Genomic DNA, 71791 nt, shown 5'->3' on the forward strand with positions numbered 1-71791 from the left:
TACCCAAAGATCACAGAAGGCTGCTTCATGAAAACCCATTTTCTTCACATATCTAAAAATTAATAGATGCTGGCTCAGGTATTTTTCACCTCACAGAACTGAAGTAAAGGCACCTTCCAAACCACAAGAGCTGCAAGTCAGCGCATCCATCAGTTTGTTCAAACTTCTGTTGTTCATGTCACCAGGCTCCAGTTTCTTCTGCAGGGCCTGGAGCTACTGTTGCATAAAGCAGGTGACCCCAGCTTTACGGATCAGATCCTCCATTTGTTTTGGTAAGATGGAGCCCAGGACTTGGTTTTAACAAATGCTGCTCACTGTTCATTCACTGCTCAGAACAGAAACCCAAGGAAGGCACAACTTCCATGTTCTTGTTGCTGCAGCAGATTTCTCTGCCAGGAAAAACATTTTTACACTTTTTTTGTGTGTGTGTGTGTTTTAATGGTAACTATTTCTACATTATCTATTCCTAAGATTATTTCCTGTGGGAAAGATTTAATATTTTTAATTCCAATAATAATTTTAGCAACAGTTGCCATTTTCTGCCAATGTTTCTGCATTTTGGGATAGGACCAAATTATATGTTCTAAATTCCACTTCTTGTTACAGTTTCTCTAGGAAAGCTTTTACGGCAGTTATTTCATACCTCAAAAATTACAGGGAAAAGAATTTTCTTATGCTCATGAGACCAGTTTTCCATCCAGTTCCAGGCTATCGCCTGTTTCCTGCATAGTTAACCTCATTCTTCCATTTCCATTTAAAAGTCAAATGCTTCTCTCTCTCATTTAGCTTTCATGTTGTTCACACTAGGCACTTCGTTATACCTTCCACTGCCAGTTCTTTTGCATCCAATTAGGAATAATTTGCTAACCAAGAATTGTGGCTGCTGCTCGGCAAATCTGGCCACACTGAAGAGTACAGATATTAAAGGCCTTCAGAGGCCCCTTTTTGTTCCTGTGCCCCTGGCACCCCTGCTTTATAAAGTTTTCATTCTGGAAGCAGCAGTTTCTTAAAAGTTTTGAGGCAATTATTCACACTTTCGTACACACACAGTAAGTAGCGTTACTGTGCATACATGTCTTTGCTGAAACCCAGGAATGAAATTCTGGTCTTCCCAAGATCAGCAGCGGGTTTAACCTTAGTAAAGTCAAGATTATGTCTCAAATGTCACCCGTGACCTTAATCAAGAACATTACTTCAAAATTAATAAAATCCTTGCTTGCAGTCAAGAAGAAATACATCTGGGCTTTTCTGTTTGTTTTGGGGGGTGTTTTTGAGGAAGAGGGTTTTTTAAGACAAACACTGAATTTATATAACCTCTGAAAAGAAGATACCTGATGTTTTTGCAGGAGATTCAGCAGAACCAAGAATGCTGGGCACCAATCTCAATATATGGCATATTGTTTACTTGTCCAAATTTCCTAATATTTATTCCCAAGTTTCTGTTTGCATCTGAAATGTCTGCAAAGGATGTGAGCCTTCTAGAGACAGTGCCTAATAAAAGATTTGTTTTTCAAATCAGTTCTTCTGTAGGTGAAATGGAAGTTGGCTTTTGTTCCCTGCAGCACAGATTCTAAATGACTAATACATGCATTGTGGAAGCACCCATTTCCTTCTGGGCTAGTTTCTCCTGTTTTGCTTAGTTGCAGAGATTCTGTATTTGCAGGTGAATTATTTACAGTTTAGAAATAAATCAGAGGCAACAGCCAGAGGGGGCAAGCAAGGGTTGCAGCTGCCCTGGAAGCACCACCACTACACAGAAAGTGACTGTGTTGAATTTTATGCCACCTGTTGACCTGGTCACACCACAGCAAGTTTTTCTGGAATCCTGCTCCTTATTCTTAAGGGCCATGAGGACAGAAGAAATTGTCTGAAGGTACTCAGAGATTCCATATCAAATGCTACACGAGAGATGAGATTTGGATCTCATGTTTGTAGCTCAAACCCATCACTAACATTCCAAAAACAAACCCATTAAAACTTCTGCCTTAAAAGAGGCAGCAGAAGTTATCTGTTTCAAGAACACATAACACATTTTAGATTTTGATCCAGATTTTTAATAAATTGTGCCAGTAGAAGCTTTCAAAGGCAATGATATATCAATAAATAACAGTTAAATTGAGTTCCTGAGAAAGAACCTACCACATGAAAGAATGTCAGATAGATGTAAATAACAAAAAATGGCATTACTATATAAAAAAGCAGTAATACTGAATCTTACATGAACTGTCACAACACAAGCACTGCATACCTCAGAACATTCCTTTCATACAAATGTAAACAAATACACAATCATTTTTGTTTAGTTCAGGCTGATGAATTCATATGTTGTTGCTTAGATATCTAAACAATGGATAGGATAGGATATGCTAAAACATTAAGGAATAATATGTGGAATAATATACGGAAAAAATAATGAAGCTCCAGATTTAAAAATAAAATAAAGTAAAAACACATTAAAGGAGTGTTTTCCTCAAATGTTATTAGGTCAATCGCTTTAAACAGGACTGTTACACTAATCTGAATTAAGGATTTTTGTGTGTGTTTACTTATTTAGTTATATATAATATATATGCAAATATGTATGGCTTAATTATCTTTAGTATTCTGATATCACTTTGAATAATTCTCACTTATACATACAAGAAAAATGCGTATTTTAACATAGTTAAAAACTGATATTTCAAAGTATGCCTATAATTGGACAGAAATGAAGGCCTATTGTGCTCCATCACAGCAACATTTTAACCTCTAGACAACAGGACAGAATGACCTATCAACAATGCCAACATTTTCAGATGTCAGTGGCTAAAATACTAGGGTCCTTAATGGACACGCAGCCAGTTACATGTAGGGATGTGATGTCTGGAAAAGCCACATACTTCCAGGTTCCGCAGATGTCCGTGGAGCTGCACACGCCCAACGTGGCACTTGGGATCTGGACGCACTGTGGGAGCACAGCATCAGACATCCTGGTTTGCATCTGTGAGCGCTGGTGCTCTGCACCGCTGCTGGAACTGAACCACCTGCCTGGACCAGCCCCATCCAGGCAGCTGCCACAAACCAGCTTTGTTGTCATGGTCTTGCTGCTGAACCTTGGTGGGGAAACGTGTGCCGATGACGTGAGCTTGCTAAAACGATCTATCGCATCAGACCACAAAATCTCTATTCAGGTACAACCTTTGCAATCCGTTTTACAAAATTAATATTGGATACAATCACAAGAGGAAACCACCCACACAATACATAATCAACACACGGTTTAAAATGGTCTAATTTTAGACCCTTAGAAAAATGGATCCACAGGACCTGCCTGTGAATGGCAAGAAAAGGCCATTTCAAATAGAAAAACACTGCTCATGCAACATTCTTCACACACTAGACAATGAAATCACACCCAAATTGTCACTTGCTCACACTTTCTATTACACTCCAATAAGCAGAAGGAAATAAAGCAGCTTTAAGGTTATGTCACAATTTTGAAATGTGGAAAATACATATAATAAACAAAATCACCATGTGAATACAATGGCATCAGTAAATTTAGAAAATTAGAGAGCAGTTTTCTTTTTTCATTTTTCTTTTTTTTTCTTTCTTTCTTACATTATTGCACAGAGACCTTTCATCACATGTTCTTCAGCTTTATGCATCTTCCTAAATGTGAAATAAGTGCTATGGATAAAATAAAAATGTAGAAAAGAAGAACAGCAGCATGATTTGTCAAAGTTAATCCCTATAATTTAGTAGGAAAAAAACCCTGCTATAAACAAAATATAAGTGCTCTTTATTCATTTAAAAAATAACGCTGACAGTTGCAGAAGTCTGTAAATGTTAATCTGAGTAGGGGGATGCTGACCTCAAATAAAAATAGGCCTAGAAATTATAGACTGCTGGCCTTGCAGATTTTGGTGAAGACCAGGATTTCAAGTGTAATTATCAACAAAGTTATTTACAGTAGAACTGACCTGAACTTTCAAGATTGCCATTTTTAGGACCTGGCCCTGCAAGCATCTGACTCCCCAAGATGTCTCCAGCCTCAGCTGAAGGTACACCTGAATAACTGCTGCAGGATCAGATCCTAAAGGATCAGCTAAAGGCCCTATTGGATTTGAGATTAGTCTCATCTGCAGTAATCTATACAATAATTTACACATATACAGGCTGACAAGCTCCAGTCTGATCCACCACACCTTTGTCTTCTACGTCAGATTTCTCAGACTGGCCAACTTCCATTCCAGAAGGTTTGGGATACCTGAACGGATACCCGTTGTCATCAAAGAATCTTCGGAAAGTAAACTCGTAAAAAGCATGTTCTGTGTGTTTGCTATTGGAAGAGGCCAGTGGATCCCACGTCCTGGTGCTGTCACCGCTAGCATCATTCCAAGGACTTTCTTCTTCAACCGGATCAAAATTTGAAGTGTCCATTGGATGGCTGATTTTTGGAACATAGGGAGCTGGCTGCCTACGGATATCGGTAGAGAAGTCCATAGAGTGAAAGAAAGAATGGGCTTTAATATCATCTGCTCCATTTCTTCCAAGCCTGTCTTCAGCAGCACAGCAGAGCTTTGTGATGAGATCAGTTGCCTCAGGGCTTAGCTTGATCTGTGAGGGAATGTGCAGTGTGCTTTCCCAATTTATCACCTACAGGTAAGAAAGGTATTAAGCAACTTGTAATCCTGTAAACAGAACCCTTGCAATGGCCAACACTAACTGTGCAGAAGTATACACATAATGAGTCCACTCATAGCCTGCACATTTCAGAGGTCCAAGAACCCAGTTATTAGATTGCATTGCTTGTTAATAATTATTTTAATGGATCAAAAAACACTGTTGGCCAGCAGACAAAAGAAGTAATTGCATTTTTTAGAAAGGCAGATTCCTTCTTGAATGCTCCCATAGTCAGATTTGAGAACATACTCAGTTTACACATGATTTTGTGGAATTAGTTCAAGGAATTACTCCACTTTTTCTCCAAAATGTAAACTAGGAAAACGGGTCACAAGACAGATCCTTTCTAATAAAGAACTACCCACTGCTCGACTTTGAAACACACTGCCAACTCCAATTATCACTGGCATATCAGCTTACTGATAGGCACTCTAAGGAATTTAAATGGATGAACTCGTGCTTAAGAAATCAGAACTCTGCTGAGAAGACTCATAAAACCAATACCTATCTATGCAGTTGGAAGAGTAAGTTCTGGTCTGATATTCAGTGTCTTTGTTGACTGGGAAAGGATATGTGCTTGCGTGGAACTATTTAAAGTCAGGCTTTTTAAATTACTCCTTTCTCTAGTGAAACAAAGGGGAATAGGTCTGTGCATGGAGAAGGGAAGGGAAAAGGTTAAAATTTTGCTACCAGAGATTAGGACTTTGCTTCAACTTACCTTCAGTTGGGTTTCTGTGGGTGTAGGAGCCAGAAAAGGAGGCTGTCCCACTAACATCTCAAAGAGGATCACACCAACACTCCACCAGTCACAGAGCTGAGTGTATCCTGAAAGGCAAGCCAAAGGTTGACCTCCACAAGCCAAGGAGAATGTGTATAAAGCTACTTGCAATTAAGTATTAAAACATACAGCACAGAAGTCTGCCTTTTCTCAGACTTCATATTTGTGACTTCTGCTTGCTGACCCAAATTTTCTGCTGCCACTAAAGATCTAATCCTGTTGTCTGTGAACCTTTCTGAATAAATTTCATTCTGAACACAAACTGAGTCGTGAAACCATATAATTAGAAAGAATGAAGGAGGGGTTTTTTGTGCCCTGTCCCACACCTACACAGCACAAACTGGATCTCACAAGAATAACAAAAAATGTTTAGCGACCCCCGTAGGGTTCGGTGGAGGTGATACCACAAGTTTGAAAAGCTGCTGAAAGACACGGTCTGGCTCTAGAGACAGAAGAGACCCACAGATGACTTTCTGAGAAAGTTCCAAGCAGATGAACAACTTCAATCACTTAACTGCTGTAACAAGACAAATAAGGTATATGTTTGAGATCTCCAAAAGGGAATGGAGGATTTAAACACTGATTTCAATGGAGACTTGTGTCATCAGATGATGTAGGGTCCAGTGTGAAATCTCTCAATTAGAGAAAGATCAGGCTTAGGATTTAGCTTGCAGACAACTTTGAACACCTAAATCTCCTTACTACAGTGACCATGTCAGTTCTGCACAGATAGTCACAAAGTACTGTCTAAATTCCTTGACCAAAGCTTTTAAATGCAGGGTCTCCAGTGTAAATTGTGGAAAACTTTTTGCTGGGTTCCCCAGTTCTGGCTGGGAATCTGGAGGACATGTTTCCACAGTGATCCAGAACCATCAGCTGGCTGGCTATTCACTGGGCCATGTAAACTTGACAGCGGTCAGTTGTACTCCATGAATACAGATAATCTGCTATACACTTGAAAAATACCACTGCTAACGTTATCCAACACATCTATTAGCAGTCTCGCTTAAAGGCCTCAGAGTGGGGATATACAAACACACACGAAGTATGACCACCACCACTGTCAGTAAGGTGATGCTAAACACTGGGAGCATGGAGAGTTCTCCTTAATCTCAGCTAAGTGTTTGTGGCCTTCAGAATGACAACCTTCCAAAGCAGCAAGCTTATTTAAGGAAAAAAAAAAAAGTATTTCAAAGCATCAGCGTTCACTTAAACAGGAAAAAAATAAAGGTTTATCTACCTTTACGAAGCAGGACTTCAGGAGCAATGTAATTTGGGGTTCCAACTAATGAGTGGGCTAGACATCTCTGATGCTGCTTCTTAGCTCTTTGTTCCAATGTCTTCAGCCTATCTCCACATCTACAATTGGACACATCATCCCAAAGATCACTGGGCTCCATGCTGTCTTGTCTGATATGGCTCCCTTTCAAATGCAAGAGAAAGTTTACATTCATGATCATAAAACATGCACACGAAGAGAAAAATAGTTACCTACATCTAGTGCCATCGTCTACTTTCACTAAAGAACAGCATTGAAATGTTAAACCCAAGGCATTTCCTTCTGCCTTCCTCTTCACAATGGGTTTTCCATACAAAATGTCCAACAAAATGTCTTTGTCTCTGCACAAGGAAGTATGCTTCCATATGGTGGATACAGAACAATGGAGTATATTTAGGTTAGCTATATGAATTTTTTGTGACCTTTTTGCCAACAGACACCAATACTCCTCAACAGCACACACAGGACATGTGTGGACTACTTCAAATCTGTAATTAAATCATTTCACCACCAAAAGAATAAACTGAAAAACTACTGCTGCTGCTACAGTGAACAGCCACTTTACTGACAGGGTTTTGAACAATACTGGAAACAAAAGGACTGGAAACAAACTAATTGCATAAATCAGAGAGAGACAGACATGTAATACCGCCATTGACTGTTTGTCCATGTTCACACCACCTCAGTTTCCTTAGCTGGTGTTTCTGCCAAAAGGTAGGTGCTTGTTTCAAAATAAACAATGTAATATCATTCCCAATAAAGTCTAAAAACATTACCTTTCTGATAGTATTTTGAATTGTGAGTCCACCTGAATCCAGTGCACAGTCCAAAGTCAGTCAGTTTGATATGCCCATCAAGGTCTATCAGAATGTTGTCTGGCTTTATGTCTCGATGAATAAATCCCATTTTGTGCACACTCTCTATAGCCAAAGTGAGCTCTGCAATATAAAATCTAGCCAAACGCTCTGGGAAGACCTCCATCCGAATCAGTAGACTCATCATATCCCCACCAGGGATGTAGTCCATCACAAAGTACAAGTTGTCTTTATCTTGGAAGGAATAATAGAGTTTAACCACCCACTCATTGTCTGCCTCAGCAAGTATGTCCCTCTCTGCTTTGACATGAGCCACCTGGTTCCGGTTTAGCACATCTTTCTTTCGCAGAGTCTTCATGGCATACAGGGCATGGGTGTCAACTTTGCAGGCCAGGCATACTTCTCCAAATGCACCAATACCCAGAGTCTTGATTTTCACAAACATAGATTTGTCCATTTTGGCCCTTTTAAGTCTGTTGTAGTTGGACTCCTTCTGGTAGAGAATTTTCCTCATTTGTTCCTGTTCTGCTTCACAAAGGCCAGCCTTTACAAAGAAAAGGAAACCACAAGAGCAAGTACTGTTATATCCATAGCAAGAGAACAATAAATGAGCATTCCCAAAACACATTTCTCAGAAAAATTAACCAAGAACCAGAAAAGATGCATTCATGAGAGACATACTCTCTTGTGAGTATTTCTGAGAAACCGGCAAATTCACTGTACCTTTTGACTTGTTACCTGAATTTGCCGTATCTGAGATTGGTCTGCCTGTCTCATTTGGCTGAACAAAAACACATGGGGCAATGTTGTCAGAGAGGGGAATATAACATAACAAACCTGACCATGCAATTTGGTTTACACCTTTCAAATGTGCACTTTCTCACTGGACTCCATGGTATGTATGCACACTGCAGTACAGCTTAATTTAAACTGAAACTTAAACCTAGATGCAGCAGTTCACTTTGTTCATGAATGGTTCTCCAGGGCAACTCTCATTAACAGTTCCTACCTTGGGTGCTGTTTGCCTGTTGGTTTTTGTGTTGAAATTAATAAGCTGGTTTTGACCTACACATTCCCAATTACCTTGGAGCCTACTTTATAAACTGTTTTTCTTCCCCTGCCATATACAGCCTCCACTCTCAAGGTTTGTAGATCTCTTGAGCATTTGTTCTCTAAACTTCTCTTTCCCTCCAGAATATGTGCATCTAATCCTCAGGTCTGGCATCTGCTTAGCCACTGCAGCCCAGACCCTAGTCCTATTTTCCCCCCTAAATGTATTATTTTCCCTCTGTATCTAAGTTGTAAAAGTGCTTACTTGTCCACCTCCTGTCCCCAGGGAGCCTTTCCCCAGCCTTCAAGACAGAGCCTGTACACTGAAACTTTGGTTGTCCCACACTGTCCCTCTCCTGAGAGCCACTGGTGGCCTCCACCAGCAGAAGCCCCTGGGCTGATCCCCAGGATCCTCTGACAACTCATCCACTGCCACATGCCCCTTTCTTCCCGCATACCCCAGTTCCAAAATCCTGAAGTAACTGGCATCAACTGAATCACTTCTGAGAAAAAGATTCATGCCTGGTGAGAAGGGGCACTGGGGAGGGGAGACGAAGGTGAAGCTGACTGATTAGCGGGCTAGACACCCAAGCATACGCCCACAGGGCTGCTGCTTAGGTTGATTTAATTTCACATCTGTAGTCTAGGTATCTAAACATGAATGTGGGTAGCCAGACTGTGCAATGAGATCCCCACAGTATAAAAATTAAGTCTGTCTGAATAAAGGATAGAGGAGGTCTGCAAAAACTTGCAGAACAGGTAGGATGAATTTTCAAACTGAAGGGAACAGCCAAATTAAAACCAGGAATACTGTTTTTAAAATGAAAGGTAAGACCATCATCCATAATAAAGGAAGTGTTTATTTTTTAAGGTAAAATAATTAGTGTTTTGTGTTCTTGGTTAATTCTAGAATAATGCAATATTCAGACAACCAAAATCTCCTGTGTGTATATTTTTAGTCAGTGAAGAGGTTGCTAGGGGAAGGAGTTGTTTTTGTTTATAGCTGAATTATCTCTGAATGAGGGAAAAGCTGAAGAGTCATAAGAACTAACGCAATTAGCTGCTGTTTTGCTTCTCTAGAGATCATTCCCTATCTCAGTCTCAGGAAAATACTCACTAAATCCATGCAACACAACACAATCTGTACTTGCAGTGAGGACAAACTATTAACTGTCACTAAACTGCTGACCTTTCAAGAGATTTTAGAAACATCTTCTTTTAATTTTAACCTCAACAAACAAACCATTGAGTTTTCTGGAGCAATGTGAGCATCAAATGAATTGACTCTGGAAACTGACTGTGCTAGGGAAGATTGGATAGTTAATTATTATCTTATGCATTAATAATAGATTTCCTTAGAGCTTATCCTTAAATGCAAAAGTAGACTAGTCATATTCTAGTCATGCCTGGGAAAAAAAAAACTCTTCCTCTGCCATATTTAAAAATTAAAACCAAAACTGCCAGAGCAGCCATCAAAACTTGGCAGCTTTGTTTTAAGCAGCATTATCAGAGAATAAGCTTAGATTTGAGAGCTACAATTAGGCATGAAAGAAGCTCTATCACACAAAGTGCACCTCCCTGAAACGTGCCTCTACAACAAGTTCCAGCAACGGTCCTAAAATCAGTTCAAGCTGGTCAAGATAAGATTACTTGTATGATATTATTACTTACATGTGTTCAACAGACAACTTCCAGTCAAGTATTACACACTCATCTGTAAATATGGCACAGTTAATATATTGCCAAGTTGAACAATGGCTTTGGTGAATGAGCCCATGGAAGAGGGAGGAAAGAGTTTTGCAAGAGCTGCCAAAGTATTGTCAGAGTTATCTCAGCCTCAAGCCTGCCTTCTGAGTTCTTACCTATGCAATCCTAATACTTTCCTGCTATGGGAGTTTTTCTTTATTTTCCTTTTCTCGTATGAAGATATATCATTTCACATCTCAGGTTTTTCAAACAGCCTTCCATACCTGCATCCACACTTCTAAGTGAGTACAGTCTGGTATAGGGAGGTGTCTGATACCTACTACTTCCACTGGAGACTGCCTCTTAACTTTTTTGATGGATTAAAAATAGTTATAATCAATTTGACCCACTAGTTTTTATTATAACAAAACAAGGAGAATTACTTTTGCCATTTCTTGCTCCAATTGCAATCTTCTGTTAATTTTCTGCTGGTAGGTCTTTATGACATTTTCTACATGTTGCTCCATGTAGAACTTGAAGGCAAAAGGTGAGTAGCTCTTTATTCGGGATTCTCGCTTTTCCTCATCTTTGCCATTTTTTCGCACAGGCACCGGAGACGTCTGAATCTGCTTTTTATCCTTGCTTGGTTTTTCAGCTTTAGTGTTCTTGCTACTCTTATCATTTCGCTCACTGTTCTCTTCAGCCTTATTGCACGTTGAACTGGGGACTACCCGGAGTGTCTGCTCCACACCCATGCATAAGCAGTTGATATCAAACTGCTCAGAGGTCCCAGGAAGTAACAAATGCTTGGGATACGGTGGTGGTGGACACCGCAGTTCCTGGTTACCATAATCCACATCTAGTTGATAGGCATTAGCTGCCCCAACAGGTGGCACGTGCTGCTCAATGATCTCCAAGCCATCCACAGCCGGTGCCTGCGCAGGTAACCAGCCAGGATGGGAAGGTCCCACTGCAGTCTGAGGCTCAGGTCTCAACACTCGCATGCTCTTCACTGGCTGGAGAATATGAGCAGATGTGACTGCTGTGATTGTATTAGGAGACGTAATTGAAGGATCAGGTTTTCCTGGAGGAACCTGTCTTATAGACACTGTCACTTGTGGCTGTTGCTGGTGGTTGTTAAAGGAGTTTGTTCTGCTTGGCACTGTGGCATCAGGTCTGAAGGATACGTGTTGCCGTGGAGATGTTTCTATTCCTGGATTTTGTAAAGAATCTCGGCGTGACGGCGTTGCTGCCTGCCACTGCTGAACTTGAGGATTATTCATGTCATATAGGTCCATGTTTAGGCTATTTCTAGATGGAGTTAATAGATTTTGTGGTGGACTGTCTGAAAAATCATTAGCAAAGGCTGGACCTCTGGGTATCACATGCATTTGATGAGAAGAAGGACTTGTCTGTTTGTGATGAGAATGTGATATATACAGGCTTGCCGGTGCCTGCTGAAATGCATGACCAGTATTATTCTGAACAACTGCCCCTTTATTTGGGAGATTGGCATATCCTCCCTCCTGCTGCATCTTGTTTTGGAAGGATGGACTCCGCTGAACACCATACCCCATAGGCTCCCCCTGCACCATCATGTGCTGCCTACTGTAATGTTGGCTGTTGGAGCCATGGGATGCCTGCAGCTGCAAGGCCTGACTGCTGTGATTAGCCACTGGATAATTAATCACAGAAGACTCAATATTTGTAGGGTATGCTTTCTGCTGATGGCTAGTTGGTGTGCTGTGAGTGCCTACTCCAGAGGGTCGTTGTACAGGAGCATTCATAGCTGAAGATTGTGAAGCAGAGATTAAATAGTCCATGTATGGCCTTGGAACTTCAGTAAGCATATTTGCACCTTCTGCTCCAAAGCCTGTCCCTTCATAGGCTGCATTACTGATCTGATGGTAGGATGGAAAAGATTCATTGGATCCTTCAAAGCTTGGCCTGCGGGTTACATTATTTGGCACAATACCCTTTCCTTTATAAAAAGAACACAGAAGAATGTTAGGAAACAATTCAGGTGAATAAAACTCTTTGTATTTTATTACTCATCCATCTATACATACAGACATACACATGCATACTACATAGGGACTATGTGTTATAAAAACAACTTTCAAAATCTAAATTAAGTACTCTGAACATTTAAAGTTATAGGTGCCAAGTACTCCTACTGATAACGAGCTACTGGCCCACAACACTGCTCATGCCAGGAATCATCAGGGAGTCCTATCAAATCATGAAAATAGAAGCACAAATTCCCTAACTATGAACTCATCAGATTACACTACAGCCTGGTTTTTAAAGCTGGACTAGTATTATCACTTATTACTCACAGATAGAAGGAAGCTACAGAGCAGGGGGTTAAGTACAGCACCAACAGGAGGACAAAAGCTCCCAGAAGGACTGTCAATACAACTTAAAGTCAACATTGCTATAAGCTACTAGGTCATCACATAGTCTACATCTTCTGTATGGTGAGCCCACTGCTCACAGGAGGGATCTGTTTACATCTCTCTGTCCCATCTTTCTCCTCAAAAATCCTTCTTTCCCTCTCCTTCACGTAAACAAAGGCATCATACAGTTTGTCCTGTATCATTTCCAATGTGTTGGACACAGAATATCCCCTCATATTACTCATGTTCCATCTGTTTGGAAGGAAAATCTTTCAGGGTGTCAACATATTAATTTTAGCTCGAAGAATGTGCAGAGACAAGATAACAGCATGCCTACAATGGAAGTGTTAATGGCACTTTTCATCAGTTCTTTGATCTGAGGACAAATTGCAGGTATACAAAGCACTGGCTGTGCTAAAAAGACAAGGGGAGACACTGTACTGTTGTGATTTTTTTGTTTCCCTTCTGATACTTTAGCTTTCAAAAATCACAGGATTTGGCCCATTTATGCCCAAACAATTTCCTTTTAAAATCTTGACTTCGCAAGGCCCATAAGAATAGTCATGCTGAACTAACAGGCTTTAGCATTGGATTGCAAGCTTTTTTGCATTACAGTGTGTCCCAGCTGGGCCAGATGTAGCACCCCTGAGCACAGCTGCTGACTCTTCACCTTGACACACATGCCCTGCTGCATACAGGCACACAAGAACGTGCACATTATTAAGACAGGTTTATGCCCCCTCTCTGCACACTGGAGAGGCTGCCTCCATACTAAATGACACCTTCATAAACAGTGCAATGTTTTGAAATGGAATCAGGTTGGACAAATTATCAGAGTTCTTTAAAGTGAAATCTATAATTGGCAGCTCTTTCTCCTGTGATAACAAAAGGCCAAGCTTACCGAGGCTGTATTTAAAACAACAGCCCCTGACAGCTCATCTGTTGGGACACAGTGAGAGGTACTGATGAGGCTGTGACATCCTAAGAAGTGTGTACTCTGGCCTGGAAGTGGGAGGCAGCCATAAGACCCATTTGTCATCTCTGTCAGTAGGATTCATGCTGAGCCTCAGAGGCAAACTGATTTTGCTTTCCCCTATCAGAGGCCATGAGGGAAAGTAGCAGCAATAATTGTCCTTCTTTGGGACACATAATTCAGCTGTGCAAAGAATCTTGATGTCAAGAGAGATATGATGTCCACTTCCTAGATTTGTATACCAGTAAGTCTGTTCTGGTCTGATAGAGGAGTATTTGGATTTGTAAAGACACCAAACGTGGTAGCTGCAGATGATTTTTTTTTCCACATACTTCTATCCAACATGGATAGGAATGGTCTATTTCCATACACCAGTAAATGGAATTCAAAACTAGAAGATTTAAATTCTCAAACTGCAAATGAAAAATTGCTCAGTAGCATCACATGCTTCCTAAGAACCAGAGGAGACATATGCTATCCTAGCACAAACAACACCATATCAAAAACATCAGTATGATTTTGTGGCACTTTAGGCAGGCAAACATCAATTGCATGATATTTAAGTTTTGTATTCTGTGTATCCTAAAAGGAAAGGTGTATCTTCATCTGGAAAGCTTAAATATTCAAAACAGCTGCACGCATTGCAACGATAAGAAAGCAAAACTAGATGCAAATGAAAGACAACTGAGCAATTAAAATGTTAGCCTAGAAAGGTTTTTCAACCCTTTCATGGGAAATGTATGCTCTTTAGGACTGGGTGTGTTCTTTCAGTTTAAGGAAAAAAGCCTTTATAATATAAAGCAAAATACAGTTTAGTAATTCCATCAAAGTTATTTGGAATTTTGTTTAAGGCCCAGCTGAGGTCAGATTTGAGCATGTATTAGGACAGAGCTCTCCAAATAACAAATTGGCCAGTACTACTTTGTCATGTAGGCATTCTGCAGGCTAACACTCTCAGAAATGTTTTCTTAGAGGTTTCCAGAATTTCCCCAAATAATAAAACAGGAAGTCTAAGACTGATAGAAAGGGCAGCTGATCTGCTCCTTATACAGCCAGAACTATCACCCTTTTCCACCACATCTGAAGCTTCATTTCTGAGAGTGACCACCTGAAAAACGAGATTCTTCCCTGCATGTGGCTACCCTCAGGGTCCCCCAAGGAAAGAAGTGGCTTTAATGAAGATCCCACTCCTGTCTGGGATTTCTCTTTGTAAACCGAATGGGATTTCTCTTCCTCAGCTTTTCTCATCTTTGGACATGCCTCTCAATCAGCTACACCAAACTGAACACTTTTCCCAACAAAGATCTTCAATTTGACCAAGAGGCAGAGGATGGGTGTCTGTCTGCTTGGCCAATTTTTGAAACTGAAAGAAGTCACGAAGTCTATCCAAACCAGACCAAAGACATTCTGCAGGGCAGTTAAGTGCTAATATCTGAATGAAATTAAGTCTTGCAAGGCCTTTTGTCAGCTATGGTCTGATGTTGGCTGATGAGGCATATGCAGGGCCCAAACGCTCCAATTTGCTAATTTACATAAAACAGCATAAGCCACCAGGGATGAGCGGAAAAGCTTCTGCCATCTTGTCCCTCACTGTTTTTGCAGTGTACTTAAAAGGATGTTAACATGAACGGAATTCCTGGGAAGTGAGCTATTTCACAACTCCATAGCAATAACCTACAAGCACAAGCTTTTACCTCGCAGTAAACTTGAGACGACTGAGCTGACTAGCACCAAAGGATAAACAGATTTCGGTTTAAGAAGGACTATAAATGTGTACGTAGGCAACTCTTTCGAAGCAGGTGAGCTGTATTCATGTTACAGACCAGCTCACCTTGCAGGGCTATATTCAGTTTACTGTCTCCTACAAGACTATGTGCAACACTGTCAATCCACTACTTCTCCCCAGCGACAACCTTACTTTAAAAATTAGCTTATTGCAGGAAAGAAGAACACAAATTTAAAAAAAAAAAGTTCACGCTTACCTGGTGAGGTTTGCTTAATTACACGTACTATCTGTTCATTTCTAGGATCCAAGTAGCTCATCTTACTGATATACTCCAGAGCTGCTTCAATACTTCTGCTGCCCGTCTGCTTCAGTGCTCGGACAGCCATCTCCTGTATAAAGCAAACAATTGAATCACACTGAGACAAAACCCAAGCATTGTACCGCAGGCTAGTAAGAAGTGTTTTTACATTTATAGAAACATTTTAAACATCACATCACAGCTGTCTGAAACTAAATGGACTCGTATTTTGAAAACATCTGCATGCCTTACACAACTCAAAAAGTAAAAGAAGAAAATAACAAAACACACAACCTTCCCAGAGTCTGGCAATTAAAGAAGCATCAAATTGAAATGTGTGCTTTAAGATTCCTTAAAATAATTTTTGAATCAGGTCTGGTAAAGGCAGCATAGTTTGACACTGGATGAAATGAAATATTTAGCTTTTGGTATTTGAGAGCATGTCTCTTAGTCACACCTGAACACAGTAAAAGCTTTATCCTTTCACAGATGCCACAAGAAGCTAATTAATTAGGTGGGGGCTGATTTCTGCTCACTAGAGTCAATGGGGAAGAAAAACTGCTGTTTTCAGTACAGCTGGGACATCATTCACTATTTGTTTGGAAAATGACTAGGCATACCAAACTGAACGTCCCATTGTTAGTCTTTTCAGCTGTACTTTATTGGGCACATGTCCATCACTGAGCAGTTAATGTGAGTGCCAGACACACAACATGAAAACTAAAACTGGGGCCAATATGAATGGTCTAGTTAAACTACTCTAACACAACTACTCTAGTAACCCCTGTTCTGCAGCCAGCAAGTCACAGCCCCCTGCAGTTTGTTTGTACTTTTACTTATAGCACAGGTATAAAGAACACCTTTCAACAATGACTAGCACTGCATGACTGCAAAACAAAATTCACAAATCCTCATGAGGCTGCATGGTCTTTTCTAAAATGACGGAGAAACTGAAATCCAGAGCTTTAATGCTGAATTGAATTGAATTCAGTGAATTGAACTCACTGAACTTCAACCATCAGAAACTGAGATACCTGGTCAAAAGCAGTTGCTGAGAACCTTTCTATAATCACCTTCAAAAGGCAATTCATAAATAGATATAACAGGAGATAAACTGACCTTTAATGATAGGTGATTAGAGGACTAACTTGAACTAGACTCCCAGCACTTAGATGGCTGAAAACTGTATGAAACGAATTCCGCCCCAAGGAGTTGCCTGCAAACATCAGTATCCTACTATCTTGCCACTTTACTGCTATTTTTAGGGGAATTCTGTCATTGCAACCTGCCCACTGAGCACTGAATCAGATGGAGTTTGTGCTTCCTTGGCCTGGCTGATGGATTGCAGATGTGAAGGCTGGGCTGGTACAGGCACACGGCCCTCCCACGGGTCAGCTCTGTGCACTGGCTGGCAGTCAGGCAGTCCCAGCTGGAGCAAAGAGCAGCTCCACTTGACTGAACTGCGAGTACATGTAACATACTTGCTAATTGTTTACTTAGCAAGGGAAGATCATCTCAGATGACACTAATTCACACTTAGCACAGAGCCACACGCTGGCAACTTGGCATTTTGCTTCACTTAGCTCGTTCCCCTCCTACTCCCCCCAAAATGGCAGCATTTTCTCCATTACTCAGAGGTTCTGCTTGGGGAACAGCTATAGCAAGCTGAATATTTTTCATACAATTTATGATTCATAATTCATAGAAAGGCAGTAGTTGGTTTCACATTTCCTATAGCTGAAATACTTCACTGGCATCAGCACATTACTAAGGACAATTTTAAATCAACAGAAAACTATTATGTATAAAGGAAAGAATCTCCCACAATGTTTTTTCCTCTCTTTCTTTCTTTTTCTTCTTGTGGATACATTTCTAAAGTTTTAGCAAATTTGCATCCTTGTGCTCAGCATTCTCATCACCCAGGGACTCCGGGCTTTACAGCCCTGTTCCACAGGGCTGCTAACACACTCTGATCCTGCGATTCTGTGATTTACAGCAGTTGGATCTAGCTTTAGTTCACAAGTCTTACAGTTTCCTAAACCAAATGTGCTCCATACACACATTTGTGCCGGCTTGGATATTGGGTTTTTTTGGTGTTGTCTGCAATGGAGTACCAAGAAAATAAATGCTTGGTAAGCAATTATATTAATGATTAATAAACCAGCCCATATAATCCATTTCTCCCTCTCTTAGTTGTGTTGGCTGTATACAATTCAAAGGAGCTAAAATAGGATAATTTTTTATCACCAGCAAGGTGATGTCACCTCTGAAAGCAATGCTCTTCCTACCCATACTGTGGCAGGACTTTCTCCTCTATTGCCGTTGCCTAGGTGTGAAAAGCACAGTAAAAATTACAATGGTATTCTTGAAGCCATTGCATGTTTTACCTTCAGCACATATAGTAGGGGATTCATATTTAAGCTTCAGCAGGAATAATGTGAGGAGACAAGCACAATAGATTTCTCTCTGCACTGCTGGATAACGTAAGAGGCCAGCAAGAGCTTGGGACCAGCAGGTGTGTCCCTGGCAATCCTGCCCTCGCACTGCAGCCCCATGCTCCAGATCACTGCTTCTCATCTTTCATGAGGTCAGCTCCCATCCTCCCAAGGGTTTCCTCATTACATACCCTGTTTGCTTAGAACTTACATTACTGCTGGAAAAATGAAGTAAGCTTTTTTGTGGCTGAAAAGAACACCTGTGATTCTCCTGTACACCATCCTGTAGCTTTGGCCCTTTCCTCTGTAGCTCTCATGAGACACAAAATAGCCCCAGTTTCTGATACTGGTTCACAAAAACTTCACATCATCTCCAAGCAAATGGAGAGTGACCAACAAAAAACACCCCAAACATTCCACATACAAAAGGAAAAGGTTTTTCCTCAGAGGCAGATCACATATAATTCTCCACCCAGGGGACAAATCCCTCTGGGGGCACATGATACTCCAGAAGAGTGGAGAGCAACAAGAAGCTCGAGCTGACCTTTGTCCTCCTCAGCATTGTCTATCCCATCGCCACTGTCCATGCCTACAGCTCTCTTCTCTCTGGTAGCCACCTGAAAAGGGCTCCCTTACTTCCAGCACCTTTCCATTAGGGACGGAGGACACGCTAATGTGTGGCTGGGGCTCACAGAGGATGCTGCCCGAGGTGGCTGCTGGCTCTCAGGGCATGATGGCCCTCTCCTTCCAATATTCAATGCAGCAATGACCTCTGTTGAGTAAGGCAGCAGGGCTGGGATGAGACAGTGAAAGGCTGGCCTCCAGGAGCCTGCTGAAGGGGAAGCTGGCTCCCCACTGGCAGCAGAGGCCAGAGCCTGAGCTGCATCTGCCAGAAATCAATATAAGGACTGTTTTGAAAAAGGGCAGAAGATGGATTAAGCAGTGTCAGTAATTACACTGGTTTGAGAGCAGAGGCTTAAGTGAGATGGAGGGTGTTTGTGAGAAGCAGCAGAATGGTCATGAAGGAGAGAAATCAATGACAAAATATTGCAAACTGATATGGTAGACAGTAGAAGGGCTGAGGAAATAAGAGGGCAGACACCGAGGGAGGATAAGAGTGCACAGCTACACTGACACAGATAGAGCTGTCTTGATTTTATGCCACTCTAAGGTAAGTATATCTTAGAAAGAGAAGGGGGAAAAAAACAGACCAGAAATGAGACAGGGAAAAAAAAATCCACTTGGAGCTGTAGCCAAAACGCTCAAGTAGGCACAGGATCAAATCCAGCTCCTACTGAGGTCAACAAAGATTTCCATTAACTGCAGGGTACACTGCATCAGGCCCTTTGCTTCAGATCGTTTCCTTTTCACCAGGCCAAATGCTGTCAGCTACAGCAGGGGTTGAGAAACCCGGCTGCTAACTGTGTTCTGCTGCCCCACAGCCAGCTGTCAGGCTCCAAGGAGAAACACAAGCCACTGGCAGTGCGCTCATAAACCACAAAAGAACAGAGCGGTCCCGGCCCAAACTCATTCTTTGTGTTCTGTGTATTCCCTTTGGAGGATTCAAACATCTCTCTGTGCACGGCTTCTATGCATCTTTTGCTTCCAGACATCACTAATTATTGGTGAAAAAATAAACCAGAAAAAGTAAAGCTGAAAAGCTACAAGGGAAAAATGTGAATTTACAATTAATTTTATTAACTCTGTAATTAATGTTACAGCTGCAATATTAAAACAAGGTTTCAGTGGTCAGCTATGGTTCTGCAGAGATATAATGGAAAACCTAAACCACAAAGGAGATTGAGGAAACTCTGCAGGATCCCAAATGTGTGGATTCATGGAGAAAAATGAGGAGGGTGGAGTTTCCCAACTCATTCCTACAGTGGTCTACCTAAACCAGACAGCTGCATGGTCCACATGCTCTCTGTTACTTCCCCAGTCTCACGATGGTAGATGGCAGCTTTCCAACAGATTGCAAGATCTTGCTAAAAGGAAGGCCACCTTTGAGCTCAGATGCTCAAGAGGGAAAATCCTTGTTTGATGGTAAACAGATATCTGGATGTGTGCATATAAAGACTTCATCTCACTGTGTGCTCTGTAGGCAATGCAAAAGGCTTTCCCCATTTTACCCTCCCGCCTGGCTGCACTCCACCAGCATTGGCAGAGGTTTGCGTTCTTGCTGTACTACAGGGTTGTCCAGCAACATTTTTCATTCAGAAAGGTCCTTGTTGCCAAGATGTATTTATCATCCAAGCGAAGATTGCACAAGAGGTTACAATAAGTAAGACTTTTTCCCAAGAACATTGTGTCTGAAGGAGACAATAGGTCCTCTAAGATTTGGCAAGGGTAATTAATTGCTAACAACAACAAAAATTAATTACTTGCTTTCCATTCACAAAGAAGGATGGGAGACAGATGCAGGAAACAGATACAGGTTCCCTACAGAAGGGAAAAAACTAAAGCTCATGCCAAAAGAGATGATCCAGCATTGATTACGAGCCTTTCTGCAATAGCCCAACATTGTAGGATTTTTCATTCATGATTTTAAACATTCAAACCCCAAGAAGTTCAGGAAACGATGTACAATATACTCCAACAGAGCTGCTGCAGCCCCACAGAACAGATAAACTGTTGGGGCACTTCATCCGATTTTGTACTCTACTTTTATTTTGCCTGTTTTCAGGCTGCTAACACCAGGGGCTAAATTTTGCACACACAGTCCCATGCCTACTATAACCTTGATTACAATATTCTAGCCACATAATTAAGAAACTATCCCGAGTATCATTAGTGCTTTTCAGTTTTAGTGTACCAAAAAAAGCAGGAGGAAATTAGTGCTGGCAGGAACCTACTGAGTGACCATTTGTTTGCTGCAGTATCACTTGAAACATTCATAAACCATTCAAATGGAGAACAGAACAGAAACTAATGGAGATCTACCCCATGGCTAGTTAGAGGTTTTCTGCCCCCCAGTGCTCCTGTTACAAACTCCTCCAAAGCTATACTGCTTTGGCAGTGACAAACTTCCGTCTTACTTTCATCCTAAATTATGCAGGGTCAGTTTATTCCCTCCGCCTTTAGTTTTGATTGTCTTTTAACTTCATCCTAAGGAATGATTACAGCTTGGCCTCCTGGGTGAACAAACCACATTCTTTTAGTTTTCGCTTGTAAAACAGGATCTTCATTCTCTTTACAGCTGTAGTAGCCCATCTCTTTATCAAGAAAGATCAGATTGGGACATGATTTTGATAAGAGCTGCACACACCATTTTTGATGACGTGCAAAGAGTGGTAGAAAAGTTATCCTTGTGGTAAAGTCACTCCTTTTTCTTGGTTGATTTCAGCAGAGGAAGTTTAAGTTTGGAGCTTTAATCCTGGCTTTTGGTTCTTGCTTACAGCATCTCTAACTTTTTGTGCTTCAATTCCGGTAGCACTCCAGCTCTGAAGGTCATCCTCTGTTTTGGTCAGGTGCTCTAGCCCCACTTTCCACTGACTGTGTCTTCCCCCCTCACACTGTCAGAGCAGTTCTTTTCTTTTTTTTTCTTTTTTTTTTTTGTTAAATACCAGACTTACTAAGGGTTAAAGTATGCAAAAGAGACACACTGTAGTACATAAAATCGGGGCAGAAGAAAAAGAGTATAGATAGGTGACAAAATGTAAGACTCACAAGTTAAATCACATCAACATATGAAAGAAAATACGACTGTAAATTAGGAATGGGGAATTACATGTAAGGAACAACTTTAAGCAGAAGGTTCTTACATAACGTTTTCAAGGGATATTTAAAGAACTAACAAAGGGAGCATGACCAAAGGATCGAGAGGGGATTTTGGAAATGATACAGTGCTCTGGTAAATTTCCTATCACAAGAAGAAAAAATAAAAATAAATCTAATGTGACAGTCACTGCTATGCCACTGCTCATTCTGCTTGCCTTCCAACTCTTGTAGTCTTTATTTAGCTGGTCACCTACAGAAGGTAGGCATATTTACTATTCTCTGTTTGTATGGCATCCAGTACAATGGGGTCCCGCTATTCTGTTTATGGCAGCATGATAACCTATTATTAAAGTGAGGTAATTAAGTCCAGCCCAAAATATGCAACTTGGAGTAGTAGGCAAAAAGATGTTGGAGGGGTGAAATGTCAATTCTGCTGGGTCCCAGCATAGAAAACCTTGTATTGCTACCGCCACAGAACAACTCTGAAATAAGATTACCTTAATCTTCTAAGCCATAGGACATGGCACATTTCACAGTCACAGAATCATTAGGTTGGAAAAGACCTCCAAGACCACTGAGTCCAACCTTTGACAGAATATCACCTTGTCAACTAGACCACAGCACTAAATGCCACATCCAGTTGTTTCTTGAACACCCCCAGGGATGGTGATTTCACCACCTCCCTGGGCAGTCCATTCCAGTACTTGACAACCCTTTCTGCGAATAAGTTGCTCCTGATGTCCAACTATATTCCTTCCATAGCTATAGGAACTATAGCTATGGAATAAGCTAATAAAACAAAAGTTATAATATAGTAAGATAAAGTAATAATAAAGAAAGATAATCTACTTGCTTTTTTTTCTCCCAGAGAGCATCTTCTGAGGATCAAGACTAGAGCTGTTCAAACTTTTTCCAGTATCTTTTCAGATTTAAAACTGTTCTTGATGATTAAAAAGCAAACAAATGAACCAGACAAGTGACACCCATATTTGAAATTTATCAGTTCGGTTTTTATATTTTACTAGCCTTACAGTGAATACAAAGTTCTTTCACAAGTATCATAATAAAGACTTTTTGACTTTTTTTCCCAGCTGCTTTCCCTTAAGTTGATGACTAATCAAAACTATTTAAGTTCTTCCAAGAGAAGAAAAAAAAATACTCTATAGATTTAGCAGCAGGGTAAAGAACAACCACCATAACACTTTCACCAGCTTGGAAAGGGTAAGAGAGAAAAAAAGAGTTGAGAACAGTAACTCGAAATACAACAGAGCTCCTTGTCAGGTGCCTCAAAAGGCACCAGTTACATCAAAATACTTTTTAGCACTATGCAACTCGTATTAAGTACCAGTATAGAACTTTTTGGGGGGGTTGTCCTTGTTTGTTTGTCCTTTTAACTGAACCTCTGTGGTATATGCCCCCACCATAGACACACTGTGTTTGGCCGTGGGTCACAGAGGATCCCTGCCATTTTACACCACAGTCCTTGTGCTCCATGAGCTGTTCAAATATGGCTCTTTGCCTGAAAAGGAGAGATACAAACTTCAGGCTGTGAGCCAATCCACTGTCCCAAAGTTAAGACATTTGGAAATAAACCAAGCATGGCTGCTCAACATATTTCCAAACGAATGCCTGTAAAATGAAGGGAGTATTTATAACAAGGCATCTCCAGACAAAGAGAGTGTATGTAAACACTTCAAGAAGCTCTGATGAACTATTCAAGAGATGCAATCTGTTTAAAGGAAAAACACACACGCACTGCAATGTTAATTTTCAAATCCAATCAGAACATTTAATCAGACAACTCCTGTTGATGTCCCAGTAAGTGTGTGTATGTACTGACACATATAGGGATTATATAGCATTCACACATCTGTGTATATGATTTTGTTTAAAGTAATCTAATTTCAAGTAAGCCTGTGAGCCCTCTGAAAGCAATATATAAAAAAAAGACAGAACAGCTTCTTTCATGAAGAAATAAGGCTCTCAGTTGTATCACCAGTCAATGAAGAAGAGTAATTTCATTATATATAAATATATATAGATTTATTGTAGCATTTCTGGAAGCATGTCAGGCACTCTGGAAAGGATCCAGGAGAAGGCCGCAGGAAGCTGGAAGAGGTCCTGCCCCAGGCAACAAACCTGCACTCTGCATGAAGCTCAATCAAGTGCCATGAAAGAACACGTAAGGAAAGAGACACCACAGTATTAACACCACCACCACAAAGAGAGTGAAAATAACCGAGAGCCACCATGAATACCACTTTTTTTTTTCTTTTCTTCCAAAGAGGCTGGGAAGGAAGAACAGAGCTGAGCTGCTCTGCCCCAACCAGAACACAGGTATGAGAGGAAAAGGGAGCAGGGTGTGGAGAGCTTCATCATGGAGACAACTTAATAGACAGACATGAGGAACAGTGACACAGAGCCTGTTCTCCCTGGTCACACTGGCCTTGGAAAAAGCACATCTGTAGCTGAAAAGCTGAAGGCAGAAGACTAGTTTCCCTAGATATTTAGTGGAGAGAGTGATACACCCAAGATATGCGGTGACTTGCAGCCTACCTCAGAGGCTTTCTTACCTAGCAGGCCTTTTCTGAAGGCACCCACTCTCTCCCCCAACTTTTCAATGAGCACACACTCCTCATTTAGCAATCAAACTTGGCCAATAGTAATAGGCAATAGTAATAGCTCCCCGAGTAAGAAAATTGCCATAATGGAAAATACACATGTTCAGATCCCACATTAGAACTGAGGTGTAAGGAGTAAGCACATAGAATTCCATTTTGAACACACGTAGTACTGCAGGACTATCTATATTCCAAAACTTAGAGGCCAGGTTTACATTAACGGCAAAATAAAGTAGGGCAGAAAGTGTGTATTTGTACCTCTGCAGTGCTCAAAGTACCTCCTAACTCCACAAAATCCTTTCTACTGAGATGGCATCCCAAAGCCTTTTGCATACACTGTGCTGAGCCCTACACTGACACAAGGGAACAATCCTCCTCTGCAAAGGATTTTTAATTTAAAACAGAACAAACAACTGTATATACAGCCATAACTGTTACTCATTACTCTTTAAGTATGCTCACTGGAGAGCTATTTAAACTATTTAGAGTTCAAGTCTAACAAATGACCCATGGCGGGTGCATCAACAGACAAGAAGTTGGACAAATCTCTCCTATTCTTTCCTCAGCACTAGAGCGGGAGCAACCAATTAAGTGCTAATTCAAAAATCTTACACTGAGGCAAATCATGTTATAAACAGCATTTACAAATTATTGCACTGGCAGGTTTACATTACTGAGCAGCACGTAAGAGCTTTGCTTACTTCATGCATGAATGAATGCACATGCACACACATGCAAGCGTGCACATAGCTCCTTCCCAAAGGTGCTGTTTTACTTTCCTGAAATTCCCTTGCTGTGGTTACAGGAACAGGGAACTTCCCAGCCTCTGCAAACAGTCTGTAGCAGGTTCAGCCTCGGCTCCAGTTCACTCCTTCTGGCAGCCACTCTAGAGACCTGTATTCTGTCACACAGTGCATGCCTTGCATTAACTAGCGCAGCTTAGGAGTTTTTCCTGTTCCCAGAAGGCAAGTCACAGCACTGTTCATCAATACTTTTAATATTACAAAGGTAAGATAAAATCCTACAGTAGCTTTTGAACTCTGAAGAAAATTAAACAGAGAGCAATTAGAAAACAAATTCAAGTAGAAGCAAATGAGTTGTCCCAAACCAAGAAGCACCATCATCTTCCTGTAATGTTCACTGAAAACCCCTTCTGGGTTCCTGTTCACAATTTTTAATAACTAGAGGTGTTACCTAACACTTCATTCCCTTTTCATACCAAGCTCAACACTGGGTGAACTCTAAGGCTTACAGCTGTTACTCAAAGAATGAGAGTCACCCATCTGGTACTCCAAAGCAAATCCTTTCTACACAGCAGAGAAGTTCAAGCTAATGGAGAGATTTTTACTAAGCCTCTGGATTTCGATTCAAGTACCTTGATTTGAACAAGACTAACTTGTATGTAACTTGAATGAATCTTGAATGCAACACCATCTATCTCCCTGTCTTCTATTTTCTTTATCTTAACAGTAAAGCAGTTGACTTGACGTGGGGAGCAGAAAACCCTTTCAGCAGCAGCAATGGGTAGCAGGGTTTGCCAAAAGCTATTAGCAGACAGTACCAGCTGTTACAGCCTTTATAACTAGGAGGAAGACACACATGGAGCAAGAATCTCCAAACATCCAGTCAGTACTAGGTTTGAAACTTTCCTCTGGATTGGTATGATTTACACTCAGAAAGCAATGATGAATCAAGAAACTCGATTCGAAGACAGAATTCAGTTTGAAAAGACATGAACAGGAAGCATTTTACTATCACTTCTTCATAGAGTGTACTGAAATAATTAGGAGAGCAAGAGAGGTGCTGTGCATGTCACCAACGCAATCAGAAAGTTTTTCCACCCAAGAGAATGGACAGACTTCAGCCACACTGATTCCTCCACTTCTGCCCTCGTGTGACTCAGCCAGCCTAATGAAACTTGCAAATTTGGCCAACAGTGCCGACATTAATATCAATGTGAGTATTAAAGGCCAATTTGAGAATATTAATAACACTGCAGCACCCATCAAATAGGCAATACAAGCTCCTGGAGAAAAAAATCATATCAAGTTGCCTTCAGGAATTTATCAATTCCACTGAAATCTGCCAAACTCTCAACACACATGGAACATAATAAAGAGCCTTGCTCAGAAGGCATCTTCAAAGTTGACATAGAATTGAATCCAACCTCAAGGGACAGGTGCACCACACTGCAGAACAGCACTGTTGCTTAAAGAAAGGTGCTCCAGGATTGCTTCATTGCCAGTTGTGTACCAGGATCCTCCTACATGAAATCCAGCCATGAATAAGAAATGGCACCTGCTACTCTGCACTCTGGGGGTCCAAGTGAGCGTCCCTACACTCAAGGAGTCCAGTCCTAAAAAATAAACCCAAAAGACAACCTACTCCTGATACAATGCATCTTAAATTATAAATATATTAAGAAGGCAATTCCCACCAAAGCATCACTTTGCTGTGCAAAGGCCAGCTGTCATTTAAAAAGCACTATACAAACTCCTTCAAGTCTACCCTTGGAATTGGATTCTTTCATGTTCTTTCTCTCGGGTGGGATATTTTATGGTATTAGTATTTTACACCTATTAGTAATCAGGGTATATTTGCTGCAAGAGCAGCAGGCCATCCATGCTCTCCTCCAGACTCGCTTTTCCCATACTGAGCTGTCAGAATGATAATATAGTCCCTTCCTTTTTTCTTTTTTTTTTTTTTTCTGAGACAGCAGTTACTTACTCTATGAGGGCACCTAAATCAAACTGGATAGAATAGCAGTTCAGTGAAGGTTTCATGATGAGCTTATTCCTCTTCATTAGCAGCAAGTGATGTGTTTTCTAATTTTATTGCTCACGCATTAGCCAAAAATGCATTTGGCTGGCATTACATTTACAATAATGCTATTCACGTATCGAAGCATTTCTTTTCAGTGGCCACAGATAGCAAGATGAATGCTTCTTGTTGCTCTTCCTTCTGCTATAAGGATACATACATATTGAGTTATGTATAAAAGAGGATTTCTACAAATATTCACAGAGCTTACAAATTATTTCTTAGCTAAACTGGATACAAGGGACCTGTAAACTGAGTATTCAGATTCAGCAAGATGAGTTATGAGGTTTGTTTTCCAGGAATAATGCCCCAAAGTACAGAACAGAATCGTTTCAAAGACTGGAAGAGTGGTTTTGTGCTGCCAAAGACAGCTGTTCCTCAGAAAGTCACATGGTGCTGAAATGTGCAATGCTTTAGACCTGTTTATTGCATTTCCCCATATCCAACTCTACAAATCGAATTTTTCATGTATTCCTGTTAACAGTGCCTCTGTAATTTTTACTGAGTGCTCCCTACTTAAGGCATTACCATTTTTCTTATATTTCGTAAGATTTTATGTAACATTATATGGTGGGTTTTTTTCAGTTTTAAACCACTAGAACTTTCAAGTGTTGTTTTAAAACCTCCAAGGCGAGAAAAAATCAAGTAAAGACAGTAAAATTAAGCTGTCCATCCATATTCAAAGTCAAGTACTAACATAATGTTTCAAACAAGGTTCAAGCATATTCCCGATATGGCCTTTAGAAGTTTACAAGAGTTTTGTTCCCCTAATTATTCTTTGGGGAGCACTTTTATAGAATTTATAAGAGCTCCAGGATGTCTGGTTGGAATGCATTACCACTGAACTGTTCTCTCCTTTGAGGATTTGTACCACAATGGGACCCCAAGTGATATCAAGCAGTAATGCACAGTCTAAAAGAAAAATATATCTGAGAAATATAGTTCCACTGTGAGACAAATGAAGGCTACTTCTCTCTCAGCCTCCCAGTGCAACACAGCATATCTCATGTGATTGAAGAAACATCTGGGTTTTATCTTGAGATTCCAAGTATTTTTCTGTAGAGACACATACACACATACACAGAATGCAAGTGCTGCACAAGGCAACTTGCCATATTTATTGTTCATAGTAGGAAAATGCAAAACTTTTACATACAACACTATTTTTTAAAAAATTGTTGGCATTTTTGAATTTTATGTGGTAATTGTAATGCTATCTTCCTTTTTTTTTTCCAAATTCTCTTTAAAAAATATAAAAAGGCATTCAGCTTTTAACATTTTAAAATCAATATGCTCAACCTTGTAATGCAATATACTCATGCACGGTAGCACTAGGGATCTCATTAGACATTTTCCAGAAGTCTCCATGCAGCACTTAGTTTCACTGACTCTATCAAATAACATGTATAACTACAGGTCCAAAAGTAAGAATTGCTGAACACCACTAACTGGCATTTAATGATTTTTAAGACTACAAAAATATCTCTTTGTACTAAATGCTTTATACGACTACAAGTCAGTGTAGCTTTCTGCAGTTGCAAGATAAAACTCTCAAATCTACCAGTGCTAGAGGCAAAAAAAAAAAAAAATAAGAGAAAGAAAAAAAAGACCCAGCTGCATAAAATATCTTAAGGTCAAGCTTTTTACATGTAAAGCAGCCGCAGCAAAATTATTCACATTCTTAGTACATAACTGACCAGCACAAAATTCCATGGAGAGGTAAACAATTCCCCCAAGAGAGCAGCTGCATCTTCTTCAGACTGGGAGCTACTGTGGGGAGGGAGAAGTGCCCACTGAGGTCCCCAAAACTGACAAGAAGTGTGAAGAAAAGACTGCTTCTGCTTCATGATAGTGCTTCACTTGAACGGGTCCTTTACTGTGCTCCATGAGAATAGAGAAGTGTAAAAATAAGTAAATAAATAAATAAATAAAAAATAAATTGAAGCCAGTTGGTAACATACACTTTAATTGATGTCCTAGAAGAATGCTGTAAGCAGGAACCCAAGTCCAATTCAACACAGAAGAGTAGGGGGACAAATATTAGACAATATTGAACAAAACTGAAAGGAATACAGTCATCCAGCTTTGCTTTTATTGTGTAATTATTTTCAAAAGTGTACTTTGAAAGTGTAAAACTATTTCTTTCTAGGTTTCCACATTATTTCTCAATTTGTCCTTTTTTAATCTGGTTTTTTCCTTAGCAGTATCTTTACTCAGTTCATCCCGATGTTACTTCTGTTGGCTACTGGCCAAGTGGCACACTTTATAGTCAAGACACACAGTACTAAAGAGGCATCTTTCTCACTCTGCTCCATTTACATGCAAAAGCTGTGAGATGTATTTTAGTTTGTTGTAAGAAAATAAATCTTCTGGGAAGATTTTCCTCAATGCCATCCCCTTAACATTAGAATCTTCTCACAAACCTGCCACTAGCCATCAATGAAATCAGCACAGCAATATGAAAAACGACCACATCAGCGTTCATAACTTAGTATTCGTATATATCTTCCAGCTGCAAGTGTGTTGGCAGAAATGTCTGTCTTGTCCCTGGCTGCCTGTCACTGCTCCTCGTGCTGAAGGTATCATTTGCCTCCCTCTTGCCTGACCACCCTGTCGCCCACTTGCCACCAGAGACAGCTGGGTTAGCACAGATTTAGCTGTTGAAGCATTTCGCCCAAGTGAGTTAGGGTTAACTCCAGCAGCAGCTCCACTGGGGCAGTAAGACCTGGGTGAGAGGAGGAGTAAGATGAGACAGCAGTGAGCAGATGGCCCTCTCTGGAGCACAGCTGGAAGGAGGAGAGCACGTGAGCACAAGGCTGATCTTTCTCTCAGCATTTCCTCCAATGGTGGTTGACAGCCAAGGCAGCTGCCACCACTCTCAACTTCTCTGCTCCTTTCTGTGCCTCCCTGCTGTACCCCTCAATTGTGCTCATGTCCCTCCCCTCATCCCCAAAAAGTTATTTTTAAGTGGGATCACTTCCCTGATCAGTCACCGCTCAGCTCTGCAAACACTGTGCTGGCACAGCTTGCGAGAGTGAACTAGGGAGGAACAAGAGGGAAGACCAGCAACTCTGGCAGCAACAGCAAAAGCTGCTCTCCAGGAGCCCCAGCCCAGAAGTCTCCTCTGTTTCCTTCACACCAACCTAGAAACTTCTCAGATGAATGGAATATGCTTGTGATATCTCAGACCATAAGGTTTTTCTTATTTTGTTTCCTCTATGCTGCCTTAAGAAAGTTTTTAATTGCCGTATTTTGTGTGTTGGTATCATATTAAGTTTAACAAGCTATTCCCTCTTATTTTTGCAGTTATCACCTAATATTTCAAGGCAACAACAGGACATTTTGCAGAAATACATTTGAACATTTAAAAATATATAGCCAAGGGGAAATAGTCTTACATGACAGGCTATAAATCAACATGTTAGACAAGTAATTTTAAACCACAGGAGGAAGAAAAAAAATCTCACTGTATCAAGCCAATAAAAACTCTCTAACACTCTAGAATATATTGGACCTATTCCACAACAACTATATTTCTTACAAAAATACTGTATTTTGAACTTTAAAGAAATCTGAACTTGATTAAACTGAAACAAAGGAGAGGGAGGAAAGAAGAGCAAAATACATGATCCCACTCATCCTTCACAGCTGAAGTCTTAGGAGGAAGTTTGAGAAGGTTCAAACAGATATACTCTCTTGAACAAGTCAGTGTTGACACATTTGCTTAGTAGTTCCCAGTAATGCTGGCAGTATATCAGTATTCCTCACCTCTCTCCTTCAAGCCTTTACTCTGACTTTTAGAAGACTTGTTTTCCAATGCTCTCAATCCATATCACTTGACAGGAGAACAACTGTTTTTCAGGCTTCATTATTATTAAGCTCAATACTGGGCCCAGGATTGTTTGGGTAAAAAAGCCTCCTCAGCAAGTTCACTGATGACATAAAGCTGGGAGAAGGGGCTGATACCCCAGAGGGCTGTGCTGCCCTTCAGAAGGACCATGACAGGTTGAAGAGACGGGCAGAGAGGAACTATCTGAAATTCAACACAGGCAAATGCAGGATCCTGCACCTGGGGAGGAATATCCTCATGCACAAGTAACAGGCTGGGGGCTGACCTGCTAGAAAGCGGCTCTGTGGAGAATGACTTGGGGGTCCTGGTGGACAACAAGCTGTCCATGAGCCAGCAGTGTGCCCTCATGGCCAAGAAATCCAACAGAACCCTGGGGTGCATTAGGAAAAGCACTGCCAACAGTTTGATCCTGCCCCTCTACTCAGTCTTGCTGAGGCCACATCTGGAGTCCTGTGTCTAGTTCTGGGCTCCTCAGTACAGGAGAAACATGGAGCTCCTGGAGCGGGTCGAGCGGAGGGTGGCAAAGGTGATTGAGGGACTGGAGCATCCCTCTTACAAGGGAAGACTGAGGGAGTTGGGCCTGTTCAGCCTTAAGAAGAGACAGCTGAGAGGGACCTCATCAACGTATACAAGTATCTAAAGGGTGGGTGTCGAGAGGATGGGGCCAGGGTCTCCTCTGTATTACTGAGCAATAGGACAAGAGGCAAGGGGTACAAACTGATACACAGGAAGTTCCAACCAAACATGAGGAAGAAGTTCTTTACTGTAAGGGAGGTTGGACCAGATGACCCACCGTGGTCCCTTCCAACCTTACTCATCCTGTGATTCTTGTCATCATCATCATCATTATTATTACAGCACATGCTCAGCTCCATGAATGCTATTCAAAGACAGCAATGTTTCTTCTAAGAGCTTTAAGGGTGCAAAATATTAAGAAATCAGTAAGAGACAAGTGATCACTTCTTCCTTGAGAAAACATATTCTTAAAATTGAGGCCTACAGCAAAATCTCACTGAGCAAAATTTTTCTTTAATATTTCAGAAGCAGAATGAAAACTGGCCATATGTGCTTTAATGGGGTAACATTACCAGTAACAAGCAAAACACTACATGGCATGAGAGGCAGGATTCATAATTCAGAGTTCCAGAAACTAAGAGACTACTGCACATTGTTGAGCCTCAATTTCTGCATGAAGTAAAAAAATACAGTTTCTCTGCACCTGTTTAACAAAGCTGCCAAAGGTAAGGATATATGCCTGGTTAGGCAATCAAGTTCCAACTTCCTAAATTTCCCCTAGGAGAATTGGGTGGAGACAGTACTCCTACTGGTTTCTAACCTGTGTGCACATTGCCAAGTACTGTTAAATATGTCATTGCATCATACCACGCTGCAGGTTCATGGGAAGATCTGTGTTTGTGTACTTTAAGCATGCCAAACCCAAAACACAGCTAAGCCTCCATGGCAATGACACATGGAGACGGTTCCCTATATTTTGATAATCATATTCACTCTACACTGAGAGATGGTCTTGGAACAGTTTCTTCAGCTCCAGAGAAATGATCTTTCCTCACTTCCACTGTGTGTGCATCTTACTTGGGCCTCCAGCTGTGTGCACACTGCTTTGGATAGTGCTGTGAGATGCAGAATCACAGATGCAGTGACTCCTGAACAGCAGTTTTCAACAAGTTGTTCCAAGGTCAATATTCACTTCCTGTAATAGGCATTGTAACTGTCTATTCCTTTTCTCCAAGGCATCCATCAGCATTTAAAACTGTTGACATTATGATTAATTATTTTTAATCAAGCTTTCCAGTGTCTGCTACCACCTTCAGAGACTAACCACAGAGGCCAATGATACTGAAGCTTAGAATTATATGTATTCACATACATACATATAAAATTATGCCTGAAAACCTGCATTCAAGCTTTTTTTTTTTTCCCACAAATGAAATGTGCAGGATTTACATTTCAGAACATGCAGTAGCTGAGATGTTGGAACTATCCAAAGTACTGCCATGCAAAGCAAACAGTAATATAGTCATAGCAGTTCCATATGTAGCCCATTACTTGAATGACTATAATGATTCTTATATATCAATTTTAATAGCCAGTTTTCAACTTACAGCTTTTCTCTGCAAAAGGGAAGAACAAAAAATCTAGACTAGAAGTACTCTAACCTGTAATAATCTGACAGCCTACATTTTAAACAGGATCTATATCCTAAAAGCCAAATGAGCTTTCAGTGAGCATTACAATGCTCCCAGCAACTGTGTTCTCAGCAACATGGCCTCAATACTTGTGACTGCTGCCTGTTCTACAACAGATGTATTGGTCACATAATCTGACCAGTGGATGTTTAGGATTGTATGGAGGCAGCGTTGAAGGAAGCGTTCTAGGAGTCGCAGGTGGTGGCGGTAGATGACCCACGATTCGGAACCATATAAAAGAGTAGACAGCACTATGGCTCTGTAAACACTGATCTTTGTACTTTTCTTCAAGTGTTTATTATGCCAAACTCTTTTATGCAGTTTTCCATGTTGATGAAAACACAGCTGCGATGGGCAGGGCACGACTCCAGGATGAAGGACCACCCCCTCCCTAAGATCTTGCTTTATGGTGAACTTGCCACCAGCTGCTGCAAGAGAGGAGCCCTGAAGAAAAGCTACAAGGACTCCCTGAAACAACATCTCAGCCTTGGCCATATTGATCACCATAACTGGTCTACTCTGGCCTCCAATCGGGAGGCCTGGAGACACACCATCGATAACGCAGCTGTCTCCTTTGAGAACACACGCGGGATCACTCTCGAGGAGAAAAGACAACGCAGAAAGAATCGTGCCTTGCAGAATATACCATCTAAGGAGTCTTTCTGCTGTGCCTTTTGCAATCGGATATGTCTGTCTCGTATTGGCCTCATAAGCCACCAGCGTGCTTGTGACAAATGTGGATAGAGCCTTCCCAAATCTTCGTTTGCGAAGCCTGGCCATGAGCTGATGACAATGCTCCCATCTAAGTGATCTCTCTGCCAAGCAACTTTGCATTCTCTCTAACCTGAAGTGTATGGGCTGCGACCAGCAGCTGACTACTCATTTACTTCTGCTCTGAACCCATGTTTTCAGTACAACCTCAAGCTCTCCTCTTGAAGAATGTTAAGCAAGCAGACAGTAAGAATGACAGAGATATTTACACAAACAATAAAACCACTAAATATAATTTCCTTTTATCTTCTCTGTACTCCAGCCTTCTTGCATCCCTATGCTAGAAAAATCAGTTCAGGTTGCAATGACTTCTGGGTAGAGACCTCATTTTTTTTGCAACGATGTTGCACCACACAGCTTCACTTCAATGTGAATGTATCAGTGGCTTTGTATTTGATTATCACTGCAATGCAAATGTGAAACCCGAAGTGAACAGTAAAACTCCTATTAGCGGATTTACACTGGTAACACTATCCACATCACACCAAGGTTTTCCCAATTTCTAACATGCACGTCCTACACCAAAGATCTTGTTCTGTCAGGACAGGTACCATCATAGTTTTTTATAATGCTGTTAGAAATTAATGGAAAATTCTGTGGACACTAACATTGTAATTTAGCAAAGAAAGAGGGAAAATACCAGGTATGCTACAAGTTACAGGAATATCTCAACTGGTTATTAATTATCACATAAAGCTGAGTTCAACTCTCTGTGTAATCTGAAATCCATGCTACAAATATTAAATAGATATGAACATATTTCCATTTAAGGCCAAAATCTGTGCCAAACCATAAGTCTAAGTAAATGGACTTAGCATGTGTGCATACTGGTGGAACAGGAGGACTATTTTACTGCTCAAAATAAGCAGCAAAGCGCTGGCTTGATGAAATCACTAGGAATTTTACTGCTGATTCCAGTGAGGGCAGAATTTCAGCTCAAGACTCTTCATAATTTAGCACAGTGGGGCTGGGGATACGATCCCAGTCTAGATATATGCCCAGTTGATCTGAAATCCCAAACCACTCTTCCCAGCTGTCTCATCTCACTGCATTCTGCACAGCAGTGCCCAGGGAACAGAGACGGGTTCTACCAGAAACTCAGACTGCACAGGCTCTTCACATTTTGTCTTCTAACACAAGCAACCAAGGGACCCCCTGTTGCTGCAAGTGGGGTCTGAGGAAGGAGGACACTGTTACTCAGTAGCTGATGAAATTAAATGCCTCCCCACTCCCTGCAGCACTTCCTGCAATGCTCCATACACTAAAGTCATACACCACTACAAGCTGGATCGCAGCTCAGTGCATTCCACTGCACTTTGTCACGCTTCCCTGACCAAGACTATGCCAAAAATTACTAGCTTTAACAGTTCTCTGGTGAGTAAAAGAGCTTTTGCAACTCTGAAACAGAGCTGAGTTTTTAATTCATGTTAAATCTGCTTTTCTGTTCTGAAGGAACATTTTTAATGCTGCCTGTAACTCCCCTTCTGTGCTTTTTTCTTACTTCTGTAGTGACTTTTGTGAAGATAAAGAGAAAATTCAAGCTGACTAGTTTTAAAAGGCTTAAAGAGACCTCTAAAATATGACTGAAGGAAGTAAAAATATGAACTTGCAAAATACAAAAATGAAAAAGATCCACATATTCATATAAATCTAGAAATACATGGCAATAAGATTCACAAGAAGGTTACCACAGAGAACAAAATCCAAAGTAAGACAGACTATCTAAATCAAGCATAGAGCAACATTATCCAGAATTTTCACCTTTACTGTTTATGCAGTACCCAGCTGAGCACAAGCTTGGAATACAGACTGCTCCTGCAAACATCCCTTCTGGTCAGATACTCTAAGCACTTCCAGCTGTAGGCTATGCCCTAAGAAACTTTCCTTTGTAATCTTTTATTCAAAACCCATGCCTACAATTACTGAAAGGACACGATTATTAGAAAACTGTAAAACTAACCTAAGTATTTAACACAGTAAAGTGCTCATTATGCCAATGCTTGATTCCCCTCTCTAGCGGAAGAATGCTGGCATGATGCACACGCACCCAAAAAAGGGATCCCACTTCTCTCCAAGCCAGTCAGCTTTGCTCAGCACACCAAGAACTGTTGCTGGCTCCAGCCCATTTTTGGAACAGAATATTTCACTATCAAACCCCATCTCCAGGCTGACCTGGAAACATGCCTGCCCCGATTTCTCCTTGCGTATGGAAATAATAAAGCTATTTTTACACGAAAAGCAAATCCTTTATTTTCTCAAAGGCAAGAATAGCCATCGCAACAAGCATAGAAGCCAGGTATTCGGAAGAGAGGAGGGTGTCACCTGGAAGTACAAAAAGCAATTAAGCCTTGTGAACAGAGCATGTGGGCAGAATAAGGGCTTAAGCATGACTTTAGACAGAAAGCACAAAAAACCACTGAAAAGATAGTGGGGAGGAGGAATGCAAGGTAACCAGGAGCTTTTAAGTTCAATAGGCTGGGAAGGTGGGGAAGACACCTCTGCAGTGACCATCAGCTACCACAAGCAGCAGGCACATACTGTGGGGGTCACTGGTGGGAACCCTGGTGTGCAGAGAGCAGCTTGGGCTCAGGCTTCTGCTTCTTCAGCAGAGCTGAAGAAAAAGGACTTTCCCAACACCCAGCATGATCCCTTCAAGGCAGATACTCCAGTTAAAACAACCAGTTTGCTACTAATGGCTGAGCTCAGCACTAGCACCTCTGTGAGCCCCCCAAGTAAATTTCAAAAATCATACTCTCTCCTCACACACCCAGTTACTGGTTTTTAGCAGGGGCCTCATCCTTGTTACGCTTCCCACTTGCCCTCATCATTGTTAGTTCCATTAAGCCTCTTCCCAGACTGGGAAACCACAAAACTACTATGTGAACATGGTAAAACTAACTAGATCTGTGGTCTACTGGCAGGGTTTTCCCCAAATTCATGGCCTCAACAGCTTGTGTGCAAGGAGGGCTGATGGTGCCCTGCTAGTCTGACTCAGGGTTTTGTCTCATGCTGGACAATAGTCCTACTTCACATTAATGGGAGAGAGGAAGAGAAGGAAGTTTTATGCACAGCAGAAAACAGGATAACTGGCTTCCCCCAGTGAGATGTAGATGCTGTGCTAATGCTACAGCTGCTGTTCTTTGGCCTGTGTAGGGCAGGGTGATGACTGAGTTCATACTTCGCTACACAACAACAAGCTTGGGACCACAAATGCTTCTGCACAAGGCAAGAGAAGAAAATGGTTCTCTGCAAAAAACTAAGGAATCCTGTTAAGCATGTAGCATTGCTATTTGCCCAAAATAGCGTTCCTGGAGGTGCTGAACACACAGCAGGACGTTCTGACCTTCCCAGGAATCTAGGATAAAGCAAGTCTGCCTCCAAACCAGAGCTGTGCCTCAGACACTCCCTCCTGAGCAGCGATGTTCCAGGCTCAGGGGCAAGAGATTCTCCCTGGCAGCAAATCTGAGCACCCATTTCTTCCTGAGCAAGGAGCAGGGCCTGCAACAGCAAGTTCTCAACCTCCACCTTACAAATCACAGGGAAGTTCCTGGAAAAATTTGTTGCAAAAGGTTTTACAGCACCAAAGTACTACTGAAAAATACATTTTTTCTAGGTTACTTTGATGCGGTTAAGAGCCCTGAAGGTTCGCTTCTCAGTAAACAGAGAGGTGAGGGGCGGGGGGAGGCACACCAACGCAAATGAAAATTCTTGTGGTTTGCTTTTGAATTTTCTGGCACTTCCCAGCGAGGGCCTGCTTTTGTAGTATGGGGAACTGGCTCATCATGTGCCCTGGCAGAGACTGATGACTTTTGCCCACTTGCCCCAAAGACCTAGGATCTAGGTCTTTGATTTGCACTGTTGAACACTGCACTAACATCTCTCTACTATTTGCATGACTGCAAGACCACACATTTCATAGGTTCTTCATAAAAAACCTTCAAGAAAGAACTCAATGAACCTAGTGCTTGCACTAGAGAATATAACAAAAACACTTTCTGAAAGGGAGAGATGGCCAAGGTGCAAGAAATGATCATAGAAAGGAAATAGAAGTGAGTTTCTAGCATAACAACTGCTGGAGCACCTGAAAGAAAAAGAAAAATTCCATCCTGCCCCAGCATACAGCCAGCTGGTTGCTACCAAGTCTAGAACACATCGAACAGGCAATCAGGGGATCATTTAAAAAGACAATCAAGAAACTGTGCTGGACAATCAGAAAAAAAGAGGCTCCAGCAAGATGGAATGCACATCTCTGGAGAAAACTACTCAGAACTTGTTTGGAGCCAGGACAAAAAATATCCCAACACAGAGTGAATTTGTCTTGATTCAAAGATCTCTGTCATATGGCCACAACTTTTTACAGTTTTAATTGGGAAAACCAGATAGCGTTTTTTTGTAAACAAAGATACTCCCCACACGTTAGTATTTCCAAGGTTCCAAATAGATTGTTTAAATTACATTTTATACATCTTTATCAGGCTGACATCTGGCAGGATAGTGGAATGAACTCAGTGACTGTGGCAAAGCTGGAAGAAAAGCATGAATAGGGCAGGTGACTAGTTCAAGCACAGGCTACAGAGTCCTGATACTGAAGGGAAAAAAAGATGCAGAAACGAAAACATATGGGGTGTGCTGGCAAAGTCCCATTACAGTTGCATCTATAATTCTTCAAGATGCCACATCAAATCTAAAAATATAATGCTTAATTCTATAAAAGACTTCTTTCTTAATAGTTTGCCATTATTAAAAAAATCAATTCATTTAGGGTATTCAGAGGCACATAGAGAAAGGCCTGTAGGAGGTGTTGAATATTAGTCATTCAAACCTTTGGAGCAGAAAACACAATGCCATATCATAACAGGTAAAGAAAGGAAGGTATAGACTTGAATAGCCTTGAAGATATGTAAGAGCTGATAGAATGGAAGAACAAAACAAACAGGGAGGGAATTAAACTGCAGATCAGCAACAGTGATCTCTGAGTCTCTGCTGACATTTTCTTCTGTTTTGAAATAACCCCCATCCAACGGATTCATGATTGGTGTATAAAATCCAAATGTATGTAGGAGTAAGAAACTGCATCTTTGCATGGTTCAGATTAAATGAGTAATTTACAAATCTTGCACTGGAGTAATGAAGGATATAGAAAACAGTTGCAAAATGCTTGGTCATGCAGGCAACATACATTTAAATCTCAACATTTTTCCATTTACACTGTATTTATATTTCTCTACATAGAAGACAGTGTGTGTCACAGTAACAGTTTCACATACGCACATATACACTGATAACAATTAAACACAAAGCAGCACAGAATATAGTTATTTTCACAGGCTGTCCTTGCCATAGCCATTACTTGATTCACAAAGTTAGGGGTACACAGCGTTCTTTGGCTTCAGCCTTCTGAAAATTAACTGACCTAGAAATAAATTTTTTTAAAGTATTTTCATATCCTCTCCCATTCTCTTCATCCTTTGCCTCCCTGGGGAAATATTTTTAATTACTTGGATTCACTCAAAAGGAAGAGCACAAGTTTCTCATCAGGAAAAATTCATCCTTCACTCTGCAGGGAAGCAGAACACAGCCTCAATCATCAGAATCTTGTTTACTTAGACTGAAAAAGAAATCTTCAGTGCAGTACCAAATCCTATGGATTAAGTTCTTCACAAACAGCTGGTACCATGCAGACACTGCAGGCATCATAACACATTTATGCATATATGAATCTCTTGGGTGAAACCTAATTTCTATGTGTCCATTTGTATCCGAGAAGTTTCTTGTGGACCGCCAGTGACAGTCCAGGTGGCAGGACAAGACCATTAGAATCAAACCAGTTTTGCTGTGCTGCAGTCATAGCTGGGAGACTCCATCAAGCTGACAGAACAACCTCAAGAGAAGCTGCCAAGTAATATAAAGTCAAAAATATTCCAGCAGCAACAGTATTTTGGGTGACCTGCAGCAGATGTGTAGAGCAGGCAAACAGCAAGAGTTTGACTGGTTGACTTTCACTAGGCTTTTAATAAAGCATCTTCTGAAGACTGGAAATTGGGATCACTCTCAAGACTGGACAATACGAGATGCTACTGCTAGTGCAACTCCACAGACCACAATATCACAGCAACTTCAGCCTCTTATTTGGTAATCAGAGACATTGTTAAATTTAATTTTTTTTTTTCCCAAAAAGATAGCAAATGATGAAAACTTAGAATTAAGGACCAGCTTTTCCTACCCTAAGCCTCAGACCCAAGCAACATAAAAATGTCAGATCTAAGCTACACTCACAATTAGGTTATGAACATCAGCAAAGTTGAATGTATTTCAGATACTACACACATGACCTATATAAAGATAAGGCCCAAATTAACACAAACAACTGTAGCTTTAAGCAAACAGATTGTGTATCTGTCCCTTCTTGATTTTACTAATGCAAACTGCATTTGTTCCAGCAGAATTTGATTGTAGAATATCTACTCTAGAGTAGCTGTGTCCATAGTGAGGCAGCTTGCAATCCAGCCAGAATTCTTTCCTAAGTCAAAGAAAGGAAAACCTGGGTCTACCCAGCTGTTTCTTAAGAGAGATTCAAGGCAACGGTGGGGAATTAATGGACATATGGACATATCCACTACATGAGAAAAACAGCAGCTTCCACCACCAAGAAAAAAAGACATGAAGGTCTCATATCTCTCCTCATCTGCTTTAGATAGCACTGCACACATGCATTTGCAAGTCACAGAAACAGGCAGTACCCCAAGGAGCAAAGACTGTAAGTACTAGAACCTGATTTTTGGAAGTTTAGGGGGACAAATGGACAACACACATGGGACATGGACATTCCACAGGAGTCACCACACAAGCCGCTGCTGAGCAGGATTTGAACTCTGGGCCCTTGGGAGCGCCAACAGGTTGTGGTTTGCTTGAGATGGGGCACAGTAAGAAAAAAATGGGGAAAAAGGAATGTTCTTGTAAGTTACTTTATGGATATTCGCCCATGCTTTAGGAAAAATTAATAATAATCACTCCACAGAAATATGGCACGTACCTCTATATCACCTGAAAAGTAGCCATGGGCTTTTATTTGCATTCTACTGATATTCAGTTGGCAGTTTTAATATATTTTTTTTTTAGTTTAGCAACTACCAGAAAAGCATTCCTAGGTTGAACAAAATAAGTTCTAAATGCACATCTTGGATTGCCCCTAAAGACTGTAGCATGCAAAAGTTTTGCACCTAGTGCTACTGAAATCTCTCTAAATTTAAAAACATCATTTAATTTTTTTGAGAAAGAAAAAAAAAATCCCATAGACAACCAAAAACCACTCAGACCCCAATAGAAGAAATGCTATTTTAAGTCTCGTTATAAAATCCCATTGGTTCCTCTCAGATACAAGCTGAAAAGAACAGCAGAGATTTAGGCTGAGAAAAACAAAAAAAACTGCAAAAGGAACAGTTACACCCTACTACTATTGTGATATCAACTTCCTGTTAAAATAATAACGGCAATCTTCACTTTTGGTCACAAGGGCTTTTTTATTCGCAGACTGAAGTAAATGCTTATGTAGAATTTTTAGTGACTGTGAAGAAGCCATTTCCTTTTTTTATTAAAAAAAATCCACAGCTCAACATTCTCCTGGCAATTAAATTTTAATAAATACAATTTAAGTATCCAATGCAAGTTAATCCTGTACCCTGCTACAGCAAGACATAATTTTAGACTTTTATATTAATTCCCAAGCTTCTACAATGTTTATCTGATATGAGAAATAGGAAAGCACTGGTTTAACATAACTTAAGATTCACACTTATCTACAGTTGAAGTCTGGCATCTGATTCCTGTTCTGTCATTTCAAACATAACCCTACTACCAAGAGGTAATTTATTCTACAGTTAGATAAAGAAGAAAGGAGTCCAACAGGAATAATGGGCAGACTTTAAAACATAATGTAGTCTTGTTCAGTGCCATATTACTGACCATCTGCCACAAAGCCACATCTTGTCAAGGGAAGGAGAATATTCAATCACTTATTATACTGTTAAGGAATACTTCCACCGCTAGGAAAACTCTGAGGGAAAATACTTTTCTTCCTTCTGCAGGACCAGCATACTCCAAGCCATGCTCATACAGAACAATATCAAGAACCCCTTCCCAAATACATTGTGGGAGTTGTGACATGACACAGAGAATCTAAGTATATTCACTAAGTATCATCAAGAAGTGACAGCAACACAGGTAGTCTGGAGACAAGAGAAAGGGTTTAGGAGAGAGAGGTGTCAGCAGGTATCAGCTCAAAAGCAATCCTCGCCTCTTGCTTTCAGCCCCTGGAAAGCTATGACTCACTTTTTTTCTGAAGCCACTAAGAACTGAAATCACTTAAGGCACTCGCTTCAGGTATATTAGTGGGAAAACACATTCCGTTACAATGCTCTGATGGAAGAACACTGGATTATACTGGAAACTTTGGAGAAATGAGAAAAAGTTGAAACCAAAAAGGGAGGTGAGAAAGAAAAAAGTATAGGAAAAGGTTATGAAACAAGCTCTCAAAACACCTAGTAAAAAGAAGGCAGAGTGAACAACTTACCTTCAAATGAGGGATGCAAATGGAACACACAGGAGACTGCTGGCCTGAATTACCAGATCTATTTCAGTTGCTAAAATAAAACCTTTCTCCTGCATTCAGCAGTAAGTGCCCTCATTTGAACATCCTTTTTTTCTTCCCTGTAACCCAAGAATGAATACTTATATCCTCCTGACCTACAACATAGCTTGTAATGACTCTTACCACCTTTAATGTATGTCCCACAGTATAACCCAGGCAATCTTACAACAGCTCATTCTTCAGTCATTTTTCATTAACAAAACAATCTGAACAGAAACACCCAGAGAATGAGTAAGACATTCATCCTGGAGGTTTTGGTAAATAGCTGGGCAGGCAGAACTCCTAATGCAGGTAAAGTTTACCCAAGCAGAACACAAAATTTTGTTACATGACAGGCCAATGTTATGAAATTAATTCCCCCGTTTGCTCAGAGCTGTTACAAAATTTGTTGCCCTTCACCTTGAACGCAAGCTGTCTTTTTAGACTTGTTCTCTTAACAAATACATCACAACAGATATTATACTACACCAAACCTTTAGTAAACTTGTTACTAAAACAAAGCTCTGCATTGTATTTACTTCCTCTCATCACTCCAACAATATGATGAAAAGTCATACTGCTCAGTAACACACTGCTAGATGGCACAAGGACCATAGGTGCCAGCATGACCTAAAAATCCTATATAAAACAGCAAAAGCAGAATAGAATTTCAACCCACCCCACCTCTACAAACTGAATCCCATTAATTCAGTGTAATACAGATGACAATTTGGTTAACTTGATATTCTTAAGACACACTACAGTATCCACAGACACCATTCCACTTCCTTGAAAGACAATACGATTAGTGATCAATGGACAGCTCTTCCCCTTCAGAATGTCCTGATATTAGCACAGGTGGGGTGTACATGTTTTACTACAGATATATTTTAAAAAGCCTCTGAAAAAAAAGAAGTGTAAGAACTTCCTCACCTCACATATCCATAGTTGTACAGTGGATAGCATGTTACTGGAGGTACATAGCCTATAAAAAATCTTAAAACACGATTTTTTTTCTTAAAAACAGCTGCCCAAACAAACCACGTCTAGAAATCTTCACCCAGAAAAGGCACCATTGCTCAAAGGAAAGTTTGCTTGAGGGAAAGAAAAAAAAAACCACAAAAGTGACAAGTGTGTAACATTCCACAGTTCATCTAGAACTGCTGCAGCCCACTCTAAGTTACAATGTCAGTGGCTGTTTATGCTCTAAGGAAGTACAGTAAGTACAGTACAGCCCATTCAGGTTGCTGGAATGTCACTGATCATATGCTCAATTGCATCTATTCATTAGAAAAATTCAATCCACAACAGCAGCTGCATTTACCACCACACCCCAAACGCCAAACACCATCCAGTTGCCCCAGGTGATTCCAGCGGTTTACCATCCCACAGGACAGATGCTCCATGCTCTTGTCCCTCTACAGTGACTGCAAGTTACACTTCCAAGACCAAGTTTTATTTACTAAAGAATGGTATATTGAGTGCTTTTGGCCTCAAGCTTTTGCAACAAAAAAGATCTGGTCTTTAGCAGTCACGTTCTACGAGTTTCAAAACTATTTAGGCTGCACTAATTATTTTTGATTCAAACTCGCTGAACAATTACTGTTGAGAAGATGACTTAAGCAAACAACAGCCAAGTTACTCCATTTGTTTCAGAAAAACGATGACTAATTATGCATGTAATTTTGTTCTTTATCTCTTTTTTTTAAAAAAAGGGGGTAATTCTGGCTTCTTTCAGGTCAATTGCAAAGTCCCCATTAAGTTCAGATCTCACTATAAAATCATAAACTGCACAGTGGCTGAAAAATAAATCTTTCTGAAAGAATATGGGTCATTTAAAAGGACACTGGCAACTTTCTAACCAATTAAAAAAAAAAATCTGTTTTCACATGTAACACCTACAACTACTGTAACTGAAAGACACAAGAATTTGGTATTTAATTCATGAATTACACCGCATTTCATATACTTGTTAAGTTTACCAAGTGGTTTATAACCGATTTCCTGGCTGTGTGAGTCTTTCACAGAGCAACAGTAAAGTATTAAAATGTTATGTTTCCTTTTTATTTAATTAAACCAATTTCAACTTCATCTTAAAACTTAGAGTCATTTAGGCAGAACAGGTTGCTACAACCCTAATAAGCAACATCTCTTGTAAGATGTAAAATGGTTGTTGTTAAAAACTAACTATACCATGAGTGGAGCTAGTAAGAGTAATAAGTAGAAGTATCCTTTCCCTAGCCTCTAAAATTTGTCTTCCTTCTCAACTGCCACTTCTTCCCTTTGCTCTTCCAAAAATCCTTATTGTGGCCTAACAGACAGACTGAAGAAGAATCCTGATCCTTGCATGGTGTCCACCACAACAGATTACCCACAAGGTTAGGATTACTTTTCAGTGTTCCATCTAGAACATCAAAAACCATCAGCCCAAATTCAACTTGAAAATGGAGTTCCCGTAAGATCAAATTGAATGTTATAGCTATCTATTCATTCTTCACAGCTTCCTAGAACACCCACAATTAGAGCTTCTTACGACAAATTGCCAACTTCAGGAGGCTTGCAGCTGCTGAACAGCTGACTTGTGTACCATGAAGCAGGACGGGGAGGTGTAAGATCTTGTGCTCTGCAGACTTGCAGTAGAGGAAGGCTCAAGTAGACCATTAGCTATTCATGAACTGAAATCCTTAACCTCAAAACCTCTGCTCCTGGGATTTGAGGGCAAAGATGGGAGGTGGGCTTCAATGCCCATTTACCAACCTCACACTAGCATTGGGTTCAGAGTTATATAAAATCATCCCCAAAGAAAGTGAAGCTGCCTTCAGTTCTCCATCAAATCAGAGATCTGTTAGCTACAGGGCTACAGAAAATGTCCATGTGGTAGGCATTTAAAGGCTTTGATTCACAACCAGGGACAGGGTAGCTTGGGATTGATAATTTACTAGACATCATGATCTGAAACAGTTTGGCATCTGATTCAAAACAGCTCAGGAAGGGAAAAAACTAGAGAGAGTAATCAAGTCTATTGCCCTACACCATGCCATCCCTAGGGCCAGATACCATTCAAACCATCTCAAGAGAATCCATTCATTCACAGCCCTTCAGGACAGCCAACCTTCATATGGCCTGGACTCACATTTTTAGAAAACCCAGCATTTTTAGCCACAGGATTCCGGTCTTGAAATCTCTATCTGGACTCCAGCCAAATGTGATCTGCTTATGCCTAGAGCTGAACGCCAAACATGGCTAAGGGATAGGCCCAATAATGCCATCTCGAGGCAACAAGTCAACCTTGGGAGAAACGCTAAATATGAGGATGGAAGGATCACGGCCAATGAGTAGGGGAAAAAAAGAAAACAACCAAAAATGTGCAGATAAATTTAAGGAAGTATCAAAAATCTCCACAGCAGGGTCAGAACTGGGCTCAGTGCTCTGTAAGAAGCAATATCATTGTATGAACACTGAAGTCAAAATAGCTAAATATATAAAAAACTTTATAGTCCATTACACCTCCTTAAATACCAAGAGATTTAACAGGTGGTCAGATATTTCTGTTTTATACATTGGCTTAACACTACTGGGCTGTAGTGTGCTCAAAGTACTTTCCAAGATTTCAGTCCAACGAGCCTGTTCTGTGTGTGAACAATTTGTCCGTGTAACCTACCAAACATGCACTTCCAATCCAGAATCCAGCTGTGCTCATTTAACCTTGGCTCATACGCACAGGGAATGTTCTCATCCTAAACAGCTAGGGAACTCTAGAGGGTAGAGTTCTAAAACACACTGTTTTCATGGCGTACTTAAGATCAGAGAAAATCCTTGGTTCCTCCACTTAAATAATTCAGTACAGAGTACAGCATCTTGGTTCACTGGACTAGGAAGTGTTTACTTATACTGCAGCCCTTCTCATTGGATCTGCAACCTACTCTAGCTCTGATTACCTCACATAGCATAAACGCCTTGGAATAGAAACAGCACTAATTAGTATTTATGTAGCTCCAGGGAAATGCACCCTGTTTACGATAATGCTTGATGCTAGTTTTGTTATACAGACTCAGAACACAATGTAGGAGAGTCAAGAGACTCACACTGCTATGACTACATGGAGGCTAAGTTTTGAAATCCAGAAAATGCCACTGAAAGCCCTCTGGTTTTAAATCTCGCCAATTTAAATCAAGGATTATAAATGGAAATGTTTCAGCTTGTCAACAACTGCCATTTAATGACATGGAAATAAAGTTGTTCCTACAACAATCAGAATCTGAACTCAAACTAGCACTTTGTCTCTAAAAAGCAAAATTTTGAACTGTTGTTGGACGGAGGTGAAAGTCGATACCAATACTGGATGCACAAGCAAGATGAAGATAGATCAACACAAAAAGACTCCGTTCTGCACCAAGTGAATGGTCTTTGAATTAAGAAAACATTCTAGTATCAATCCCAGAATGACCAAAAAAAAAAAAAAATCACCTCTACACCCTGAGCAGGGCTGCCACCTCTTAATAGAAGGAGAGAGGTGAGGAAAAACAGGTGTGTACTGAACCCCTGCTGTTTGCTGAACATCTGGCCAATTCCACCTGCTTCTGGCAACAGAAAGGGAGCTTCTTCAAATACCAAATACTGTCTCTGTCATTTCTTACAGTTGCTTCTGACAGTGAACAGGGCTTAGATTTGCTAGACAAAATTCCACCCTATTACTCACAGCTGTTGCAGAGAAAAATTAAGAACAAAAAAGAAGAAATAAAAAAAATAAGGCAAGTTACCCTGTCTTATATATCAACTGAAGAAATCATAAAAGAGGTCACCATGACTGTTTTTAACATGAATTAATCCCAAACTAGGCACTTCTCTCAAAAGGAAGTCCATCTACTCTGCTAGTCATACAGCAACACAACTGCCAGAGGAAGTGGTGCATGTCTATGATTCTATTATTTTGACAGCCACCATCAAAATCCTTTCTTCAATCCTGAGTGTAAACTTGTTTTGACAGCAGTGACAACCCCCTCCCCTCCAAACTGGTACGTACCTGATCACAACCTGCATTCACCAGCTCCTGGAGCATCTGCCTGTTCACTTCAACAGCTGCTGTGGTGCTCGACTCATTAGCAAAGGGCAGCAAAGAATATCTAATTTCCCGCAGAGCTTTCTGATATGGTCCAAACTTGGGCGTTTGTCTCATCTGCTGCTGCCTTGCAGCATCCTTCCCTATTAAAATCTTAGGGTCCAGAGAAGTTTCACTGCCTGGTCCAATAGGCAGTCCCTGACCTGAAGATTTGGATGGCTGCTTTAAACCTTCTCGAATCTCTTGTAACCTTTGTCTGCTGTTTCCAGAATATGTCGTAGCAGGAAAAGTCTTTGGCCTCATTGTTAATCCAGTTTTCTCTGAGCATAAATACAGCTTTATGCTTTGTTTTTTTAAAATTATTTCAAAAAAGTGTCACTTGATATTTTCAATTTCTTGTAAACATAATCCTTTGAAGAGAAAAAGGCAAAATTCTCAAGAGATTTCTGCCAATATTTTACTTCAGCTCAAAATCTTCACATTTCCTTGAAAATCTGTGGAATCATCATTTTGCAGACCGACAGTGTCTGAAACAAAAGAAAACAAAAAGTACATGGAATTAAGTTGATAGTGTGAATGCCTCTGAAGGGACAGCATGACAATTAATCAAGTGAAAGTGAATCAGTTTAACCTCTTAAGCTGTCACAGCTGGATACCCTTTAATGATTTTCACTTTATCTGTTTTCAATAACAGGATTCCAAAAGGCCTTCTCAACATAATCAATAAATAATTCATTTTTCTTTTAAGTTTAATTTTCAAAATAAATTAAAATAAAACCTTCAAAAACTACAACATTTAAGAATTTTACAGTACCCTAGCTGTGGCAAGTTTCCCATCCAATTGCATAACCAAATCCCGGAGAAGCCTATGCTATTTCATAATTAGGGAAGAGTATGCTCATGAAATGTTTTTTTCCTCACTTAATATTTTGTTTGTTTTACACTAGCTGAGCCTAGATTCAGAAGTTTATGAAGAAGATTTATAATGGAAATATTGATGACTCTAACCATAGCAACTTCTAGTATTTCAATAACAAAGCAAATAACAGAAAGACAAGATATTTTGCCTTTCCACATGAATATCTTGGCAAAGCCTGAAGGTAACAATTCTCCCCAGAGCTGGAAGGACGAAGAGGGAAAAAAAAAGGAGGGGAGGGGGTATATGATATTTCATTAGCTGTGCCTTATAGGGAAGAAAGGGAAAAGAGGGGTGAACGGAGCTGCACAGTAACAGCAGAAGACAAAGAACCAGAGCAGATAGCATCCCAACACAGAAAAAAAAGACTTTGAGACAGCTTTATGCACCTCTTCTGACATGCAGCAGAGAACAACTATGCAGCTGAGCTACTGTGCAGCTTGTGATCCCTGTGAAGCACAAAGTTACAACAAGAATTCTACCTTAACTAAGTTTTCATACATCACCATCAGAAACATTAAGTAATGGTGCATTTGGAACAGGACTACAGACAGCTTAATTAGAAATGTCACCTAGCAATGCTGCCTATGCAAGTTTGCTTCTGCTGCTGCCATTAGCACTTGTAAAGTGACTTTGAATGGTGCTCCAGCCACTGCATGGTAAAGTAAGAATTCTGCTCAGTTGTTTTCAAATCGCAAATACTGCCGATGGTAACACACTGCATGTTTCTCTCCATCACTCAGAAGTTGACTGGATTTTTTTTTTAAAGGTGCTTTGCTTGTGATCATACACATTTATAATTGAAAAAGAGCTTCTCCACAAAGTATTGTTCTTTATTTTCACATGCTCAGATTAAAAAACTCTACTGTGGCAGCCCTTCCTGTGACAGCTATAGCATTTCCCAACAAAACAACCATTTCCATACATTTACCATTAGTTCTCGCTGCCTAGCAAGCAGCTTACTACTGTGAAGGCCAAGAGAAACACATTCACCTCTGAAGCCCATCACCACTTCCTCATCAGCGCAGAGTCCACTTTGAGCTTTCCTCTACAACCAAGGACTGAAATGCAGCAGTGAAGTCAGACCCAACACTCTTCTGGGATGGTTCACCAGTTTGAAATGCAGGAGCACAGACTAACCACTCTAGATCAACCCACGTCAACCTCCTTTGCTACGATTGAAATGCTCTGTTAACTAAAAAACACCTATAATGCATTTGAGGTGTTGAGCTCCTCCACTTGGTACTCCCTACAGATATCCACCAACACTAACTCATAGAGGAATGAGAGTGACATAAATGCCCACATGCACACTGGAAAGGGTTTGCCACTTGTTTTAATGGGAGTGCTAAAGCTGTTCATCTAGATTTTGATGTCTTCACAAATTGGCTATTAGTCAATAACAAATCAAGCTTTCATTGTCCTAAGTGAAAACAAAAGCAACTGAAGGATCCCAAGAACAGAATTTTTTCTACTTGGGCAGAATATAGCCCTGTTAAAAAAATAAAACACAATAGTATTGCAGCCTTCTTCAGATTACATCATAACTAGCTAGGAGATACAGAGCAATTAATTAGTCTATAATTGTCTTTCTTTTCCTGACAGCAGCAGGCACCATATGGCTGCGTTTAGGCATCTGGGTTGTTCTTCCTTTTCAGTCCCTGTGCCAATCCTCAGGCCTCGGACACACTGGGAGAGCTTGCAAGACCCCCACCTTTTCGCAGCAAAAGACTGCATTCCCACTTACACACATACTTCACATAAAGAACTTCTGCGACCTTTAGCCTAAGGCCAAGTCTAATAATGCTGGGTCAAGCCAGCTGGCAACTTCCTAGGCTTACATCTACAATACTGCTAAACCAGAAAGAAACATTGGCCGTTCAGACAGTATGAATGAGAGCAACAACAACAGTAAGTAGTGGAGCTAAGTGCAAACCTGTTTCATATTTTGCAGGGCTTTTTTTTTTTTAAACTAAATATGTAAGATAAGCCAAGAAACTGGAACACTAAATATTACAGATGATTTATAAAGAAAGACAAGCTGCCTGCTTTTTAAAATCTTCCTGTGATTTGCATTTTTAGCAAAAAAATAAGATGATTGTATGTTTTAAAAGATATGTGGAGTGTCTCATTCTGTCTAAGCATTTCTGACTGTATGTCTGGATTTGGATAACTCCAAATCCATCTAATCTGCACCTTGCCTACAGCATGAATGTATCAATAGCCTTCCTACCATCAGGAGAAATTATTTTACAGAATTATTTTTGAGTTGTAAGCCATTCTGACTAAACAGTGTTCAAGTCTTTTCCAAAATGTTATATGTTCTGTACTAATTAGAAGCTTGTCCATTACCCCAAAGATACGACACTTCAAATAAGTACAGCATTACTTCAGTTGCATCAAGTTAAACGATTTCTGAGCAACTGATTATTTTGCTTCATTTGAGAAATACCTATAGCTGCTCTGGCAGCAAACAACCAACCACACTGAAATTATATGCTGATGCCTGTTGTTCCAGCAGCACTATCTATTCACTCTCCTGTTTCTTAATTCACCAACAGGCTGCGTGTGCTAGTGGCTCCGTGGAGCTGGGACACAGACAACAAACTAAAGCTCGCCTGAGCCAGCGAGCTGTTTCCCTGTGCGGGTACCGGCGTCAGCTGAACTAGCACTCACTGCAGAAGGAAAGAGTTTTAAGAAACTGCTACAACAGGCTTCCCTCTCTCAATTTACGGGTATTGCTTTGGGGGTTTTTTTGATCAGAAATTCATGGAAGCAGGGACCGTCCACTTTGTATTGGAGGTCTACGATGGGGGGAAGCGTTTCAAAGATTTCACTATCATACAAACCGTGCTCTTCTTTGTAAACGGGCACACGGTAAAAGTGAAAACAACTGAAAAGAGGATTCTCCCCCAAACGATTCCTCCTCTCCTTCCTCCTGCTAACACAACTGTCCAGAAGTAACCCTGCGCCCGTGTCCCACCGCCAACCACAAGCCCTGGCCCAACGCAGGGCTGCGGGAAAGAGCTCACCTTCCCCATGCACAGCAGCCCGGCAAGGACTGACTGATCGCAGAACCCGGACACTCCAAATGAGCCTTTTTTGCGTCATTTGCGCGAGTGCCTTTCACAGGGAAAAGGGGCATTTCAACACGCACACCGCTCACGAGGCAGCAGCGAGGGTGGCGAAGTGCTGGATTTTGGCAGTGACCTTCAGCTGACTGGGAACAGCGGGGCCCCCGCCGCGGCCAGACGGGACCCCGCGGGCTCTGGATGCCCCCGCCCGGCTCCCCCCGGCCCTCGCCCCCCGCGACACCCGCCCGGCGGGCTCTGCCCAGGCGGGGCGCCCCCCACGCCCGCCTGCCGCCGGGAGCACCAGCCCCTTCTCCGCCAGCCCCAAACCCACTCCTTGCGCGGGCGGAAAGCTCCCAAAACAAACTCCGGCCATTTATGAGCGGCTCCGGCCTGCTGGGGCAGAGGCCTCGGACAGGCGGACCCTCACCCCCCTCCGCCAGGGCCGGGCTGGGCTGTCACACGGGTGTCCGGAAAATGTCGGAGGGTGCGGGCAGGACGCCCAGGCTGCCCCCGGGAGGGGACGCACACACGGGACGCTCACTCCCGCTTCGAGGACCGACCCACCTCCGCTCCCCCCGCTCCTCCACGGGACCTTCCCCTCCGCGCACACAGTTTTGGGGGATGGGGGGCGCTCACACCCGGGGCTGAGGGGGAACTCGCGCCCCCCGCGCCCCTTCGCTCACCTCCCCGGGGCGCCCGGCGCCGCCGCTGCCCCTCTGGGGTGGGCACGGCGCGGCTCAGCGGCGGCGGCGGCCGCGGCGGCGCGGGCCGTTCTCCATCCTCCCCCTTGGCCGTCCCGGGCGCCGAGTGCGGGGCGCAGTCGGGACATTCGCTACATTGTTGGCATTCCATTCGCGCCACGTGACTCCGCGGCGCCCGCGTCATTCCACTCCCCTCCCGGCGCATTCCAGCGGGGGGAGGGGCTTCCAGGGCGGGAAGGGCTGTTGCACCCCAGGGGGACCGAGGCGGCGGGGGCCGCCTGCCCTCCGCCCGCAGGTCCTTTCGGGGCGCCCTTCTGTGGGTTTACAAGCAGTGCAAAGTGACACTTTTTCCCCCTCACAAAACCCACTCCACTCACAGCAGCTCCCGGATGGGTTCAGGCGGGAGAGTGGGGTGGCTGAAGTGGTGAGGGAATGGCACTGCATCCACTTGTTGGGATGAAAAGGGCTGAGATAGAATCATAGAACCACAGGATGGTTTGGGTTCGAAGGCACCTTAAAGATCATCCAGTTCCAACCCCCCTGCCATGGGCAGGGACACCTTCCACTAGACCAGGTTCCTCCAAGCCCCATCCAACCTGGCCTTGGATATCTCAGGTATAAGGCATCCACAGCGCTCTGGGCAAGGAAGGCAGCTTGGAGGTGCCTGTCCACTCACCCCACACTCCAAACTCAATTAACATTTTTGTTTATTCCTACCGTTATTCCTTCCATGCTGGACTAACCATGCACACAAAATGACAGCACTACCAATGCCTACGTGGAGTTTCCTTTTGGTTTCTGGTTTGCTTGGGTGTTTTTAAGGGGGATTACTTGTTTTTCATGCTGTTTCACCATGGTAAGGAGACAAGGGGGCTATGAGGTACCAGAGAAGGGCAGACAGGCACTTCACATCTGGAACACAAGCTGCATAAGATTTTTGGATGCAAAGTTCATGTTTGACCTAGTTATGGATGTAGCTGCCTGGAAAAAGAATCATAGAATAACAAAGATTGGAAAAGACCCGTAAGATCATCAAGTCCAACCATTAACACAGCATTGCTGTGTTCACCACTAAACCATGTCCCCAGGTGCCACATCCACATGCCTTTTGACCACTTCCAGGGATGGGACTCTACCACTTTCCTGGGCAGCCTGTTCCAATGCCTGACCACCCTTTCAGAGAAGTAATTTTCCCTAATATCCAATCTAAACCTCCTCTGGTGTTACCTGAGGCCATTTCCTCTTGTCCTGCTGCTTGTTCACTGGGGGAAGAGATCAACCCCCAGCTCACTACAACCTCTTTTCAGATATTGTAGAGAGCGATAAGGTCCCCCATATGAGACTGTTTTTCATGAAAGCAGAAATATTGTGGTCTTTAATAGAGACAATTCTCCATGAGAAATAATCCCCACATACCCAAATACAGTAATGTCTGGATCTAGGAGGCTGGCTCTGACCCCTCAGCATGACGGATACCCATGCTAGCCATTAGCAAGGGGTACTGATACAGAGTGAAAATAAGAAAGTAAAGTTTCCCATATATATGCATATATCTTTAGATCATTAACATGGAAGTAGCCTGCAGTCCTGAATTTCTTCAAAATTCTTAAAGTTCTGTTGCAAAGCTGAGAGGTGCTCATTATAGAGTCTCTCTGTTCAGCAGGGAAAATGTCAGTCTTGCAAACACTTAAGACACATGTTTATCTTTAGTCATGTGACTAGTCCCACTGTTTTCAACTGGACTGAGAGCACGTATGAAGAGAAGTCTGTGCATAACTGTCTTTCCAGGATGGTAACTATATTTACAGCCTTTTCCAAGCCATGGACACTATTTTTGTAAGTAATATTACTCATGGGCAGTCCTATCTAAGGATGTTTCTCTGAGATTGTTTATCATAAATTTTTTCCGTGCCTTCCACGCAAAACTGTCAATAGTGCTTATAAATTAAAAGTGCTTATAAAAAAATAGTGCTTATAAAAGTTCTGGTTTGTGAGGAGAAGTGACTGCCAATAGAGTACTACATTTCATGAGAAAAATGCAGCCTGATGCAGAGAAATTGTTTAGCACCTCATCTGAAGGCAGTCAGTTACTGTATATAAATCACTGTTAGAATTTCAATAGTGTCATTGACTGGAATATATTGCAGGGTGGGGCGGGGGGGAAAGACTCTGACTTTGGAAAGCTGTAGAAATCCATCAGGTTCAGACCAGATTCCAATGTCGGCAGTATATTGCAGGATAACATGGTTCATTTTGCAATCTTCAAATACCTGCAAAACTGAAGTAAATTTTAGATGATATGACAGATGCAGCATGGCTTCATTTTCTGAATTACTGCTGTGCTTATCCGATGAAGCATAGCAACAAGATTGCCCAAACCAGAAATTGCTCAATGGTTTGAGACCTTTTCCCAACAAAGTTCAGGCTAGTTTAAAGAAACAGCATCAAGATAAAATTTGCTTACTCTGTGCTAATATGCTCTTTTGTAAGATTTGCTTGTCAACCACATTCTTAAATCTAGGTAAAACAGATCTTTTCAGTTATTTTTCTCCTTTGGAAAGGTTTGTTTTCCTTTTGCATTCCAATTGATCTGGGAATGAGACTCAGCTGCACTATTTCGCTTCCTGGTTCCATCCAGCTGCACTTTCTGAATTTCATGTGTTTGCACAGAGTTGCTGGGATAGAATTCCCTCCAGCAGAGCAGCAAGAACAGGTGAGATGGGTTGCATCAGCTCTCTAGGAAGTGCCTGTATTCAGCTGGTCCGCTACAGATGAGGAGACTATTTCTGCTTTTAACCTTTAGAAACCCAAACTATAAGAAATCATGTTCTTCAAAAATACTAGGGAAATTGAAATCAGCTAGGTTGTAGCATGATACAACAACTGGGTTAAAACATGATTTGATTTTTGTAAGTTTTTTAGGAGATTACTGTGTCATCTCTTTGGAGATTACTGTCAAGTCTTTCTTCCCACCTATCTTCTTCCACTGTAAGGTATCTCCAGAAGGAAATAACGCTACATAAAAAGAGCAATACCATTTGTCTGTGCGAGCAGCAAATCTGTACACAGACTAGACTATGAGGTAGTAATCTACCATGATGAGGGTCAGTGTGTTTATTCATGGCTCCGCTTCAGTGAATGACAGATGCTGGATCTGTGGCGACTACAGCACTCACCTTCTGACTTGCCTGAGCAGCTGCCTGCCCTGTTGTGTGGGCACAGTGGGAGAGACCACAGCTCCACCATTTCACGTTCTTCCAGCCACCTGAAACAGCGAGGGATGTGGGAGATCTGTGCAGCTCCATCCCCTTGCATATAATGCTGTGAGTTGCCTCATTCCCTCTTTGTACTCATTTCACTGTTTCCCAGTACTCATTTCACTGCTGGGCCACAGTGTGACTCTTTCTAAACTATTGTATTTGGAAACAATTACCAAATGGTGCTGCTAAAAATACTCCTAGCAACCAAATAATTATGATTTGGGTGGGATGAACTTTTTCTTTACACAGTACTTGTAGCCAATAAAAGCTTGAACCCATTCAGAAAACGTGAAAAAGGAAGGTAAAGTAAGAATATCATCAGCAATGTCTAGTTCTCTGCCAGTCTTCTTCAAAAAGAGCAAAACACACACGTGAAACGATTGTGAATATGTGAAGATATGTGTTTATTAGCATACAGGAACAAAGAATTTGCTGACAGTGATGTCCTTCACTAGGAAAACATGTTTAGAACAAACCAGTGTAACACAGAATGAATTATGTGTAAGGAAAAAAGACTTAGCAAAATCACCGAAATGTTCTTGTTTCAACATATTGATTTTCTTTGCAGAATGATACTGGGTAATCATTCTTCCCAAATCACCAATGCAAAACCAGTTTGAAACAGGAGTTATGAGTCCTCCAGCACAGTACAGACAACGCAACCTATATGTGAAAATAATGTATATGTTTTACCATGATGCAAAATTGCATTTGTGGCAGTCAAAGTTATTCTCACTGCTTCAATAATTCAGTGGGTGTACCGTTTAGATATGCTTTTTTTTTCTTTTTTTTTTTTCCTCAGTAGTATGTCTATGGGATCTATTACAGCATTCTTTTGGGGTGGCAAAGGTGTAGTGAACATAAGAGCTGGTACTTCAGAAATTCATTTTATTTCAGCACAAGGGAGGTGAAATAGAACAAACCTGATAGGGAAGCTGCCTCAGCTTTGCAGAGAAACATGAACCCAGACTTTGGTTAACTGGGTAAGGCATCCTGGATGCTCAGACTGCCTTTATAGCCCTCACACAGAAGGTTCAAAACTGAATTTCACAAGGGCCCACGTTCATATGTACTCTGCTTCCAGCCCCACACTTTGTATCAATCATTGACTGCAGCTGGAGCCCAGCAGCGCCCAAGAGGACTAGAGGAATGTCGGGACTTTGTGTGGAATTTCACCAGTGCGAGCCAGTTGTGCTCTTCATTTGGCAATGCATAGCTGAAGTTTTCAAGTCCCTGCAATCAGCATAATGGCATCACTTTGTTCAGATGCAATGCAGATGGCTTTTGAATATCACAGCCAACCAATTCTGAAATTTTAGGAAAAGTTTTTAGGCAGTGTCCTTCTGATCCTGGAACAAAAGAGAAGGGGGTAATGCAGGACATGTGAAGCCCTGGCATCTGGTCTGGGCATCAAGCAACCATCAGTCTGACCTGTAATTATCTTTTCATCAATGACCTGGCACAGTAGCATCTCCCAGCATAACAATACCTCCACCACAGCTTTGTCTTTCTTGCCACAGATGCTCTGAATGATTCATCCTCTGGACAGAAAGAAATGGTGTGGGAGGAACACATGAGCTTTCAAACCCTTGGCTTGGTGCAGAAAATGAGAGACTCTGGAACTGGTGAGGACAAGGGTAGTTTTCCAAAATACCTGTGTGGGGAGAAAAAAAATGAGGGAGTTGTGAGGAACACCTACCTTGAGGGAACAAATGAGGCACTTTTCTTCTCTGGTACTCTGGAGCAGAAAATACAAAGGAATTCCCAGAGTGACTGGTACGAAGGTGAGGATTTGTGGCTGGGAAACTCCAGGAGGAGCACAGCATGGGAAAGCATCACCAGAGCACATGGAGAGGAATGAGCCATGTATGTAGCCTAAGGAGACTACAAGTGCCCCCTGCCCCATGCACACACCCCCACACCCCCACACCCCCCAGTGCAAGGGCCTTTAGGGATCATCCAAGGTTTCAGAACAGTGACACTCTATGGAAATGTTTCATGTTGATTTTGGAGGAGGAGGTGGTGGCCAGGTCTATTGAGCTGAAGATAACAGAGATCAGCTTTTCTCCTTCCCTATTCCACTTTGGGACTGACAGCAAACCGTTTCACTTCTCCACCTGAGCTTCCCTGTCTTTAACGAAAGAGGAATAATTCCCATGTCTTGGAAAGGCTAGGAAATCTCTGGATGAATAGGTCCTTCTGTGACCTATCGTCACATTAAATTGACATCTCAAAGTCCAGCATCTTAATTTAACATCAATTTAAAAGAAAGCCGTGTTCATTTCTCCAATAATGTACTGTAGCTATTTAGAAGGCCTGGTATTAAGGCCCCAGGTAGCTCTACCCTTGAGAAAATTACATATACTTTTTAAGTATCTATCAAATTTGCATTTTGCATTAGACTGATCTATCAATTTAAAAACTGTTGGCAGATAAGGAATTTATATTTTTACCTCTAGAATAACGGACATATTTTGAAGTGAGTTTATGCAGGCAAGGATGTCTTTAATATGTTTCAACTGTTATCCTGAATCCATTGTTTTGTTGTTTTCTGTTATCAGCTTTGAGAGCAGGAGAAGAAAATCTCCTATTTCCTGTGAAATAGGTTAATGGAAAACCTGAAATCTGGAAAGCAGAAAAAAATAGTGTTTAATTTCACAGAAAATATAGAATTAAGTCATTATGTCAGTATAGGATGACACAAGCTTTGTCCATTGAGCTCATATGTAAGGGAAACCTGAGATTTTTTTTAGATAAGACCCTGGAATAAGAGATAAAAATTACTTATGTGACAGACACCACAATTTACTCATATGAAGCCCAAAATAGCAGTGAACAAAACTTTCTTGAAAATGGGTACTTCCAGTTAGTTGCCATCTTGCAATTAATGCCTGGTCACTAAAGCTAAATGTCATATTCCCCAAAAGCACCACTAGAAAGGCACCTACTAGACACTGTACCAGAGAAACCTGATGGATAATTGCCAACAGGAAGACAAAATGTTACAGAGATGCAGCAGTCACAGCAGGGGATGCACACAGCTCACATCCCGAGGGTTAGTTAGGAACCCGCATCCATTTGCCTGCAAACCAGACTGAGTCACGGACATTTTACCACAATTATTCCTAACTATTCCCAGAGCAAAAAAACAAGATCATTTCAGGAAGCCTCAAGGTGTTGACATCTTAAAAATTTATCAAGATCCTTCTTGTCCTAAGTAGGGACAATAAGGTATGGCTAGAGAGAATAAATATGCTAATACAAGGAGTTCAACGGTGAGGGCTGGTAGTCCAGTATCCTTGGAAAATAAGACTAAACAGACTATAACCATCTCAGCTTACAAACATACAAATGGTTCTCTCCCAGCTAAAGGGTAGAATTGAGTCACAAGTTAGCACTTTTAATGGGCTGCCTTATCAAAAACCATACAAGGAAAAGCGATACTTCAGAAAAGGACAAGAAAGTGTCAGATTAGATATCAATTGAACACATTTTGGGTTTCCAGCTTAATGTGTGGTTTGGACTTCATGTGGGTCTCAGAGGAAACCATTCCTCTTCTGAGATTTTGCTGGATCTGCCAGAGTCTGTAAAAGGAGGGAAGTATAGTTGGAAGATTATCAAAAAAATAGTGACCATGGTAATAAGCTTTGGATAAGATCTTTGAACAAGACTTGGATCTGTCCCTGTAAGCTTTGTTATTATGACTAAGTCAGCTCTAAAGGAAAAGAAATAACAGTAATTATTTTCAACTGATTAAATTCTGAGAGAAACTGGACATGAAACAGAGTAAAGGAAGGAATGGGACAGAAAAAGGGGCACTGGCATCTGTTCAGAAGCACTATTAATGTGCATTCAAAGACAATTAAAATAATAGTACAGATGGGCAAGGAAGTACATGGATAAGAAAAAGACACAGTGCAAAGGAAGAGAACTAGACAGATTGCAGACTGACATCAGTAATGCACAAGGAAAAACGGATGAGCCGATATAAAACATGGAAGTCAAACTGTAGGAGATTGAACTATGTGCATTCATATATTCTAGATACACTGAATAAGACTTCAGTGGAAACGGGGAAACAGAGATAGATGTCAGCTATAGACAGAAGTGCTGAGTTCTTTAAAAAAACCCTATTTATATCTCTGGTTTTAAAAAATCTGCTTTTGTATCAAAGAGTGAGGGAAATAGGTGACAGAAGTAGCCATAAATTAAAAAAGAAATAGAAGTAAGACCATGCTGAAGCAAGGCAATCACACGTGTCAAACAGCTACTAAAAGAGAACATTCCAGAGGCATGGAGAAAGTTATCAGTTAACCTTGCTATATGTGACGGTGCACCAGAAGGCTGCAATTGCTATCAAAAAAACCCCAAACCCGTAATAAGGGACCACCTCTTTGGAGCAGACATTAATTACATCTCTGCAGAGAAGACGGACAGAGAAGTTGAAGAGAGAAGCGCGAATGTTCATAAGGAACACAGCAATTCAATGGCAAAGCCAGGACCAGAATCCTAGAATCCTCATCTCCTGAATAATGATCAGCAACTAGATCATACTGTCAGGTTAAAAACAAACAAACAAACAAACAAACAAATTACAAAAGGATGCAAAACACAGAGTCAGAGGGGAAGTCTCAGTTTTGGGTACTTGGTTACAGGATATTGCCCAGACACAAAGCTCTAGAGTAAACTTGTAACACTTAGGTCTTGCCCTAATTAGTCTGCAGAAACTCAGATCCTCACTGCTAGGCCTCTCTTTGACACACAGTAATTTTCCAGTGGTGCTGTAAGCCTATTTTGCCCCACCTCATTTTCCTAAATAAATTGGCTTTTCATGGTGACCGTGCCAACTGAGCTGGCCTTATGTCGCATACCTGCCACATCTGCAGGACGGACGGCGCTGAGCTGCAGCGGGTGAGGTGTCAGCCGCTGGCTCATGCCATCTCACAGCATCTCACAGCACAGCTGGGCTGCAGCACTCTCCTGCTCAAGTTCTGCCCACAGAAGTGGCAGGTTCTCAGAGCTCATGCTGAGCCCAGCACTCAGCTACCACATTTCTGGCGCTCTAAGAGAGGGCCTGAGAGCTGAGCAGTTGTGTGGTGCAGTTGTGAGGGGCAGGGCTCCAGGGGAAGCCTCCACTGTTTGGATTGCCTGCAGGAAGGAAGTGGGATAACATACAACTTGGCAAGGCATCTCAAAGCAGCATAAGAAGCTCCAGTCAACAAGCCTCACATATTTTCTTGGGGGAGAGAGAATGATACTGAGTACAGGAAAAACTACAGTCACACCTCTGTGTACTCTGGGAGCCAAGATCCTGTGTGCTTTGCGCTTGTTTACATAGATTTATCAGCACAGAAGGACACCAGAAAACCCACAGAGGGTATTTACTGTTGTCTGTGAGGTGAGTGACTTGCACAAATAAAGTAACTTGGCCCAAATCCTACAGTTCCGTTGGTATAATCACAATCGGGATGGAAGGATGGGGGTTAAGTATCATGTGGCCTTTGCAACAGAAACAGAAAATTGCAGATTGAGACTTATCTTGTGCCACACATCCATTTTAAAGAGAAAGTTTTATTGAAATCAGATTCAGGATTGCAGCCCATAAAAATTTGTTGGGGAAAATTCTGAGAGACCACTGTAGGTGTATTGGGTTTGCATGGCAAGGTTTGAGTAGCGGGGAGGCTACAGGGGTGGCTTCTGAGAGAAGCTGCCAGAAGCTTCTCCCATGTCTGACAGAGCCAATGCCAGCTAGCTCCAAGACTGCTAAGGCTCAGCCCATCAGCGAAGGGGGTGAAAAAGAGCTGCACAGCAGCAGCCAGAGAGAGTAGTGAGAAAATGTGAGAGGAACAACTCTGCAGGCACCAAGTTCAGTGAAGGAGAAGGAGTTCAGGGAGGAGGTGCTCCAGGTGCCAGAGCAGACATTCCCCTGCAGCCCCTGGTGCAGACCATGGCGAGGCAGCTGTGCCCCTGCTGCCCATGGCGGTCCATGGGGGAGCACAGATCCACCTGCAGCCCACGGAGGACCCCAAGCCAGAACATGGGGATGCCCAAAGGAGGCAGTGGAAAGTCCATGCTGGAGCAGGCTCCTGTCAGGACTGGTGGACCCATGGATAGAGGAGCGAACGCTGGAGCAGGTTTTCTGGTAGGACTTGTGACTCTGTGGGGAGCCCATGTTGGAGCAGTTCACGAAAAACTGCAGCCTGTGGGAAGGACTCACGTTGGAGAAGTACGAGGTGGACTGTCTACTGTGAGAGGGACCCCACACTGGAGCAGGGAAGAAGTGTGAGGAGCCTCCTGCTGAGGAGGAAGGAGCGGCAGAGAAAACATGTGATGAAATGACTGCAGCCCCCATTCCCTGTTCCCCTGCACCACTGTGGGGGAGAAGGCAGAGAATTTAGGAATGAATTCAGGAAGAAGAAAGGCGTGGGAGAAAGGTAGTTTAAGAATTAGGTTTTATTTCTCATTATCCTACTCTGATTTGATTGATAATAAATTAAATTAATTTTCCCCAAGTAGAGTCTGTTTTGCCCATGACAGTAATTTGTGAATGATCTCTCCCTGCCCTTATCTCAACCCATCAACTTTTTGTTATATTTTCTTTCCCCTGTCCAGCTGAGAAGGAGAGTGATAGAGTGGCTTTGGTGAACACCAGGCATCCAGCCAGTGTCAATCCACCACAGTAGGAGACTGAAAGTAGGACTCAGCCGTCCACAATGCTCTACTAGAATATCATCAGAGGATAATATAACATGAAAACAGCATCAAAACTGAGACTTTCCCCTCCAAAAATGCTTCACCACCACGTGTTCATATTTAATGACTACCATTATCACTGCGTGTCTCCTAGTTTTCCACACAATTTTTCAACCCACACCTGTTTTGAACTAACTTCCCACACCAGCCACTGCTTTTAGCTCACTTCAGGAATAAACAGGTCCTTGTCTAAAAAGCATCACAGCAGTCCTAAACATACTTTCAATTTTTAGCTATTTTCTTTTACCCTCTGCTGCATGTTACCTCTGCATACTGTGCTAGAGCTCATAAAATCTTAACTCCAGAATCAAAGCAAAAAGGCTCTGAATGTTAGGGTGGAACTTTTATTCATCACCAGTCTGTAAACTGTGGATTGGATGTGATTTGCAAATAATAAAAATACAGAATTTGGTTATAATGAGTCTGTAACTTAAATGAGTAAAGTCTTCTTTAAGTCTTGGAATGTGAAAAACACATGAATAGGAATATTGTTATACAGTAAATCAAAGTGAATAGAGACACAGAAGTCACAACAAATTGTTTTAAAGCAGCATCTCATGACAGCATGCAAAACAACTCGAGTGGCCCTTGTTTTTCTATCACCATGACTACAAATAATAGACTCATAGAATGGTTTGGGTTGCAAGGGATCCTAAAGATCACCTAGTTCCAAACCCCCTGCCATGGGGTTGGGACACCTTTCACTAGACCAGGTTGCTCAAACTCCATTCAGCCTGGCTTTGAACACTTCCAGGGATGGGGCATCCACAACTTCTCTGGGCAACTTGTGGCAGCGCCTCACCACCCTCACAGTGGAGAATTTCTTCCCAATATCTAATGTAAACCTGCCCTCTGTCAGTTTAAAGCCATTTCCCCTTGTGCTGTCATTACACGCCTTCATAAAAAGTCCCTCTCCAGCTCCCTTGTAGTCCCCCTCTAGATACTGGAAGGCTGCTATAAGGTCTCCCTGGAGCCTTCTTTTCTCCAGGATGAACAACCCCAACTCTCTCAGCCAGTCTTCATAGGAGAGGAGCTCCAGCTCTCTGATCACCTTCATGGCCCTCCCACTGGACTCACTCCAACAGGTCCTTGTTATGTTGGAGACCCCAGAGTTGGAGGCAGTGCTTGAAGTGGGGTTTCACAAGAGCACACTAGAGAGGGAGAATCTCCTCCATTGACCTGCTGGCCACGCTGCTTTTGATGCAGCCTAGGTTGCAGTTGGCTTTCTGAGCTGCAATCACACACTGCCAGGACATGTTGAGCTTCTTGTCAATGATCACTCCCAAGCCTTTCTCCTCAGAACTACCCTCAATCCATTCTCCACCCAGTCTGTATTTGTGCTTGGGATTGCCCTGACTCAGGTGCAGGACCTTTCACTTGGCCTTTTTGAACTTCATGAGATTCACATGGGCCCACTTCTCAATCCTGTCAAGGTCCCTCTGGATGACATCCCTTCCCTCCAGCATGGTCACTGCACCCCACAGCTTGGTGTAATCAGCAAACTTGCTGAGGGTGCACTCAGTCCCACTGTCCATGTGTCTGACAAAGAGGTTAAAGAGCACCAGCCACAGCTCCGACCCCTAGGGACAGCACTTGTCATTGGTCTCCACTTGGACATTGAGCTGTTTACCACAACTCTTTGAGTGTGACCACCCAGCCAATTCCTTATTCACTGAGTGGACTATCCATCAAATCCGTGTCTCTCCAGACAAGGATGTCATGCAGGACAGCGTCAAATGCTTTGCACAAGTCCAGACAGATGAAGTCTGTTGCTCTCTTATCCATCAACTGTGTCACCCCATCGCAGAAGGCCACCAAATCTGTCAGGCATGATTTGCCTTTAGTGAAGCCATGTTGGCCATCACTAATCACCTCATTTTTCATACACCTTAGCACAGTTTCCAGGAGGATTTTGCCAGGGACTAAGGCGAGACTGACTGGCCTCTAGTTCTGTGGGTCTTTCTTTTTTCCCTTTTTAAAAATCTTCTCTGTGCTCTGGCCATTTCTTGATTCAAGTGCTGTAATTTATTCACAGTTGCTCTCCATGCTCCCTTTAGCCTAAAAAGATCAGTCTAATTGCTCTTCTCTCTATTTCCCTCTTCTCAAAGATTCCAGATGCTCAAACACTCTCCACAATGCCAACCCCTTGGTGTGTACGGAGCAAGAGGGCAGGCTCAGGCTATGACATGAATTTCAATGCACACCAGATCTCTTTAGCCATCCTCTGTGTACATAGTGATATGGGTGTGCAAATTTGGAAGTTACTTTTTAAGCCTTGTGCAATGTTGTGAAATGCAAGCAAAGACTGTGTTTGTGTGCAATGAGTGTTTTTTTGGCCACTTGAAATGTCGTCTTTTCATGTCCATTTGAAACATCACACTAAATCCTCATCTTGGCAAGTGACAGGAGGTGCACAGAGTGGGTGACACCAAGTGTCAGTATCGGTGTAGCTGAAGTTTTTTGTCTGGTGACCTGTGAAACATGGCACTGCTGATTGTTCCAGTTGCCTCCCCTGATCGCACCTCACCATTTCTGCTTGTGTCTTTCTAGAGGGGAAATGATTTTCTATTCTGTCCATGACTATCCAGTTTCAGATCACTGTGGTTTTTTTAATTTCTTCTCCTGAAGTCCTTGGCACTATTACCTATTAATTACACCTCAAGCTGATTTTTTCAATATAAATAATCAATTCTTTCAAATCAGATTTTATTACTTCCTCTATTTTTCCTGGGTTCTTTTCTTTCCTTTTATTTCACATCATTGGTCTCTCATTAAAGACCCAATCTGAAGCTTTTAGTTTCTGTCTCAGTACTACTTCTTGAAACCGTTCTTGCTTTTCTATCACCATGACTACAGTTCTTCTCTATGGTCTGGCCATCACCTGTTTCAGCTACTGTAATTCACTGACAACTACTCTTCAGGCTTTCTGTACTCCCTTTAGCCTAACCGAAAGGTTGTTAATCTACATTCTCTCTCACACACACGCACTTAAAGGATCCCATCTTGTTTCTTATTCTTGCCACTGGTTCCCTGCTTTCTCCTTCTTCAGAGGTTTTCCCCTTTTTTACCCCTGTTCTCACTCTTGCTTCCTGAGTGTCTCCTGATGCTATCCTGCCACAGTACCTCTAGTCTCCTCCCAGCCTCTGTTCCATAGCCTGCCTTTATTGTGGAAGTTGAATGTGTTGAAGTAATACCAGTTTTACAGGGAGATTTACATGCACAGAGTCCCTGGCTCCTGAAGGTCACTTATGAGGTCCATGGCAGATTAGGAAAGTTTTTCGAAACCCTAGTGTTTCCAAGTGGCATCCAGTCATTCAGCCCAGGAGTCTCCCTCTCCAGATCTGTCATTCAGACCTGCCCTGGTGATTCTTGGTCTCTGCAGGATCCTGTTTTTCCCTGCAGACAATTGTTTTTTCTTGACCACATTTGACTCTGAATTCTTTGGGAATGAGATTAGTGTTTTTGTATTTGCGAAGCACCCAGTTCACCTTTATAGTGCCATATAAATGCTTACCCTATCCTAATTATAGTAGCCAGTGGATTAGACATGCTGTGCTGTACTCAGGGAGGAAGCAGACAGATTTCTGTGCATCACACAAAGTGACAGACTGTGTTTGCTTGCTAATTAAAACATTTCACTGACTTTAGCTTGAGCAATATAAAACCGCCTTGAATAGTCTAAATGTGCCTCTGTTAAGATTTCAGATAAGATCTCTTGCCAGAACTGAGAGGATACCCTGGTAACTGTGATGGTCAGGGTAAAGTGCTGGCTTGGAAGCATGGGAACAGAAAGCAAGACCCTGTCTGTTCCCCTGTCTTCTGGAGTTTAAGGGACAAATATTCCCAGAAAAATCTTTGTGTCTTAAAGGATGAAAAATCTCCATTATTTTTCTGGCTTTGTTGTTGTTACAGGTTCAGAGACCCTTGGTCCTCCTTCCACTGAATTAGCACAGCACTGACTGGATTAATGGTCACCCCTATTCTGAACCAGGGGAGTTCCCACGGGGCCACAGTGTGTTAATCCCATGTAGCACCCAACTGCCTCTTCAACTGTCTTTTCTCATAATTATGCAACTGGGTTAAGTATGGATCAGTCTTGTCCCACACTGTTTTATACCCAGCCTCACCAGAACCAGAGTCAATGAGTATCGAGTACATTTATTCAGGTTGTACTTTAATAATTTACTGTAAAGGTGAAAAGCATCAAAATAATCTGGATTGACATCAGGTCTCTGATCATTGCCTGTCCATTCAGAGCTGGAGCAGGTTGCCCAGAGAGGCTTCAGAGCCTCCATAAATGGGGATTTGCAAAATCTGAGTGGACATGGTCCTGGGCAACCTGCTGTAAGTGACCCTGCTTGAGCAGAGGTTTGCACTAGATCACATCAAGAGGTCCCTTCCAACCCCAGGTATTATGCAACTCTGTGAGCCAAGCCCTATCAGGTTGGTATCACCTACAATCCCTATGTTCCTCCCAGGCAGCAAAGAAAGTTCCTACATGGGATGCAAAGCCCTTTGTCTGAAATCAGACAAAGGGGGGGGGGGAGAGGAGGACCCTTTGTTCATCCTGTAATGAAAGTTTAGCTGGAGAATTGTTCTTTTCCTAACCTTATTCTCCTATTCACAATTTTGATCACTAACACTTGGGAACCCAGAGTACAACAAACTGAATTTATTCATAGTCATAGCATTATGAAAGCACCCTCTGAGGCAGTTTCCTCTCACACTGCCACACCATTGAAGGCAGCCCTGACCTTCGGGGACCACCCTCTTCAGGAATGGAGGGTTATTCAGCCTGCATCCTGTTTGAGAACCACACGCCCCTCCTGAGTACCGGCTCACCGCTGTTTCAGAGTGTTCCCACTGTGGGGCGGCGCTCCCGAAGTGACTGGTTGTGAGAGTGTGACCCACTCTTCCTGGTGGGTGCTGGGTCAGAACTGAGCTCCCTTTGGGTCTACACAGCTAAAGCAAGACTGAACCCACAAACTTGCAGCCAGAGGTGTCAGCAACTTGGCATCAGAAGGAAAACACACCCTTGGGATATAGCCTTGCATATCATTTGACCTCAGCTAAATACATGTCGGAAGCAGCGATCTGGCTCTCTCTAATCCTTATTCAAGATAATGCCTTTGAAGTCCGTGTATGCTGCAGGCAGGGCCAGCTTGGCATTTTTGCCAAATCGGTGAAACGTTTTGACATCAACTGTTTTCCTTTTCCCCAAAACAACAACTCGCTCTTGTTCTGCTTATTTTAATCCTGAAAAAAACTTCATCCCGTTTCCGTCTCGCTCTGCATTACTATGAGAGAACACCATTGCCACCACAGTTTCTCTGATGCATGAATACACAGGCTCATTGCATACAAATCTCCCTTTTCTCAGTGCCCAGCCCCCTTGGTTTCGGAGCAGCGTCTGTGCTGCGTTTCACACTGATTCCGGTGAGAGACAGGAGAAAGAGTGAGCAGGTTGCAGAACAGAGAACAGACTGTGCTTCATGCTGGGGAGAGTCAAACCAGTCCTTCCTTACAGGGAATAAGGCTGGGAAAGATCTAGTTTAGGGTGTACCTCTTCATTATGGCAGATTTTTGTCCAATAGTGCCAGTGCATAGATGCCACACATTTTGCCTTGGGAGCTTGGTCCGGTGTTTTATGTTTGTCAGAGGCTCTGACTTGGGGCTATCCCGTGTCCAGATTTGCTAGGTGTTTTCTTTTTATGCCCAGAAAAATTGCCTGCAGAGATGTTTGAGTATTGTCTGGACTGGAGCTTGGATAGGAAGGCTACACATGTGGAAAACCCGGACATATCCCCAGGACCTATGCTGACCTATTGTACAATCTGTGTGCAGGAAACCAGACCAGGAAGCTCTGATCTTATTCTATGAATGGGATATAGTTGCTTGATGAATACATAGTAATTTCACAGTGTCACAAAAGTGTGAGATTTACCATGTATAAGCAACATATCTGATTACAGAATCAGAGAAGAATACTGGATTCACTGCTCAGGCACTACAGAGCATGACAGAAGCAGTCAACACATTGAAACTGGGATCCTGAGGACACACAACAGGAATTGTGTGATGCCAGGGGTATTAGACACCAACACTGCTGCAGTATCTTGGGTCTTGCTTTGAGTTGTACTTATCCTTTGCAGCATGGCACAGCCCTCCTGAACCTATACTTTCTCATTCTTCCCCAGTTGTTTTTTCCCCACTAAGTACGAAATATGCTTTGGGGGGACACCCTGGACAGAGGCACTGCAGCCCTATGCTGTCTGCAGGACGTGGCACACTCACGCTTATCTTAAGCATCCTGAGGTGCTGCAGCCACCGTGTGCACTGCAGGTGCAGAGTGGCAGAGGACTGGGGTGAAGAGCAGGGGGAAATCAAAAGATACCAAGTCAGATACACAGAAGAAGTGTGTTATTTTGGGGAACAGTACTTCCCTCCTTGGATTCCACCACTCCTCGCAGTCATGCTTTTATATCGAGGCACAGCTGTTTGCATGACCACAGGATGACCTAGAAAAAGGGAAATTCCACGAAATAATGAATACTAAATAATGTTTTGGGTTTTGTTGGGTTGTTTTTACTTCAGCCAACAATCAGTTGTGCTGGTTTCATCGAGGCTGCCATTTGACTGCCTTTGAGCAGAAAGGAGCAGCAGGGCCAAATGTCCCTTAGACCAGTGCTGTGCTGAAGACTGCAGCCGAGGTGGCACAGTAGCAGCAGGGGTGCCTGTCCAGCTTCTTTATTCCCTCTCCGTTGTGTTCCTGTACCCCTGTCGTTGTCTCCACTGACACTTGGGTATGTTGTGCAGTGCCACGGGTGGCTGCTTGGTAAACTGGCCCAGGGAACCAATCTAGCTGAACAATAATCTGTTAGAATAAAACCAAAAGGGACCATTTTAAGTGCCATCCCTACCTCCATGGTACAGGTGGAGAGGAGCAACCAGGGGATGGCTTGGCTAACCTCGCACTGCTGCCAAAGAAGGTCCCTCAGGACCCTCAGCCTTTGGTGCGAGAAACCATGGCCTGAACATGGGCACCTTCCTCATACCTAAACTAACTGCATTCTCTTATTTTTTTTCTGAGGACACTCTTCCAATCTGAAGGGAAGGGTGGTAATTTTTCTTGAAAATTCATAGTTTTGTTAGCAAATAAACTCATGTTTGACACAACATCCGCCACGTCTGCCAGATCAGCAGGGTTTTCTTTCTCTGCTCTGGCTCTTTTCCTCCTCGTTTTTCCCCCCCCCCCTCCCCTCTTCCACTACCCTCTTAATTTAGACTGGACCCTCCTGTAACAGCAAGTCAGTGACTTGCTTTGGGCTAAATAATTTGTACACTAGATTTATTGTCTTCCTACTTGGATGTCCATCTTGTAATATCTTCCTCATCCAAGCCCATCCAAGTTTCTTTCTCTCTTTTTTTCCTCTTTACTTTGAGCTTAGTGTTTTGAAGGAAGTTGATCAAACTGAGCATTCTTGCGAATTTGAGTTCAGTTGCCAAGAATGTGATTCATCCCCGTGTAAGGAAAAGTGCTGGCAATAAAACATTCTTCCCCATTACCCGTTTTTTACATGCAAAATACTGTTACTGCTCAAAACAAGCAGATTATTTTACTCAGTACAAAGTGTTACCCTATTAATTGTACGACAACTAGAATTCTTAAAATACCTTTACGCTCTATTCTTAGAAGAAGGAAATATTGCCAGCAGAGGCCTTGAAAGCAATGAGATGTAAATGACAAGCACTAGTAAAGCACAATGAAATGATAACTTGCCTCATATCCTTCATATTGTAACCTTACCCTAAGCAGGACCAAATTTCAGCAGTTTTTCCTTTGCTCTTTGTGTCATGGATATTTAAAGAACCCTTTAGGGAAATGCAAAATAATTTTAGGGGGGAAATGTGTTACTTACTTGCCTGGGGACAGTGCAGGGGCTGAATCAGCTATGCAGTGAGAGGAGTTTAATGTCTCAGTTTGTCCCCTATGAAGATGCTGGTGTGGCTTGACAGGCGTGTGCCTTGGCTCAAACTCCCTGGGGACCTGCCATGGCCACATTCCCTGTGCCAGGACACCTCAACTGCACTGTGCCTATCTCACCCCTCTCCTGCTCCAGTGCTCCAGTGAGTGAAGGTTTTCACACATATGTCAAGCAGAGAGCCTGGCGTTCTGCACGCTCCTCCCTAAGAAGTCGGAGGGCTTGTTTATAATTTGGCAACAAAAAAAAAAGGTAGTTGGGGATTAGATACACATTGTTATACTCAGGGAAGCAGGATTCAAATTTTCTGGAAGTCTTTTAAAAGCTATGACAGCAGCAAAAGACTGCATTGCTGTTGGTCACAGATTTGGCTTTGCTCCTGGCTGGGCCAGGAAATAGTGTGCACAAAATATAATTCTCACATTTCATTATTGTCCCGCAGCCTTCCTCATGCTCCATCAGTGACAGACAGGTAGGACCAATAACACTTGCACCTGACATTTTTCAATCTTGCCAAGGACCAGCTGCTTTCAAGTACCTTTTACCATCTATTATCTCTGCTAGCTAGCCTGCACTAAAGCCACTTACAATCCTGGTGGCTGGGGTTGTGGGATTGCTGTCCCAGCAAGAAGCCAGGACTCATTCAAGCAGCCTGAAGAAACTGTAAAATCCCCCACAGTTCACCTGTCAGTATGTGTACAGAGCTGACTGAGCCCTACAACTCACAATCTGCAGAGCAGGAGGAGGATGAGCTGCAGAGCTCCCAGAAGCAGATGCACAGCCCATTCTTGGTGGTCTTCCACCACTGACACCACCAAAAATTACAACTTAAGAAAAGAGGCTCTAAGAATGAAAAAGTGTTCGTCAAAATACAGGCGCCCCTGAGTGCAAATGGAGTGAGAACTTCTCCATGAGTGACCAAAGATTTCATCTGCCACCTAAACATATAATGAAAAACATGTAATCCCTCCGTACACCAAATCATTTGCGTTCACTGGACATAGTTCAAAGAAGAACTACAACTATGTTAACACAAACACAGAAATCTTCCTGCTTTGTTTGCAGCCCAAGATGGATGGACACTCATGAATCTCTCATTCTAAATAGTCTTCATGGTTTCTAATCAGAAGCCAAGTAATTACTTTTACAGTGTATAATTTCATCTTTGGTCTAAAATCCTTTTTGAATCTCATTCTGAAAGCATAGTTGAAGCATGTTTGAGCAGCAGATCCATATTTTTTTGGGTAAAGCCAAGTCTGAAAGAAGCAATCAGCAGCCAGACTGCTGAACTTCAGCAGCATTTTAAGATCTAGCCCATACATCAGAATCT

General features: G+C 42.0%; 1 protein-coding gene across 2 annotated transcripts; it reads right to left on the reverse strand.

Annotated features, from left to right (window-relative positions):
- Positions 1 to 2031: 2031 nt before the first annotated feature.
- LATS2 (large tumor suppressor kinase 2) lies at positions 2032 to 52619 on the reverse strand. Of its 2 annotated transcripts, XM_064645329.1 has the most exons (8): positions 52449 to 52619; positions 47740 to 48302; positions 15628 to 15760; positions 10717 to 12254; positions 7499 to 8081; positions 6684 to 6866; positions 5384 to 5490; positions 2032 to 4638 (listed from the first exon to the last, which is right to left on the reverse strand). In XM_064645329.1, the coding sequence occupies exons 2-8, from the start codon at positions 48076 to 48078 to the stop codon at positions 4144 to 4146; spliced, it is 3378 nt and encodes a 1125-aa protein (XP_064501399.1). In that variant the 5' UTR covers positions 48079 to 48302; positions 52449 to 52619; the 3' UTR covers positions 2032 to 4143. The 2 variants fall into 2 exon arrangements, with proteins under 2 accessions (XP_064501399.1, XP_064501400.1); XM_064645330.1 differs by lacking the exons at positions 47740 to 48302; positions 52449 to 52619 and adding an exon at positions 43650 to 43765.
- Between the last annotated feature and the right edge of the window lie 19172 nt (positions 52620 to 71791).

This window comes from Pseudopipra pipra, chromosome 2, assembly GCF_036250125.1.
Source record: "Pseudopipra pipra isolate bDixPip1 chromosome 2, bDixPip1.hap1, whole genome shotgun sequence".
NCBI classification, from domain to species: Eukaryota; Metazoa; Chordata; class Aves; order Passeriformes; family Pipridae; genus Pseudopipra; species Pseudopipra pipra.

Bases quoted from the DNA above. Each gene is read 5' to 3' on its own strand.
- LATS2 (XM_064645329.1), bottom strand. From the start codon at position 48,078: ATGAGGCCAAAGACTTTTCCTGCTACGACATATTCTGGAAACAGCAGA. The intron at 8,082-10,716 runs GTAATTCTCCTT...TTCTTTGTAAAG, and splicing joins TGGAGCAAGAAATGGCAAAA to GCTGGCCTTTGTGAAGCAGA. The intron at 5,491-6,683 runs GTAGATAAACCT...CTTGCCTTTCAG, and splicing joins TGAAGTCCTGCTTCGTAAAG to GATACACTCAGCTCTGTGAC.